General features: G+C 45.0%; 2 protein-coding genes and 1 non-coding gene across 9 annotated transcripts in view; 2 read left to right on the forward strand and 1 right to left on the reverse strand.

The window, feature by feature from the left end:
* Positions 1–15,875, forward strand: part of LOC121531323 (UDP-N-acetylglucosamine--peptide N-acetylglucosaminyltransferase 110 kDa subunit) — a 26,736-nt gene extending 10,861 nt beyond the window's left edge. For 3 of the 7 annotated variants that reach the window (XM_041836557.2, XM_041836587.2, XM_041836601.2), the window contains 16 exons: positions 568–778; positions 1,118–1,258; positions 2,844–2,944; positions 3,104–3,257; positions 3,488–3,589; positions 3,907–4,104; positions 4,719–4,877; positions 5,188–5,277; positions 5,394–5,519; positions 7,127–7,297; positions 11,143–11,259; positions 11,876–12,046; positions 12,719–12,871; positions 13,316–13,568; positions 13,919–14,042; positions 14,370–15,875. In XM_041836557.2, the coding sequence (XP_041692491.2) occupies positions 568–778; positions 1,118–1,258; positions 2,844–2,944; positions 3,104–3,257; positions 3,488–3,589; positions 3,907–4,104; positions 4,719–4,877; positions 5,188–5,277; positions 5,394–5,519; positions 7,127–7,297; positions 11,143–11,259; positions 11,876–12,046; positions 12,719–12,871; positions 13,316–13,568; positions 13,919–14,042; positions 14,370–14,550 (2,452 nt within the window). In that variant the 3' untranslated portion in view covers positions 14,551–15,875. The remainder of the gene's footprint in view (positions 1–567; positions 779–1,117; positions 1,259–2,843; positions 2,945–3,103; positions 3,258–3,487; positions 3,590–3,906; positions 4,105–4,718; positions 4,878–5,187; positions 5,278–5,393; positions 5,520–7,126; positions 7,298–11,142; positions 11,260–11,875; positions 12,047–12,718; positions 12,872–13,315; positions 13,569–13,918; positions 14,043–14,369) is intronic. The other 4 variants (XM_041836581.2, XM_041836593.2, XM_041836573.2 and 1 more) reach the window with 3 other exon arrangements.
* A 4,549-nt stretch (positions 15,876–20,424) lies between these two features.
* LOC121536456 (zinc finger protein 660-like) lies at positions 20,425–24,404 on the reverse strand. Its single transcript, XM_041843742.2, has 2 exons — positions 24,141–24,404; positions 20,425–23,294 (listed from the first exon to the last, which is right to left on the reverse strand). Exons 1-2 carry the CDS (start codon positions 24,355–24,357, stop codon positions 22,186–22,188), a joined length of 1,326 nt encoding a protein of 441 aa, XP_041699676.2. The 5' UTR covers positions 24,358–24,404; the 3' UTR covers positions 20,425–22,185.
* A 7,902-nt stretch (positions 24,405–32,306) lies between these two features.
* LOC121585847 lies at positions 32,307–57,203 on the forward strand. Its single transcript, XR_006658069.1, has 13 exons — positions 32,307–32,388; positions 42,053–42,159; positions 42,324–42,534; positions 42,871–42,937; positions 43,644–43,693; positions 48,478–48,541; positions 48,627–48,706; positions 49,101–49,545; positions 49,936–50,113; positions 52,572–52,719; positions 54,858–54,993; positions 55,256–55,460; positions 55,991–57,203. It is a non-coding gene; the product is annotated as an uncharacterized LOC121585847 (transcript).
* Positions 57,204–72,089: the final 14,886 nt, after the last annotated feature.

Genomic DNA, 72,089 nt, shown 5'->3' on the forward strand with positions numbered 1-72,089 from the left:
AGTAAACAAAAAAGTGTTAAACAAATCAAAATATGTTATATTTGAGATTCTTCAAATAGCCACCCTTTGCCTTGACAGCTTTGCACACTCTTGGCATTCTCTCAACCAGTTTCAGAAATACTATCAGATCCCCAAATGGGCAAATTTAATGGCAGAGTGTGCGAAGGCCAGGAGGAGGAGGGTCGGGGGACAGGTTTTATTCTTCTGGTTAGGCTATCTTGATCTCTGGCTCCCTCTTGAGTCCCTTCACCTTAATCTCTCCAGGATCCCTAAACCCCTATTGCCTCTGTAACGTTGGCGTTTCCTCTTGGGTAGGCCGAAAAAATTTGTTCAAGTTGTCAGTTGTAAGAAAATGATAGCGGATACATTTTGAGAAAATAAAAAGTAAAAATAAACGACAAAATAATAGTACCGCCCTTTACTCTCCTCTGCAGATCACTAGTACCGCTCCATGTATCTCCATGCAGAGCAGTGGTGGGCTACCTCAGAGTCCTCAGCCTTTAGTAGTTAGTAGTATTTTACTTATTGCTAGTAGTTTAACCACCCTTCTCTCTTCCAACCATTCAGAGCGGTGGCTGGCTACCTGCGCGCCCTCAGCCTGAGCCCCAACCACGCCGTCGTCCACGGCAACCTGGCGTGCGTCTACTACGAGCAGGGTCTTATCGACCTGGCCATCGACACGTACCGCCGCGCCATCGAGCTACAGCCCCACTTCCCCGACGCCTACTGTAACCTGGCCAACGCACTCAAGGAGAAGGGCAATGTAAGGAAGAACACGGTGTGTGTGTGTGTGTGTCCCAGCAGTGAGAGAATACTATGTTATTCTGCATCCCTACTGCCAGTGTGAAAGGCATGGCGGTCCCAGCAGGCCGCAGCAGTTGTCTCTGTGCCCTGTGCATGCCATTCCTTCCTTGACCCAATTTAGGAGATGATGATGGGGGGGGGGGTGTCTCTGTGTAGCTGTTGTCTCTGTTGGGGTCTCCCTTTCTCTTGGCCCTCTCTGGGGCTTGGTGTCTGTCTGTACAAAACATTTGAGTGTTTCTGTCTGTGTGGGGTGTCTGTATCTGTCCTTGTGTCTCTGGTTTAAACCTGTGTGGTTTAACCCCGTCTCTCCCAGGTATCCGAGGCTGAGGAGTGTTACAACACGGCCCTGCGTCTGTGTCCCACCCACGCTGACTCTCTCAACAACCTGGCCAACATCAAGAGGGAACAGGGCAACATCGAGGACGCCGTCCAGCTCTACAGGAAAGCCCTGGAGGTGAGATGGAGAACCACACCAAGGACAACTATATGGCAGTGTCCTGTTGTAATATGTATTCTAACCTGTAGGGTGTCCACTCACTCTGCCCAGAGTAGGTGAAAACGTGCTTTGGTGATGAAATTTCACCTCCTTATGTTATAAAATACATTTTACCAAGACAAATATGATTATTCATGTTCTGAATCGTTCAGTGTTAATAATATAATAATAATAATATGCCATTTAGCAGACGCTTTTCTCCAAAGCGACTTACAGTCATGCGTGCATACATTTTTGTGTATGGGTGGTCCCGGGGATCGAACCCACTACCTTGGCGTTACAAGCGCCGTGCTCTACCAGCTGAGCTACAGAGGACCACTACCACTTAACATATCATTTTCATACATTGTAGAATAATAGTGAAGACATCAAAACTAAGAAATAACACATGGAATCATGTAGTAACCAAAAAAGTGTTAAACAAATCAAAATATATTTTATTTTAGATTCTTGAAAGTAGTCACCCTTTGCCTTGATGACAGTTTTGCACACTTTTGGCATTCTCTCAACCAGCTTCACCTGGAATGTTTTTCCAAGTCTTGAAAGAGTTCCCACATATATATTATGATTTGTTTAACACTTTTTTTTTGGTTACTACATGATTCCATATGTGTTATTTCATAGTTTTGATGTCTTCACTATTATTCTACAATGTAGAAAATAGTAAAAATTAAGAAAAACCCTTGAATGAGTAGGTGTCCAAAAAGTTGTATTTCTTAACGTAATACCTCCGATAATATGCACCGAGCTCTGACCGAGTGGTGCCGATTTTACATTTTGTGGTCGTCGTCTTCGAAGTTGTTTCCGCTGGTTTTTTTTTTGTCATTTAGCAGACGCTCTTATCCAGAGCGACTTACATTTAGCATGACACGAGCTGAATTAAATGTAAAAGGCTTTGAAAATAAAAAGATTGGAATATGCTCAGTGCTCCGTTGACATTTCACATCATACGCTTGTTTTTGTGAGAAATCTTAGAAAAAGAACAAGAATTTAGCATTTAATATGAAACACATATACTAAAATATGAAAATACTACGTCTCAAAATCGATATCACCTCTATTGATTTTATGTCCTGTGGATTGGAGAAGATGCCGAGTTCAACGGTGAGCCATCAGGTAGCCTTAATTCTACACATAATCCAGCCTAACTGACGCCATGCAATTTTCCAGATTTTTATTTTATGACCACCTTTTCTCTGGTCTCCATTGATTTAGTCGTCCTGATTCTGGCCATCCTACAAGGGTGAACACTGATTCTGGCCATCCTACAAGGGTGAACACTGATTCTGGCCATCCTACAAGGGTGAACGCTGATTCTGGCCATCCTACAAGGGTGAAAACTCCAATAACTTTTGAACTGAGTTTTCATAGAGGATTATCTACACAATTAACATCCTATTTTACCCAGTGGTCAGATTATACGTTTTTGATTGGACACCCTATAACCTGTGTGTGTGGTTGGTGTTTGCAGCGGCCCACTCTAACCTGGCCAGTGTTCTGTTGTAATATGTATTCTAACCTGTGGTTGTGTTGTCGTCTTCAGGTGTTTCCAGAGTTTGCAGCAGCCCACTCTAACCTGGCCAGTGTTCTGCAGCAGCAGGGGAAACTCCAGGAGGCCCTCATGCACTACAAGGAGGCCATCAGGTTCGCAGACAGACACCTCTCAGTCTCGCCCTCTCTTTCATCTCTCAATCAGTGGTGGTTTGACAATCCACAGAGACACACCTTTAGGGATGGTGTTTCAAGGTACTACATCTAGTTGATAGATTTGCATCCTACTGAATTGTTTGTGTGTGTCTGTAGAATCAGCCCTACGTTTGCTGATGCCTACTCGAACATGGGCAACACTCTGAAGGAGATGCAGGATGTCCAGGGAGCGTTACAGTGTTACACCAGAGCCATCCAGATCAACCCTGCCTTTGCTGATGCTCACTCTAACCTGGCCTCCATACACAAGGTGACTTTCATCTGCCACGTCTGTCATAACCCCCGAATCCTATCAGACATGCAGTGAAGCCGATTTGGGATTGGCATTACTCCTCCTTTGTCACTGATATTCCGCAGGGCCAAATTTACCTATGGTCTGCAATTTTGTTTTGTAATTCATGGAAATATTAAAATGCATGTATTTATAAAGGAAGTTGTTTTATGATTCCATTATTGTAATGATATGTCCCCTCCCCTCAGGACTCTGGTAACATCCCAGAAGCCATTGCTTCTTACCGTACAGCCCTGAAACTGAAGCCTGACTTCCCTGATGCCTACTGCAACCTGGCACACTGCCTGCAGGTACACACACTCTCACACACACTGCTGAACACACACACACTGCTGAAAACAGGAAGAAAAACACACTAGTCTCCCGTGTCAAGTTACTGCAGATACACTTAAAGGCCAAATCCTGATTTGAGACTCAGCTGTAACTTGAGTATAAATCATGTATTGATGTGAGACATTGCGAAAGAGAGAACACAAGTAAGGCTCAAGAGTTACTGCTCTTGGATTACATGTCTCTGGTTTTACACTTCAGACTGCCTCACAAACTTCTGTCACACAAACACACACTCTCTCCTCACCACTTACACAGCGGTCTCTCCTCTCCCCAGATTGTGTGTGACTGGACGGACTATGATGAGCGTATGAAGAAGCTGGTGAGCATCGTGGCTGACCAGTTGGATAAGAACCGTCTGCCCTCGGTGCACCCCCACCACAGCATGTTATACCCCCTCTCTCACGGCTTCCGCAAGGCCATCGCTGAGAGGCACGGCAACCTCTGTCTGGACAAGGTACAGGCCCTCATCGAAGCAAGTACAGTATTGACCTTTTATTCAGGTGAAGGCTGGGCTGGGATGCTTGTATGGTGAAGGGTGAAGGGTGAACGGTAAGGTGGGATGGCTTGGAAGTTACCCTTCTGGCTCATTTTAAGGAAACTTATTAGGCCTGTAGTCGTTTTTCTAGTTAAAAATAAACAGTAAACACCAGCCTTAGATGGCAGAAGGTGGTTGGGGTGCTTGCTGGGTAAAGAGGGTCTCCTAGATGGGTTAAGATGGGTTAGGTTTGGGCGGTTAGTTGGATGTTAGTTAGGTCAGGTTCAGGATAGTTGTAACTACGTTATGGACGAGGGATCTGGTTTTAATCTGCCTTGTCTAGTTGGACCACCTGAAAGGAGCTAGGTTTATGGTCATTATCTGACAGGCTATGATGTTCCAATGTCCATACTAGAAATCATTCTAAGTAGGATGCTAGTGTACATTTTGGAAGAGAGCCTTGGGCTGTGTCTCAGATGGCATCCTTTTCATTACATAGAGCACTACTTTTGGGTAAAAGTAGTGCACTTTATAGGGAATAGGGTGACATTTGGGACGCAGCCTAGTTTACCAGCTGTGACATAGTCTAACGCCCCCCCATCCCACCACAGATCAATGCGCTCCACAAGCCGGCCTTTGAGTACCCCAAGGACCTGAAGGCCAGCGCGGGTCGTCTGAGGGTGGGATATGTCAGCTCTGACTTCGGGAACCACCCCACCTCCCACCTCATGCAGTCCATCCCCGGCATGCACAACTCTGAGCAGTTTGAGGTGAGGGTTTCCTACTGTTCTGAATCATTACCACTAGAGATGCTATCAGGAGGACTGGCAACAACCAATGATTTAGAATGAACTGATGTGTTTGCATACCTGGATTTGATTTTCATTTAAACAAATGTTTTATTCTCAATGCGACGTAACTGAATAAATAATGGATAAATATAAGTGAGGTGTTATAGTGACCTAACAGTACTTGAATTTTGTTTTTAAAATTTGGATATAAAAGCCATACTGGCCGTGCAGCTGTTCTAACGGTTGGTGGTAACATGGTTGTAACATGTCTGGTGGTTCCTCTCCCCAGGTGTTCTGCTATGCCCTGAGCCCAGATGACAACACCAACTTCAGGGTTAAGGTGGTGGCCGAGGCCCATCACTTCACTGACCTGTCACAGGTGAGTTAACGCAGATAGACAACTGAATCAAAGTACTTTTCTTTGTCCTTTCCTCTGTACTGTAGAACATAGAGCCACTCTCCCTTCCTCCTCCTCCCGTCTCTCTCCTCTGTCAGCTCCCGTGTAACGGTAAGGCAGCAGACAGGATCCATCAGGATGGACTCCACATCCTGGTCAATATGAACGGCTACACCAAAGGAGCCCGCAACGAGCTGTTTGCCCTGCGCCCCGCTCCCATCCAGGTGAGATAATTAGGCTTTATTTGGCCATGTAAGCTATATGGAATTGTTTTAAGTTCATACCAAGGATCATTTTGCTATTTGATTTTGAATTTTAAGACCCCTTGAAGTATGTATATATATTTTTGATTTGGCCTTACTGCTATTCGCCCATACAAATGCATTGAATAACAGATTCAGTACATGCAACTACAGTCCCCCAAAAAAATTAAAAAGGAAGATTGGTCTGAAGGGTCTGTCCTATAACTGAGAGATATAAGAAGGATCAGGATGTTTTTTTTTTTTTACATGTATTTAACCCCTTATTTTTTGGCATAAACAATCTCTATATATATATATATATATATACACACTACATGACCAAAAGTATGTGGACGCCTGCTCGTCAAACATCTCATTCCAAAATCATGGGCATTAATATGGAGTTGGTCCCCCCTTTGCTGCTATAACAGCCTCCTCTCTTCTGGGAAGGCTTTCCACTAGATGTTGAAACATTGCTTTGGGGACTTGCTACCATTCAGCCACAAGCATTAGTGAGGTCGGGCACTAATGTTGGGCGATTACGCCTGGCTCGCAGTCGGCGTTCCAATTCATCCCAAAGGTGTTAGACGGGGTTGAGGTCAGGGCTCTGTGCAGGCCAGTCAAGTTCGTCCACACCAATTTCGACAAACCATTTCTGTATGGACCTCGCTTTGTGCATGGGGGATTTGTCATGCTGAAACAGGAAAGGGCCTTCCCCAAACTGTTGCCACAAAGTTATTGTATTAGGCCAATGTTTCACACAGTTGTCAAGTTGGCTGGATGTCCTTTGGGTGTTTGACCATTCTTGATGCACACGGGAAACTGTTGAGTGTGAAAAACCCAGCAGCGTTGCTGTTCTTGACACACTCAAACCGGTGCGCCTGGCACCTACTACCATACCCCGTTCAAAGGCACTTCAATCTTTTGTCTTGCCCATTCACCCTGTTAATGGCACACATACACAATCCATGTCTCAAGGATTTAAAATCCTTCTTTAACCCGTCTCCTCCCCTTCATCTACACTGATTTTGAAGTGGATTTAACCAGTGACATCAATAAGGGATCATAGGCTTCACCTGGTCAGTCTGTCATCGAAAGAGCAGGTGTTTCTAATGATTTGTACTCGGTGTATGCTTTGATTGAAACAAAATAGTCCTACAAAAAAGGCTAATAGTTTTAACACCATCTGTTTTTTTATTTGCTCATGAAACAGTAATTCAAGAAGCTCTAACTGATTGAGATCAAATGATTGGCAGGCATGCAGTTTGGACATTTCACCATTTAAAACGTAAATAATTATAATTCACGATAGACAGTGATGGCCTATTTGGAAATGAGGTATGCTTAACTTGGTGTTTTGAGGGTATAAAAAATATAACATTTTCTTGAGACAATATATTTGGGCATAGGCCTACTCTACAATGATATTCAGCAGGCTACATCTGTTGATTGAGAATTTTTCATTTATTTTTCTCCGCGTGCGCTCCCTCACCTAAAAAACAAACAAAAAAACAATGGCACTACACAACTGCCGGGGTATAATGTCCAAATAAAGTTCACTCTGCCAACTGTTCTCTCCTTCTTCTCAGTGTATGTGGTTGGGCTACCCGGGGACCAGCGGAGCTCCCTTCATGGACTACATCGTGTCAGACAAGGAGACGTCCCCCATCGAGGTGGCGGAGCAGTACTCTGAGAAACTAGCTTACATGCCACACACCTTCTTCATTGGAGACCACGCGAACATGTTCCCCCACCTCAAGGTGAGATTCCTGTTTATCCAGTAAACAAAAGTTTGTTGTAGTGTGGCTTGATTGAACCTTATACGGCTAATGTGCAGTGATTGGTTGAAATTGCGAGCCCTCTTGTTCTGCGGTGACAGGTCAGTTTTTTTTTATGCGATAATATTACGATGATTTGACTTGTGCGGAAGTAGTGCAGTGATTGGTCAAATTTGCAAGCCCTCACATAATATGCAGGGAATAGTTGATTTAGCAAAAATATTTGTAATCCGGGGGAATCCTGGAGGGACTGTTTATTCTCTTGTCATGTTTCACTGTTGAGTCAAAGGTAAAGATTCAGCATCAAGGATATCACTGACTGCAGTGAATTACATATAAAGGTGTAGTAATTGGTGTAGTGAAAGTATATCTGCCGATGAGGTCAGTTGAATTTTCTTAACATAACCAAAGGAGTGCCACAAGACTCAATACTAGGCCCTTCACGATTTACATTAATAATGTTGGTTTGTCACTTAATAATAATTGGGACGTACATCTCTATGCGGATGACAGTTATTTATTCCCGTTCCCCTTCAGTGCAGCAGGCCATTAAAACCTCTTAGATGTAAAGTCCCCTGTTTTGGGGACCTGCGTGCTTCTGGTGTTGGTTCCGACTGACAATTTTGCTTATAAATCGATCTGTGGACTCGGTAGATCGAAATGGCTTGCATTGAGCAATAGCCCTGGTTCCCACTGACAGTTTTTTTCTGAGCCTGTGATGTAGGATGTGAAATCTGAAACCACTTGAAGCTGGGATGTCCCTCCTACCATTTAATTTGCTCTTCCGTCTGTCCGTTAACTCCTGGCTGAACCCTACATCGCAGCCACAGACAAAGCACATGCCTGCAGTCGTTACATCGTAGCGCATTCATGTAAAATAATTCATTGTTTTTTTGTCATAGACGGACAAGATTAATATGAGATGAACGGCGAGTTCAGGAAGCCAAGTTAGAGCTCTGAGACGTTCACAGCGATGGGGCCAGACGTTTTGATCGAGACCTTTAGAAAATATGCACATTTTCTTTTAACACTAAACAAACAAATATGTACTTCAGTTATAAGGAAGGCAAAATCTTAGTTAGTCATTTTATAATTTGATTATGCTTTATTTAGAAAGCATATACAGTGAGGGGAAAAAAGTATTTGATCCCCTGCTGATTTTGTACGTTTGCCCACTGACAAAAACATGATCAGTCTCTAATTTTAATGGTAGGTTTATTTGAACAGTGAGAGACAGAATAACAACAAAAAAATCCAGAAAAACGCATGTCAAAAATGTTATAAATTTATTTGCATTTTAATGAGGGAAATAAGTATTTGACCCCTCTGCAAAACATGACTTAGTACTTGGTGGCAAAACCCTTGTTGGCAATCACAGAGGTCAGACATTTATTGTAGTTGGCCACCAGGTTTGCACACATCTCAGGAGGGATTTTGTCCCACTCGTCTTTGCAGATCTTCTCCAAGTCATTAAGTTTGAGGCTGACGTTTGGCAACTCGAACCTTCAGCTCCCTCCACAGATTTTCTATGGGATTAAGGTCTGGAGACTGGCTAGGCCACTCCAGGACGTTAATGTGCTTCTTGTTGAGCCACTCCTTTGTTGCCTTGGCCGTGTGTTTTGGGTCATTGCCATGCTGGAATACCCATCCACGACCCATTTTCAATGCCCTGGCCGAGGGAAGGAGGTTCTCACCCAAGATTTGACGGTACATGGCCCCGTCCATCGTCCCTTTGATGCGGTGAAGTTGTCCTGTCCCCTTAGCAGAAAAACACCCCCAAAGCATAATGTTTCCACCTCCATGTTTGACGGTGGGGATGGTGTTCTTGGGGTCATAGGCAGCATTCCTCCTCCTCCAAACACGGCGAGTTGAGTTGATGCCAAAGAGCTCGATTTTGGTCTCATCTGACCACAACACTTTCACCCAGTTCTCCTCTGAATCATTCAGATGTTCATTGCAAACTTCAGACGGGCCTGTATATGTGATTTCTTGAGCAGGGGGACCTTGCGGGTGCTGCAGGATTTCAGTCCTTCACGGCGTAGTGTGTTACCAATTGTTTTCTTGGTGACTATGGTCCCAGCTGCCTTGAGATCATTGACAAGATCATCCCGTGTTGTTCTGGGCTGATTCCTCACCATTCTCATGATCATTGCAAATCCACGAGGTGAGATATTGCATGGAGCCCTAGGCCGAGGGAGATTGACAGGTCTTTTGTGTTTCTTCCATTTGCGAATAATCGCACCAACTGTTGTCACCTTCTCACCAAGCTGCTTGGCGATGGTCTTGTAGCCCATTCCAGCCTTGTGTAGGTCTACAATCTTGTCCCTGACATCCTTGGAGAGCTCTTTGGTCTTGGCCACGGTGGAGAGTTTGGAATCTGATTGATTGATTGCTTCTGTGGACAGGTGTCTTTTATACAGGTAACAAACTGAGATTAGGAGCACTCCCTTTAAGAGTGTGCTCCTAATCTCAGCTCCTTACCTGTATAAAAGACACCTGGGAGCCAGAAATCTTTCTGATTTGAGAGGGGGTCAAATACTTATTTCCCTCATTAAAATGCAAATCAATTTATAACATTTTTGACATGCGTTTTTCTGGATTTTTGTTGTTGTTATTCTGTCTCTCACTGTTCAAATAAACCTACCATTAAAATTATAGACTGATCATTTCTTTGTCAGTGGGCAAACGTACAAAATCAGCAGGGGATCAAATACTTTTTTCCCTCACTGTAAATCATTTCAAGCCTTATTCATACAGTATTGTTGAGTAGGAAATGCATCATATAAAATATTTCATTTTTATATTTGTACTTGCGCTTGTGTCCTCAAAAGTGACTACACCTCAGCAACTTATAATAATTTTTTATCAGAAACGATCTTATAATGTCTTTCAGCCAGAGGTCTAGTGAGTTTTGGATGAGTTGTCTGTACAGCTGCCTTTTTTCCCCTGTGCTTCCTATTAGTGTTTTCCTCTCTCTCCTCTGGTCTGTGTACACATGCTGCTCTTCCTTCAGAAAAGCATGCATCACAACTTTGTTCATTTTGCACAATTTCTCTTGTTCACTTTCGCTAGTAAATGTTCACACTCACTGAAAATGACATACGGTAGATACTCGCTATGCTTGTATAACTTTGAGCTGGATTTGCCTGCCTTTGCAATAAGTTTATGTTCGTTTTCGCGCGTTAGCATTTAGGTAACAGCTATGTGATTTCGCTATTAGTTTGTGCTAATTCTGTTAGCATTCCGGTAATAGAGGCACAATGGGCTTTTATTATATATTTTTGGCCCCCTTGTGTGCCGTGCCGGTAATACCGTAAATCCCGAGATGAGAGAAGATCGGTATGACGATATGAAAATACCGCCCAAGCCTAGCGGCTATTTGTATATAAAGCATTTCTCGAGAAACTCCCATACTACCTCCCTTCTTAATTGGATATCCAGCCACCATCAGACTCGCTCTCAAGACTGGCTGGTTCTAGAGTTTTCTCGGGTCTCCACAGAGTCTGGGAAGATTGCCTTTTAGTTATTGTGACCCTAGCGCATGGAATGACCTGCAGGCCACTTTGTGGCTTGACTCTGGTCTCGAAGGGTCAGTTCGGGACTATGAGGAATGTGGTGAAGGAGAAATGCACTTGTTTTGATTGTGGGTTTCCCCTGGTTACATAAAGCTTAAATAAAAATACTAAACTGACATTCATCTGAAAGAAAAAGGCATTCTTTGATGAATGAAAATAATGCTTTTAAGATCTACAACCCTGACGTGGTTTCTTGGAACGACACTTGACATGCAGTTCACCTCAGTGATCTTGTTTTATTTTCTTCAACAGAAAAAGGCGGTGATTGACTTCAAGTCTAACGGCCACATCTTTGACAACCGCATCGTTCTGAATGGCATTGACCTCAAGGCCTTCCTGGACAGCCTGCCTGACGTAAAGGTGGTCAAGGTGAGACAGTGACATGGGGAATAGCTCTAACCCTTCCTGGACAGCCTGCCTGACGTCAAGGTGAGACAGTGACATGGTGAATAGCCCTAACCCTTCCTGGACAGCCTGCCTGACGTCAAGGTGAGACAGTGACATGGGGAATAGCTCTAACCCTTCCTGGACAGCCTGCCTGACGTCAAGGCGAGACAGTGACATGGTGAATAGCTCTAACCCTTCCTGGACAGCCTGCCTGACGTCAAGGTGAGACAGTGACATGGTGAATAGCCCTAACCCTTCCTGGACAGCCTGCCTGACGTCAAGGTGAGACAGTGACATGGTGAATAGCCCTAACCCTTCCTGGACAGCCTGCCTGACGTCAAGGTGAGACAGTGACATGGTGAATAGCCCTAACCCTTCCTGGACAGCCTGCCTGACATCAAGGTGAGACAGTGACATGGGGAATGTTCTGTGACCATATTTCCATTGGACTAGGACCATCAACTATTGGAAAGGTACCCCCATTGTCTGTTCCTTTTGTTTTCTTCAATTTGAACGGTGAAGACCCACCCTTATCCTCCTGAAAAATAAGATGCAAATGATTTGTAAATCACTGACCCCTTCCTTCCTTCCTGTCCAGATGAAGTGTGCCAGTGGGGACAGTGGAGCAGCAGAAACCAACGGGGCTCTGTCCATGCCTGTCATCCCCATGAACACAGCAGCTGAGGCCATCATCAACATGATCAACCAGGGACAGATTCAGGTCACCATCAACGGATTCACCGTCAGCAATGGACTGGCCACCACACAGGTACTGGAGGGGGACACACTGAGGAAATGGATAAGAATGAATACCAGGTTGTTATTTTGCTGGTTGAATGAAGCAGAGAGGAACCTGTATGGTTGACCTTTGATCCCAGCCATGTGACATGACTACAGCCTGTAGTGTTCCATCTCCATGTTTACTGTGTTTTCAGATACTTCCAGTGGAGGAGGTTGTAGCCCTCCAGCTATGGGGCACACAGACTGGCTAGTACTGGAGAAAGACATTGGGTCACTTGCACGTCTACTTTTGAGATTTGACACCTAGGAAAATGGTTCCAGTACTGTAGTGAACAGGGGTCAGAACAGGGATGTATGGGAAACACTGTCATGTGTCACTATGCACTGGCCTCTCCTCTGCCCCCTAGATCTCTTCTTTTTCTTTTTTCTTTTTTTTGGTCATTTAGCAGACGCTCTTATCCAGAGCGACTTACAGGAGCAATTAGGGTTAAGTGCCTTGCTCAAGGGCACATCGACAGATTTTTCACCTAGTTGGCTCAGGGATTAGAACCAGCGACCTTTCAGTTACTGGCACAACGCTCTTAACCACTAAGCTACCTGGCGTCCCTATCTCTCTCTCTCCTTGCTCTCCTTCCTTCCTCTCCCTCTCTGCTCAGAATACATTTCTCCATCATAACCACCACCTTGTCCTCCATCTCAGATCAACAACAAGGCGGCTACAGGAGAGGAGGTTCCTCGTACCATCGTCGTGACAACCCGCTCCCAGTACGGCCTGCCTGAAGACTCCATCGTCTACTGCAACTTCAACCAGCTCTACAAGATCGACCCCCCCACCCTGCAGATGTGGGCCAATGTAAGCCTCAAGCTAGAAAACACTTTCTCAATGCTCCATGATCCTGTTGTCTTAGATTGTCATGTTTCTTCAGGTATTCCTCAGTTTCCCTGACTCTCAGGGTGAAATGGCACCCTAATCTCTGTGATAGTGCACTAGCTTTGACCAGGCCCTATGCTCTGGTCAAAAGTAGTGCACTATATAGGGAATATGGGCCTTGGTCAACAGTAGTGCCATTTCAGACACACAACACCTCTTACTGATCACCTCTCCTGTCTCACCTCTCCTCTCCCGTCTCTCCTCTCCTCTCCCGTCTCTCCTCTCCTCTCCCGTCTCTCCTCTCCTCTCCCGTCTCTCCTCTCCCGTCTCTCCTCTCCTCTCCCCTCTCCTCTCCCGTCTCTCCTCTCCTCTCCCGTCTCTCCTCTCCTCTCCCGTCTCACCTCTCCCGTCTCTCCTCTCCTGTAGATCCTGAAGCGTGTTCCCAACAGTGTCCTGTGGTTGCTGCGTTTCCCTGCGGTGGGCGAGCCCAACATCCAGCAGTACGCCCAGAACTTCGGCCTGCCCGCCTCCCGCATCATCTTCTCTCCGGTGGCGCCCAAGGAGGAGCACGTGAGACGGGGCCAGCTGGCCGACGTGTGTCTGGACACGCCACTCTGTAACGGACACACCACCGGCATGGACGTCCTCTGGGCCGGGACACCCATGGTTACCATGCCAGGTGAGACGGTGTATGATCGTAGGACAGAGACGTTTCCTTCTGAAGTGTGCACTTGTTCACTACTCTCCACAAATTAGAATGCGTTGGATTGGTATTGGCATGGGCTAGAAGGAGTTTCTATATCTCAGTCGTTTCCTTTCTAATCCATGAAGGGAAGGGAACAAATGCACAGTACGGAGATAATTGGGTTGCACTCTGTGGGTGGTGTAGTAACGGTGGTGTGGGTGGGTGGTGTAGTAATGGTGGTGTGGGTGGGTGGTGTAGTAACGGTGGTGTGGGTGGGTGCTGTAGTAACGGTGGTGTGGGTGAAGAACAGGTCGGTCTTTTAAATGTCACGTGTGCCTGTACAGGTGAGACCCTGGCGTCACGTGTGGCAGCCTCTCAGCTGCAGTGTCTGGGCTGTCCAGAGCTCATCGCCCACACCAGACAGGAGTATGAGGACGTGGCCGTCAAACTGGGCTCTGACATGGAATAGTAAGATCCTCTGAGTAACACACACTCCAGCTCTCTCTCTCTCTCTCTCTCTCTCTCTCTCTCTCTCTCTCTCTCTCTCTCTCTCTCTCTCTCTCTCTCTCTCTCTCTCTCTCTCTCTCTCTCTCTCTCTCTCTCTCTCTCTCTCTCTCTCTCTCTCTCTCTCTCTCTCTCTCTCTCTCTCTCTCTCTCTCTCTCTCTCTCTCTCTCTCTCTCTCTCTCTCTCTCTCTCTCTCTCTCGTCGTCTTTTCTTACACTCAATCTCTTCTATGGTTGAGAATCTCATCCTCTTCTCACCATTGCTGTAACTGACCCCCTCTCCTCCCCCAGTCTGAAGATGATCCGGTCCCGTGTGTGGAAGCAGCGTATCTGCAGCCCTCTGTTCAACACCAAGCAGTACACTATGGATCTGGAGAAGCTCTACCTGCAGATGTGGGAGCGCCACGCCAGCGGAGGCAAGCCAGACCACCTGGTCAAACTGCAGCCCATCGAGAGCAGCGAGAGCGCCTGAAGACCCAGAGTGCGTCCCAAATGGCACCCTATTCAGTACACTGCTTATGACCAGGGCCTAAAGAGAGTGTGGACAAAAGTAATGCACTACAAAAAGGAATAGGGTGCTATATGAGACGCAGCCCCCGACCAGACGTCCCACCCTGACCTCTAACCTCACCCCTGTCCAACTCCAGCCCCTCCAGAGCAGTAGAAGCACCTGGACTTGAACTCTGACCCCCACTCGCCCTTAACCCACCACTCTGCCCCTCCTGCCCAAAGCCTAGCACCTATCTGCTCCTCTTCAACCCTGCTTCCCTCTTCCCTCCCCTGTGACTTGGACTCTTGTCTGTTGTAGAGCCTGCAGGTGTGTCTTCATCCCCCCCCTCCCTCCTTCACTCCTAGTCATCATATCCCATCTTACCTGTTTCCCTGAGCCAGACTGAGCCAGAACCACTCAGCTCTTCACCTGAGACTCTTCCCCCAAACCACAGCATCCACACAGGGTAGGAGAGGAGGAGGAACAACCCCCCATCCTTCCCTCCATCCAGCGCCTGGAAGAGACTCCCCGTGGCTTTTTCTCTTCTCTCTCTGTGTGTGTGTGTATATGGGACTCTTTACACAAGCCTGCATCAATGTCCCAAGCCTGCATCAATGTCCCAAGCCTGCCTCAATGTCCCAAGCCTGCCTCAATGTTTTTCGATCTCCATGTAATAATTGAATCTGGAATAAGAGGTTGATGTAATAAGAGTATATGAAGGGACTGTGTTGCAGTCTGAACATCTAGTAACTCTTGTCTTGAACTAAAAAACGTTGAATCAGCTTAATCATGTTAAAACATTGTCTTTTGGTTTTTCTCATCTTATGCTATTGGTAACTGCCAGGATAAGAGTAGATAGATGCATATGATTAATATCAGATTTCAGAGAGAAAGATCAGAACTACCTCCCTCCCTCCCCACCACCACCACCACCAAATGCCAACTTTTAAGGATTTTGTGTCAATGTAAGAAAACTAAAAAACTCTCAATGGCTTTGTCCTGTTGTTCGATATCACGCAGTATGCTTGTTAAGACCAAACCCTATGGATAAATTGGACAGACAGGAGTTTCTTGTTAGTACTACCCATTGGAAAGGCCCTGTATTTCTGTCACCCTTAGTTATGCCCTCTCCCCACGTAATGATTGATTATCACTCAAACCAGGAATGGCCTAGGTAAGTATTTTGTAAGCAAGTTTTTGTTTTGTACTCTTGTCTTTCTGTGAACTGTTTTATTTATGCTCTGTCTGGTATGCTGCAAGGCTCTGACTCAATTTCTGTTGAAATAAAGACAAATATGGCAAACCTCTTGGAATGCGTTGATCATTTCGCTGATTTAATCAGGGTAGTGTTAGAGCACGTTCCCCCAATATTGCTTCCACCTTACAGATCTGTTCGTTTTTCTCAATTTGGTATAAGCGTTTATTATTTTTACAATGTAGATTTTCAAAACGGTGTACACAACACACGGAACTGTGGCGGTAAATAGATTTTCTAAATGTAATAGCCTGTAGTAGTTTTGTAATAATGACAAAACAAAATACAATCAAAGGAACAAACTGCAAAATGAAAAAAACTATATATAAATATCCCTTGGAACAAGCTAACAAAAATGTGCTTTGTCTTTTAAAACATTCCGTCATAGATTTGATGTGCAGTAACTTGTATCATGATGAACAAAATAGATCCAACTGTCAAAAGGTCCAAACGGGCAATTACTCTACCTCCAGAGCAGCAGAAGCGCCTGGGCTTGAATCCTGATCACTGGCCCCTATGTCTCTTCTATAAGGAGCGGACCTGAAAGAGACCTGTCTCCTCAGTCCTGCATTCCTCTCTCCTAGCTCAAGTCCTCCCCTCAGCCACGCTGAGTACAGACTGAGCCAAAGAGTTAGAAGACATATCTAAGAGATAGAAACTGATAAAAGGAGACGGTGACGACCACGACGCTGCTGCACAAATATCCTCTACCCCAGTTATTCTGAAAAGGGCAGTAGAAGCCGCTACTCCACGAGTGGAGTGGTTTCTTACACAATGAGGCAATGGTCGCCCCGCTGCCTCATACGCCGTCTCAATGCCTTCACAAAGCCAATGAGACAGACGCTGTTTAGAAAGTGGTCTACCTAGTGCAGCCGCACCTTGACACACAAACAGCTGAGGCGATGACCTAATCGCCGCCGTGTGTTCCACGTAACACGCTAAAGGCACGCACTGGGCACAGGCGATGGAGCCTCTCCTCTCCATGAGGAGAGGGATAAAAGGACCACAGCTCTACAATCTGTATGAGCTCTTAATAACCGTAGGCATAAAAGCCGGGTTAGGACGCAACACCGCTCTGCTCAGATCGCCATTAATGGCGAGGCAGTCGGGTCTCGTCGACAGAGCGCACAAATCACTGACACGCTTAGCAGTGGTCAAAGCGAGCAACAGTGCCGTCTTCAAAGACCTAAGCCGCCGCGTTCCTAATAGGAAACGTTTCACTAGAGGGTGGCTGAAGATAGTGTCCCTGCCAAACCCCTCACGACAAGCTGAAATCGCCGCTGCAAACACCTTAATGGTGGCGGGCGATCGCTGCTTATCAAATAAAAACTGTAGGAACGAGAGTACACTCTCAACCCGACAGCACATGGGGTCCACATTCTCTGTCACACACCACTGTGAAAACACGTTCCATTTACTGGCATAAACCCTGGAAGTGGAACCGGCACGTGAACCCTGTATGGTTCTGATTACTGAATCAGATAACCCACGGCGCTGTAGCCTGTCCCTCTCAGGAGCCAAACCATCAGTGGTTGGCCGATTATGGGCAACTGCCCCTATCGCGCCTGAGACAGCGCTTCCTGTTGATGTGGAATTGGCCAAGGTGGCGCAATCAACATCTGAATCATCTCCGCGAACCATGGAGCCCCTGGGCGATCGGGAGCCACCAATATGATTTATTTGGAAATGTGGAGAACAACCCCCTTGAGACATGAGGTCTGCCCCTATGTTCACGTAGCCTGGAATGTGTGCTGCTCTCAATGAGCGAAGATGCACGTGAGCCCACAGCCACAATTCCTCCGCCAACTGGTGGAGTGCAGGAGACCTGACTCCTCCCTGGCGATTGATGTAGGCTACTGTGCTTCGGTCGTCTGACCAGACCAGCACATCGCGACCCCGAAGGGTAGACGCGAAGTGGGTCAGAACCAGTAGAACCGTTTACAACTCCAATAGGTTGATGTGACGACTCGAGAGAGGCCACACACCTCCTATCGCTTGGGTCTGACATGTCCCTCCCCATCCAGTCAGAGAGGCATCTGTAAAACTGGAATGTAGGAGGACACTGCCTATCCGGACACCGTGCGTGAGAACGCGCGGATCTCTCCAATAGTTCAGATCTGCTCTGAGCGAGAAAAAAAAGGAGGGAGGGCGCAGCTGGCACATAGTGGGGGTCCATGAAACACACTAAACATAAGTCGTGGGAGTCGACAGCCGCCATACTGAAAATAGCTTTTGGGGGTGAAAAATCTCCTGGTGTGCTCATTCTCGGACGACGTCGATGACCTGGAAAATCGACTACGTTTTCTTTGTCCTGAGTCTTGTCTTCTATCGGCTTCCTCAGTCCAATCCAGTCGCTGAAGATAACGGGAGGCTGATTGAGGGGAAGCGTCCCCTCTTATAGGGACACCTGTACTCCTATTGGCTGCAGGTGTGTGCATAATTTTATCTCAGGCTGTTCGCTGCCTAGGCAACGGAGTAAACCAATAGGCGCAGAGCTCCGGAGCTACTCCTCAGTTTCATCAGCTGTCCGGGAGGCTGGTCTCAGAAAATCCAGCAGGTGAAGAAGCCAGATGTGGAGGTCCTGGGCTGGCGTAGTTACACGTGGTCTGCAGTTGTGAGGCCGGCTGGACATACTGCCAAATTCTCTAAAACAATGTTGAACATTCAATTCTCAGGCAACTTCTCTGGTGGACATTCCTGCAGTCAGCATGCCAATTGTACGCTCCCTCTAAACTTGAGACATCTGTGTCATTGTGTTGTGACAAAACTGTACATTTTAGAATGGCCTTCTATTGTCCCCAGTGTAACCGGTGTGAAATGGCTAGCTAGTTAGCGGTGCGCGCTAGTAGCATTTCAATCGGTGACGTCACTCACTCTGAGACCTTGAAGTAGTTGTTTCCCTTGCTCTGCAAGGGCTGCGGCTTTTGTGGAGCGACGGGTAACGGTGCTTCGAGGGTGACTATTGTCGATGTGTGCAGAGGGTCCCTGGTTCAAGCCCAGGTAGGGGTGAGGAGAGGGACGGAAGCAACACTGTTACACCATTACAAGGTGCACCTGTGTAATGATCATGCTGTTTAATCAGCAGTGGTGGAAAAGGTACCCAATTGTCATACTTGAGTAAAAGTATGGATACCTTAATAGAAAGTTACTCATGAAACATGGGACCAGCACTTTACACTTTGCGTTTATATTTTTGTTCAGTGTAGAAGCCGGCGACGGTATGTCAAAGCTGGGACCTAGAGACTGAAAAACAGCTTCTATCTCCAGGCCATCAGACTGTTAAATAGTCACCACTTGCCGGTCTCCGCTCAGTACCCTTCCCCTTAGAGACTGCTGCCCTATGTACATAGTCATTGAACACGGGTCACTTTAATATTTACATACTGTTTTACTCACTTCATATGTATATACTGTATTCTAGTCAAGGCTCATCCTATATAACTACTGCTGTACACACCTTCTCTATTCATATACCGTCCATACATGGCATCATATACATATATATTTATATGATTTGATCAACTTTTGTGAAACAGTAACAGCTGGGAATAATGTGCCAAACCAGCATCATTATAGCAAGTCGAAACTCAAAGGAAGAATCTCAATTGCGTTTCCTTGACTCCTTGCGTCCTCTCTTCTTGCCTCCTTCTCAAAACCTATTGGAGGAGAAGGTAAGAGGGAAGGGACCTCTGACTTTCTCATCCAATGGGTTTTTGAGAAGGAGGCGAGGAAATAGGACACGAGGAGTCAAGGAAACGCAATTGAGATTCTCACATTGATATGCTTCTTTCTAATACTATACCTTGTGTCCAACCTCTAGAACACCAAATATTTAAACACATGGTGATGAATAATCAGGTAGAAACGCTCATGTGAAACAGCCAAAATCATAAAGAACAAATAAAACATCCATTTAGATCTTAAAGGGCAACTCCACCACTTTTCAACCTCATACTCATTATCTCCAGCACAATAACAGTGTCTACATATGTGAAAACAGAGCATTTCTACGTTTTGTAGAAAAAAAGAGGTAAGCAGCAATGCAGAATAACCAACATATTCCCAAGATGAAACAAGTGGAAGCAGAAAGAACTTGGTTGAGAGACTTGACTGGCTGATTGACACAAAGGACATTTCAGCAACAACTCTGGTTGCTTTTTTTCATTCAACCTTTATTTATACAGGTTATTCTCACTGAGATAAAACTCTCTATTTAGCAAGAAAAGAAACAGAACATGTAATCCTAAACAGAAATGCACTCGCATATCCAGAGTAGGGTTGTAGAAGATGTGATGAAAATATGTGACCACAGGTAAACTGTAGAAAAGTCCCACATGCTGTGCTCGTAAAGAAGAAATGTATTGTATAGAAAATACATGTTTATCTGTCATGTTACATGTAGGTGGAGTTCCTGCCCAACTACGTTGCAGAAGCCAGATATTACAACGCATGGATAGTAATTGAACATATCAGCTAACCACCACAGGAGGCTGGTGGCACTTTAATTGGGGAGGACGGGCTCGTGGTAATGACTGGAGTGGAATCAGTGGAATGGTATCAAATACATCAAACACATGGTTTCCAGGTGTTTGAAGCCATTCCATTTGCTCCGTTCCAGACATTATTATGAGCTGTTCTCCCCTCAGGAACCTCCTGTTCTAACCACATCATATGAAATAGCAATCTGATACCCGGCTGCACAGTCCATGGCATGGCATGCAACCATTGGTTGATGCAATGCAACGTCTGCACATCTAGTAGGGCAGGACCTCAACCATAGACTAGAGCAAAGGATCATGTCAGCGCTAAACATTATTGACCAATTGCAACCAACGGGCAGATGAGCATTAGCTCTGGATTTCTTAAAACGCTACTAACGGGAGATTACCTGCACCTGCGAGTTAGTACAAACTTGCAACCAAAAACCAGAGAGAATTAACCAGCAGATCAGTTGATCTCCCGTTGTTACTGTGTCAAACGAGTTGGATACCAAGGGTGCGTTCAGTTCGATTGAACAATTGCTACGTTGCGGAACGGTTTGTACTGAACGACACGTTTTCCCAAAACGTTCGTGTACATTCTTGAACAGACTTTGAGGTATGTTTGCGCCGTTTGGTAAGTGTGGCTTGAAGCAATGAGTGACGTATTAATGCTGCGTTCACAACCAAGTGGGAAGGTGGTAATTACCAGTTGTGTAGTCGTAAATACGAGTTGGGTGGTGCTTTCACGTTTTGAACTGGGAAATACATGGAGGTCATTAGAAGGTGATTGTTTTACAAAGTTCATCCAGTGCTGCTTTCTAAATGAAAAGGAAGATGAACAGAATCCATTTTGGATCAACAATTTGTATTGTGTTCTTACCATAAACAACTGCTGAAGATGCCACCATGCTTGCTGTATTTTTTGTCAGAGGTGCAAGTGGGAAACTCAGAGCACGGGATGATAGACGAGTTTCCCACTAGTAATTACCAATTGGAGGGCCGTTCAACTGACATTTTCCCAGTCGTATGTGGTAAATACCACCTTCCCACTTGGTTATGAACACAGCATTAAAGGGCAGTGGTGCATTTTGAACACACAACCCATCACCTCCCTGTTTTTCAACTGGTCGTTCAGCACCGTTTCCGTTTAATTGAACATTCCACTATGTTTTTTTTGGTACTGAACACAGCCTGGACAGCAGCGTCTAGGTTCTCTACTCCCGCCCCCAATGAAATATCGACCTATCAGAAACATTGAAAATTGCAAGGCTGGTAATTAATCTAAAATACTTATTGTAAGAATATGGGATTATATTTCCTACAAACATTTAACCTTAAATGTCACCATAATAAGAATATAATGTGTCATTTTAAATAACTTGAGACTACAATTTAATTAAAACATGAACTCAATCACAATTAACTTGATTTAGTTACACATTTTAGATGTAGAAAGCTCAGATATTTTCATTGCCCCCTTGATAAGATATGACCATATTGTGTTAATGGATTACATAAATTAGAAATGAAACAGTGGTACATCAACATACATTTTCCATTCATAAAATATGTAGGGTAGATTTCCACAGTAGATTTGTAAATGAGGAAATACTTGATTTCAGCTCTACGGAATGATTGTTAAATAGTTACATGTTTTTTTTTTTGTTAAAATTTTGGGAGAAAGCATGACTAAAAGTTAACAGCGACATCAGCTTTAGGGAGCGGTAATACGGTAAACAATAACGGTTGTATCTGAGATTTGCAGTTCGGGTGATTTTTAGCACGTATAGATGTAGGGCAAGAGATAATCTGCCGATAATACAGTGGCCATCGATGGTTGCAATAGGCCCTGTATTTCTATCTGCAGGGTAAAGGCCATTGTCATGCGTTCTCACTCTTGTGAACAGTCCTTATGTGTCTTTGACAATTTCCATGATCATTGAAACATCTGCCACAATAGATGCAACAATGGGGTTTCTCCCCTCTGTGAATCTTCATATGCCTGCTCAAGGTCCCACTCAGAGTGAAGCATTTTCCACATTCTTTGCACCAATATGGTTTCTCCCCTGTGTGAACTCTCATATGCCTGCTTAAGGCTACACTTTCAGTAAAGCATTTTCCACATTCTTTACACTGATATGGTTTTACCCCTCTGTGGACCATCATATGATTGGACAGGGTTTTACTACGGCTGAAGCACTTCCCACATTCTTGACACCGATATGGTTTCTCTCCTGTATGAATTCTCATATGATATGTAAGATTTACTTTCTTTGTGAAGCATTTCCTACATTCTTTGCACCCGTATGATTTCTCTCCTGTGTGACTCATCATATGTCTTTTGAGAACACCACTCTTAGAGAAACATTTGCTACAAACATGACAATAATGTTTTTCTTCAGTGTGAGTTTGCAGGTGATCTATCATTTTGTCTGTGTCCGTCCTGCCTCCAGCACTGGTATGAGGGCTTTCTCCTTTCTTTGTCTGTTTTCTCTTTGATTTGAGTGTCTTAGACCCTGACAGTAGTCCTCCACTCTTTACCTCATCACTTTCCCTGTTTTCACTCTGAGCTGCAGAACAGTCTGGATTTACTGCAGAGGGGGGCTGAGATTCAACGGTTGATTCTGGTACTCTGTAGTCCTCTCCATCAGGTTCTGTTTTAATCTCTTCAGTTGTGTTGGTGGGTAGAGAGTCCCTCTCTCTGTCCTCCACAGTTTGGGTTTGGTGAAGATGTGAGGCCTGGGATGGGTCCTCCTGATCACAATCATTTTTCACACAGGCAGGAGGAAATATGAACTCTATGATATCAGCCTCCCCCAGTCCTTGAAGCTGCTCTTCCTCCTGACTGGTCCTGAGGTCCTCCTGTTCCTCTTTAATCTGTGTGGGCTCTGGGTCCTCCTGCCTCAGACTGGGGCTCCACTCCTGCTCACAGTGCTGCTGCTCAGGGGGAACATCCTCTTCAGATATGGGGAGAGTGAGCTGCTGGGGATCTGATAAAGGAAAAATAGATAGTATAAATAATTGGTAACTTTCCAATCTAAAACTGATTACAAAGTTATCTTCACTGGGCCCTAAACCATAGAGATATGAAACGTTAAAGCTAGCTAGCGGTCATTTCCATTTTATTGATTAGAATAGCTACTGCTATAGTTGCCCTTGTCATTACTAGAACTCGATTCCATTACTTTGAGTCATTCCATGGTCTACAGTTGCGGCCAACTATATTGGCACCCTTGCACAAATAATTTCCGATTTCTTCTCAAATAAATTGAAATTGGAAATAACTTTTGGTCACCACACCTTGTTATTGGATTTAAAACATTGCAGAACCTATTTCTATTTTGTAAACCTTAGTTTACAATTTTAATTAAAAAATTAAAGACATGGACAAAATTATTGGTACCCCGGAGCGAGTACATGGTTGCACAGCCGCAAACTGTTCTCATTCTTTAACCGCTAGTCACTAACGCTCTAACGTTACATAACATGAAAACAGCCTAACCAACTCTGCTAGGGCGAGTAAAATTGTCAGAGTGAGGTGTTCTCTCATTTGCGTCTGGAAGTGGCTAGCAAGCTAGCCAACTTTAGCCAGTTAGCTTAGGCGATTGACTGCCGGTGTGAGGTAAATGTGCGCTCTGAAAGCTCCGAATTTAAAAACAATCTGATAACGTTCTGAATTTACGAACGACCCAGAGCGCACTGACACACTGGAGGTAACTTACGAACGCACCCAATATTACAATTGCAGCTCTGTAATTGTATATTTACCTACATTTACTTGCTATCAGTTTTGATCTATGTAAGTTTAGCTAATACAGTAGCTAGTCAATACAAACCTGCTCTGTGCAACTTTATCTCTGGGGTGAAAACCAAATCCAACAGTCTTCGTAGACGAATATTCTCCTCCTTAGAACCGGAGATTTCTTCATGCAACTCTGCTACTGCTCTCTCTATGGCTTCTGATATCTCTGCAGCAGCCGCCGTTAGTCTTTCAGTAACATACACGTTCAGAAACTGTAGTGGAGACATTTTGAGAAGAAAGAAAGTCGACATTTATTATTCTACTCAGCCTGTAACCTCACATTTCATCAGCAACACTACAAAAGTACTTCCGGGTCACGGAATTTCGAAAACGTTCTAAATAAAATAGTAGAAAAGTGTCAATAACTAGTATTTATTCATGATATATGAAATATTGTCTAAACATTAACATTGATTCATATCTGTTCATATTTAAGTGACATATGCATTACATTTGGGTTTTAAAACATGTTCCAAGGTAAAATAAATGCCCCCAATGCAAATCACTGTATATGTCAACTTCACAGAGAAGAAAGACCCTCAGACTGCCAAATTAATATGCAAATTATATACACTTTTGAGGATAACGAACCTGCTTCTGATTTTCATCCTGATGTAGCAAATAGATTATGGCTTCAGAAAGTATTCACATCTTTACTTTTTCCACATTTTGTTGTTTTATAGCCTGAATTCAAAATTGATCAAATGTATCTTTTTTCTCACCCATTTACACTCAATACCCCATAATGACAAAACGATAACATGTTTTTAGAAATGTTTTCACATTTATTGAAAATGAAATACATAAATAAACATTTACATAAGTATTCACACCCAAAAGTCAATATATGTTAGAATCACCTTTGGCAGCAATTACAGCTGTCTTTCTGGGTCAGTCTCTTGAAAACCTGACAATAGATGCTGCCCTTTTCCCCCCCCATTTATTATTTTTTATTAATTTGCAAACACTTCTAAAAACCTGTTTTTGCTTTGTCATTATGGGGTATTGTGTGTAGATTGATGAGGAAAATAATTATTTAATCCATTTTAGAATAAGGCTGTAACGTAATAAAATGTGGAAAAAGTCAAGGGGTCTGAATACTTTCCGAATGCACTGTATCGGTACTGACTATATGCCACTCACGGGTCTCTACCGACACACGCACACAAGCCTACACTGACACACACACACACACACCATTATTATTATTATGATGGATCCTGCTACCATTCACTGTCTCCTTACCCCCTGCCTATCTACCTTAACCACTCCAGTATCCCTGCACATTGTACATTTGGTCCTGGCACGGACCCTGTATATAGCTTCATTTCTTATGTTTTTCATATTTCTTATTTCTCAGGTTTAAAAAAAACGACTTTATACTATTTGATATTGAATACTGCATTGTTGGGAAAGAGCTAGCAAGTAAGCATTTCACTTTACTTGTGCATGTGACAAAAATAAACTAATTTCAAACTTCTGTGTAACTGTTGATGATCAATTTGATTAATTTACTTCGTTGTGATATTTGTTATGAATAAAGTATGCTTTTTGGACCAAATTTACTTGCATCTCTCTTGACTTTTTGAATAAACATATTGTATGTGTTGTATTTTTTCCAAAGTGTCCACCAAAAGGAAGATTGTAAGATACACTATATCTACAAAAGTATGTGGACACCCCTTCAAATTAGTGGATTCGGCTATTTCAGCCACACCTGTTGCGGACAGGTGTATAAAAATTGAGCACACAGCCATGCAATCATGCCTTACTGAAGAGCTCAATGACTTTCAACGTGGCACCGTCATAGGATGCCACCTTTCCAACAGTGGAAACGTCTAGGAGCAACAACGGCTCAGCCGCGAAGTGGCTCACAGAACGGGATCGCCGAGTGCTGACGCGTGTAGCACGTAAAAATCATCTGTCCTCGGTTGCAACACTCACTACTGAGTTTCAAACTGCCACTGCAACGTCAGCACAATAACTGTTCGTCAGGCCTAAGATCACCATGCGCAATGCCAAGCGTCGACTGGAGTGGTGTAAAGCTCGCTGCCATTGGACTCTGGAGCAGTGGAAACACGTTCTCTGGAGTGATGAATCATGCTTCACCATCTGGCAGTCCGACGGATGAATCTGGGTTCGGCGGATGCCATGAGAACACTACCTGCCCCAATGCATAGTGCCAACTGTAAAGTTTGGTGGAGGAGGAATAATGGTCCGGGCTGTTTTTCATGGTTCGGGCTAAGCAAAGGAAAATCTTAACGCTACAGCATACAATGACATTCAAGACGATTCTGTGCCTCCAACTTTGTGGCAACAGTTTGGGGAAGGCCCTTTCCTGTTTCAGCATGACAATGGCCCCGTGCACAAAGCGAGGTTCATACAGAAATGGTTTGTCGAGATCGGTGTGGAAGAACTTGACTGGCCTGCACTGAGCCCTGACCTCAACCCCATCAAACACCTTTGAGAAGAATTGGAATGCCAACTGCGAGCCAGGCCTAATTGCCCAACATCAGCGCCCAACCTCACTAATGCTCTTGTGACTGAATGGAAGCAAGTCCCCGCAGCAATGTTTCAACATCTAGTGGAAAGCCTTCCCAGAAGAGTGGAGGCTGTTATAGCAGCAAAGGGGGGACCAACTCCATATTAATGCCCATGATTTTGGAATTAGATGTTCGACGAGCAGGTGTCCACAATATTTTTGGTCAGCGTATTTGTCTTCTACATTATAAGGTATTTTGGAAAGGAAATATATGCGTCCGATGACACAGTGCTATATTTGAACCATCCAACTTCCTATGACTTAGCTTTCGGTTCAAAACTCACCATACAGAGTCTTTTCCATCCCAATTTAGCTGAGACAGGTAGTAGACAGTCCAATACAGTGTATTGCATTGGGTGCTATGGAGGGGGCGGAGTAAAAAGCCAGCAACAGTCTGTAGACACAGTCCCCTACGGAGTCTTTTCCACCTAACTTTAGCTCAGACAGGTAGTAAACTTTTTACTCTACAGTCCAGTATATAATAATAATAATAATATAATATGCCATTTAGCAGACGCTTTTATCCAAAGCGACTTACAGTCATGCGTATGTATTCCATATACAGGGAACTGCATTGTTCTGTTGCATGGGTAAATAGTCACAAACTCTGAATAACCAAATAATTAGTATTTATTAAAAGATAGTAAGACACACCACACTGGCATCCTTTATGCTCTGTGTGTGTTTTTCACACATGATAAATAAAAACTATGTTTGACATAAAAGTCTTCCTACCCACCTTGCAACAATAAAGGAGCAGCATACGTTTGACTAGATGATGTCAAACAAGGCAACATTTTGTCCGTCCTGCTTCCAGCACTGGTATGAGAGCTTTCTCCTTTCTTTGTCCGTTGAGTGCATTGACATGTTTTCTCTGAACCGGCATGGTTTCTCTGTACTGACATGTTTTCTCTGAACCGGCATGGTTTCTCTGAACCGGCATGGTTTCTCTGTACTGACATGGTTTCTCTGTACTGACATGGTTTCTCTGAACTGGCATGGTTTCTCTCCTGTGTGACTCATAGTATGTGTTTTGAGATCACCATTTTTAGAGAAACATTTGCCACAAACATGACAAGAAATGTTTTCTTCAGTGTGAGTTTGTAGGTGATCTATCATACTTTGTGGAATTTAACTATTTTCCACACACACCACACTGGTAAGCTTTATGTGTGTGTTTTTCGCACATGATAAATAAATAAAAAAGGTTTGACACAAAAGTCTTCCTACACACATTGCAACAATAAGGAGAAGCATACGTTTGACTAGATGATGTCAAACAGGGCAACATTGTGTCCGTCCTGCCTCCAGCACTGGTATGAGAGCTTTCTCCTTTCTTTGTCTGTTTTCTCTTTGATTTGAGTGTCTTAGACCCTGGCAGTAGTCCTCCGCTCTTTACCTCATCACTTTCCCTGTTTTCCCTCTGAGCTGCAGAACAGTCTGGATTTACTGCAGAGGGGGGCTGAGAGTCACTGGTTGATTCTGATACTGTTTTAATCTCTTCAGTTGTGTTGGTGGGTAGAGAGTCCCTCTCTCTGTCCTCCACAGTTTGGGTTTGGTGAAGATGTGAGGGCTGGGATGGGTCCTCCTGATGAGTCATTTTCCACACAGGCAGGAGGAAATATGAACTTTATGATATCAGCCTCCCCCAGTCCTTGAAGCTGCTCTTCCTCCTGACTGGTCCTGAGGTCCTCCTGTTCCTCTTTAATCTGTGTGGGCTCTGGGTCCTCCTGCCTCAGACTGGGGCTCCACTCCTGCTCACAGTGCTGCTGCTCAGGGGGAACATCCTCTTCAGATATGGGGATAGTGAGCTGCTGGGGATCTGATAAAGGAAAAATAGGAAATATAAAGTTGCTGATAATTCAATAAATATTTGGTCAAAAACTAAATCCAAAGTGTTCTTCTCTAGGTCCTGTCTAAAACATGCAATTACAAAATTTGAAAAAGCTAGCTAACTAGTTTTTTTGTACACGGAGAATACTGCTATGGGATTCAACATTACAATTTCAGCGTTTATGGAACGCCGTTTGGGTCTTTGCGCTTGCACCTACAGCGCTGGTCATAAAAAAAGCTAGCTAGCTGATGGATGCAAACAATGTTCTTCCCCAAAAGTAAAACGACAATCTGTTTCAGTAGCTATAGTTAGCTAGCTAACTAACTATCTAGCTAGGTGTCATCATCTAAAATAACCCTAATTTATAAGACAGTTCTTATTTGATTAATGGTGGTCGGACCCATCTACACTGCTCAAAAAAATAAAGGGAACACTTAAACAACACAATGTAACTCCAAGTCAATCACACTTCTGTGAAATCAAACTGTCCACTTAGGAAGCAACACTGATTGACAATAAATTTCACATGCTGTTGTGCAAATGGAATAGACAACAGGTGGAAATTATAGGCAATTAGCAAGACACCCCAAATAAAGGAATGGTTCTGCAGGTGGTGACCACAGACCACTTCTCAGTTCCTATGCTTCCTGGCTGATGTTTTGGTCACTTTTGAATGCTGGCAGTGCTTTCACTCTAGTGGTAGCATGAGACGGAGTCTACAACCCACACAAGTGGCTCAGGTAGTGCAGCTCATCCAGGATGGCACATCAATGCGAGCTGTGACAAGAAGGTTTGCTGTGTCTGTCAGCGTAGTGTCCAGAGCATGGAGGCGCTACCAGGAGACAGGCCAGTACATCATGAGACGTGGAGGAGGCCGTAGGAGGGCAACAACCCAGCAGCAGGACCTCTACCTGCGCCTTTGTGCAAGGAGGAGCAGGAGGAGCACTGCCAGAGCCCTGCAAAATGACCTCCAGCAGGCCACAAATGTGCATGTGTCTGCTCAAACGGTCAGAAACAGACTCCATGAGGGTGGTATGAGGGCCCGACGTCCACAGGTAGGGGTTGTGCTTACAGCCCAACACCGTGCAGGACGTTTGGCATTTGCCAGAGAACACCAAGATTGGCAAATTCGCCACTGGCGCCCTGTGCTCTTCACAGATGAAAGCAGGTTCACACTGAGCACGTGACAGACGTGACAGAGTCTGGAGACGCCGTGGAGAATGTTCTGCTGCCTGCAACATCCTCCAGCATGACCGGTTTGACGGTGGGTCAGTCATGGTGTGGGGTGGCATTTCTTTGGGGGGCCGCACAGCCCTCAATGTGCTCGCCAGAGGTAGCCTGACTGCCATTAGGTACCGAGATGAGATCCTCAGACCCCTTGTGAGACCATATGCTGGTGCGGTTGGCCCTGGGTTCCTCCTAATGCAAGACAATGCTAGACCTCATGTAGCTGGAGGTGTCAGCAGTTCCTGCAAGAGGAAGGCATTGATGCTATGGACTGGCCCGCCTGTTCCCAGACCTGAATCCAATTGAGCACATCTGGGACATCATGTCTCGCTCCATCCACCAACGCCACGTTGCACCACAGACTGTCCAGGAGTTGGCGGATGCTTTAGTCCAGGTCTGGGAGGAGATCCCTCAGGAGACCATCCGCCACCTCATCAGGAGCATGCCCAGGCGTTGTAGGGAGGTCATACAGGCACGTGGAGGCCACACACACTACTGAGCCTCATTTTGACTTGTTTTAAGGACATTACATCAAAGTTGGATCAGCCTGTAGTGTGGTTTTCCACTTTAATTTTGAGGGTGACTCCAAATCCAGACCTCCATGGGTTGATACATTTGATTTCCATTGATAATTTTTGTGTAATTTTATTGTCAGCACATTCAACTATGTAAAGAAAAAAGTATTTAATAAGATTATTTCATTCATTCAGATCTAGGATGTGTTATTTTAGTGTTCCCTTAATTTTTTTGAGCAGTGTATGTGAAGCTAGCCACAATAAGGATTAGCCACAACAGTGGACTTCGCGGTTAGCCTTCAAAATAAAAGTATGCAAATGAAAACAAATAGTAGAATTATGCCATAATTGAATAGATCATGCTAAACGAGGTTGGAATGTTGTTATATAAAATCAACAAGAGACAATTTGTTAATTTGACAAAAATCTGTTGAAATCACACTGGATGTATTAGACTTTAGAATTGCATTGGGGGCATACTTATTTCACTGTACAGCCTTACCTATGGACTATTGATCAATGACATGGGTTAAGTCTACTCAGTGACACCCAGAGAACATTAGCGTCGTAGCTCTTATTGCGGGACTCTGAAACCACTGTGAATTGAGCCACATGTATTGTACCAGTCACCCTACTGTGTGTATTGAACACTATTCCAGAGGAAAAACAATACAACGTGGATGTTTTGGAGTCTGATAACTCTGAGGAGGACGTTGGGGAAAAAGCTCTTGGTACTGAGTAGACTAACACCCCACTTAATGAATCCCCAATCCTTAGGTAATGCTGTACAGTACAATATGAATGTCAATACACACAATAGGCTGACTGGGGAGGTGATTTCACACGTCACAGTTCCGCGATAGCAGCTACAACACTAATATTTGCGTAAACTCTTCACAGTTGTGTTCTGTGGGTGTCACCGAGTAGACTGATACCCAATTTCATTGCTCCACATTCCAACCTTGTTTAACATTATTTAGTCTAAATATGGCATGATTCCACCAATTGTAACCTAATGCATCACTTTCAAAGAGGTCCTTTTATTTTGAAGGCAAATCACAAATTCCACTTTTGTGCCTAATCCTTATTGTGGCTAGCTTCACACAACATAACCCGGTCCGGTCGAGCCTCACTAGCCAGATTAAGCTGGCTGTTTATAACGTTAGCTTTGGGCAAAAGGGTTAAGTAGCTGGCTAGCTAGTTTCATGACCTGAAGTTCAACTTCAATAGGCGAACAACAAGTGGGTACCTAGCTAATACTTACTCACAAGGATTCCTAAATCATTGCCAAGAATAATGAAAATGACTGCAGTTTCTACTAGTCATTGTTTTCAGGCTGGTTGTATAGGTGCTAGCTAGGTACCAAGCTAAAGCTAGCTAGCTACCCCCGAAGTTGCTGTCGAACAAATAATGTCTTATTACTAACGCGGTATTGTAAACACATCGTTGATGGCCGGTGTGTTCTTGTTTGCATACTTTTTTTTTGTACAGCTTTGACAGTGCTACTGATGGTAGTGGTGGCGCTTGGCTTGCACATGCAAATTCAGCACACACAACATTATATAATATAATTTTATTATTTGACTTGTCAAATTAAAAGCTTATTTTACGCTTCAAATAGTGTTATTTGACGTGTGTCTTTTTTGACACGCAAAGACCCAAACGGCGTTCCATAAATGGCATTCCATAAGCGTTGCCTTTGTACTTGTATATGTACAATTGTGTACCTTAAGCTTATATCTTGCCATATGAATGATGTATGTTAATAAAGTTACAAGTCGTCAATACAAATCTGCTCTGTGTAACTTTATCTGTGGGTTGAAAACCAAAAATCCAACCGTCTTCGTAGACGGTGATTCTCCTCTGTCGAAGGGGAGATTTCTTCATGCAACTCTACTACTGTTGTCTCTATGGCTACGGAGATCTCTGTAGCAGCCGCCGTTCAGCAACTGTAGTTTGGACATTTTGAGTTGAATGAAAGTCTACAATATTATTATTGTGAACAAAGCAATAATTTGTTTGACGTCGGCCTAGTCCCGCATCTATCTACGTCATTACTACTAGTTTCCGTTCTGCCTTTGACAACTTCCGGTGCACAGTTTTGAATCTTCGTTGGTCGCTATACGAGACGTGGACCCAAAGCAAAAGTACATCATCTTCAAAGGTAACGTTATGTCTCGATTCGCGAACATCAAATATTGAATCAACAAATATTAATGCATTGTGAGGTAAACTTGAGAAACTGTAACGTTTAGCCTTTATTTACAGTCGTGGTTAGCGGGTCTTTGCTAGCGTGCAATCTGGTATCCTTGGGACTTCCATAACCCCCATTGAAGTTGAAATTTAAAAATGGTTAGGTAAGAGTTAGTCTCGCGTTGCCATACCACCAAAATCACGTAGGTGGAAGCCTGGTTCCCGACGAGGCTAGGTAAGAGTTATGGTAGGGGTTAAGGTTAGTTAGGGTTTAGGTTAGGGACGTCCCAAGGATATAGGATAGAACAGACCATTAGCTAGCTAGGCTACTACTTACACCCCGTGGATAAACAATACCTAGTGTCAAAGTTGCGTCAATTCAAATCTGGCATTAGGAACAAAAGAGGTCAAGACGACTTCTAAGGTATACTAGTTATTTTAATTAATGCAAAAACCTTCAATGGTAAATATGATGTTTCGTATATACGGGCTCTCTGAGATGCCTCGCAGGACACCCCAGAGAACTAACACATTGTTTTCAGAAACAATACCCAAATACCCTGACAGAAAGTTTCCCACTTCTCTGCTGGCCAATTAGAGTAAAGACTTGAGCGTGGTTTAAAGTTTCTCAGCCAATCCTAGGTTCATGGGGTTGGTCTCATCTCCTCGGCGCCATTTGTTGCACACTACAGCCAGGCACAAGATTATCATAACATTCTATCATAGTGAGAAGAGCCAGCTCCCTTAGACATCATTCCTATGTCAAAGGAAGACTTACAGCTCATAAAGAACCATTATAGTCTAGCATTTGAAGACACAATCCTTATCTTATTTTACACACTAAAACAGACCTTCACATCAATCACAGCCTCCCCAGGTGTCACAACCTACATTAGCCCAGTCAAGAATGCACTCCTTCTAAGTTAGTCATCCCATCAATCTAAGAGAATAATAAATCCCTAATAGTCCCCCTTTTCACACCAAATAAGGTGTGATTCAAAAATAGGAAAACACAGATCGTCATTCATTATAATACAATACAAACAAAAAATCACACTTTTATTAATAGGCCATAATGTTACTAAAAATGCAAACCCTCAGTTCATCTACACCCCACTTGCAAATTGTTACCAGTCACCAAGGAACTTCAAACCATCACATAAGAAAAGACAAACATTCACATGGTTAACTTGATTAATAAAGCATAAAACACAGGATTAATAGAACACAAAACATAAGACTATTAAAACATAAAACACAAACAGAGAAGTATATTTTGGCCCCCTTTAGACACCCTCTAGTGTCACTCCACCAAGCCTGGTAGGTCATATCCTCAATTCCTTGGTTGGAGTCCAGGATTGGGCCTTATCTCACCATCTGTGGGAAATCACCTTCTCCATCTCCTTTCTCACCATACCTCAGACACAGGAAATAAGACAACATCCACAAAGAACAAGTATACCCATAGAAGCTATAACTTCACCCAGAATAGTTACAACAATAGTTTTCCATTTATCAAATATGTTATCAAACCAACCGTTTATGGAGCTATCAATACCAGAGTTCTCAGATAGTTTGTTTGTCAGCGTAGTTACTCCCATGAAGCTCTTGTCACTGACCCGTCCGGTGCTATATTGTTTGAGGATGAAAATACAGCACATAGATCCAAACAGAACACAAACTCCGCCCCTCTCAGCCAAAAGCATATCTAAAGCTATTATATTCTGCCTTGTCATTAAGATAGTTGCCACTGTTTGCTCATCTAATCCCTTTATTGCATCACAAGTGTGGTTTATAAATCTTTGCTGGTTATAGTAAATATAATTTATCCAATCTATGTTTTTATTAATTGTTGACCAACAAAAATACTTGATTCAAACTCAACTGCGGTCTGATTCCTAGCTTTGAATTGTTCTGGAACCTCTCGAGTTACTCCTATCCCATCAAAGGATCCTTTCATCAAAGGATCCCAGGAGGAGGTCCTACTTTCTATTTGACAACTCACCAGTCTCTGACACGTTTGTTTGTTTACATATGTAGTTGAGTTCACAATCAGTTATCACCACACAACCATCAGATGTCAGCACGGGCCTGGTTTTAGTTCCTACAATCCTCTGTCTGCAACAAAGAGGAGATTAGTCATGTTCTCTTTCAGTTGTGATATTCTCTGTGTAGGAGCAGAGCTAAGATGCCCTACTCTGTATCCTATCTTACTAGTCCTAGAAAAACGATTAGAATCCCCTGAGACTTCAAACGTAGGCAACCTAGGTCGGAATGAGTTTATCGGGGGATACAGATAGTTCAAGTTACTACAAGACTCTTTCACCACATTCCCAGGTGGTTTGCATGAACCTGACAGAGAGTCAAAGCCTGTCAAGGGGAACGGAGTAGTTGTTAACCTTGGTTTGGCTGTCCCACAGGCATAACAGTCCTCTTTAGACATAGTTCTTGCCGTATACTAAATCCATTCCAACCACCGGTCAAGATTCCTACACCCCGTCTCCACCTGTCCTACTTTCTTCAGGTCTATAGGTTGCACTGTCTCACTACCTCCCTCAGAGAGGTTTACTCTATAGGGTGCCCCAGTTGAAGAGGATATCTTACTTGTCAGGTCTGTAACCTGTTTTTGCGTACTTCAGACTTTCAGACAGTACCTACCCTTCTATGGGTTGCACTGCCATTTCTGGTAATTCCCTATTTTCACAATACTTCACCTATCCCTACGTCTAGCTGTCTCCTATGCCTTCATAGACTATGCTCAGGTATCATTTTATCAACTTGTTTTAGGTTAACTACTACTTTCGGCTGATCAGAAGGGTTTGAGTGTGTTAGGAATATGGCCCCCACAATCAGACAGCTACCTACCGTCAGGAAACCTGTGAATCCCCACCCTCGCCCTGAGAACATGTCAGATGCCAGAGGCCAACCCATTGCTTCACCTTCTATCGAACTCACACAGGGATGATCAGACAGGGTAAGGGAATCTTCGTTAAGGAGCCAACCCCCGGACCCTTGTGGCGATCGGATCTTTCTCCTAACTCTGTGTTTGTTCGTCAGGTGTAACTGGGTTTACCTTTTTGCAGTGTGTGACATGCACCCAGATTGATCTAATAGGACTTGATAGGGCCCTTCCCAACAGGCCTGCTTCCAGTTTTTCTTCTTTTTAGGGACTGGATCCACACCCAGTCTCCTGGTGTGATAGAGTGGGTCACCTTCTCCTTTAGTTCACCTGTGGGTCACAAAACCTCTGACATACGGGTGTGGTTAATAAACTATCTTCACACATACATGCTCAGCTCTCTATTTCTATTGTTGTTTTTTCTTTTTAAGTATTTTTATTTAATTCTATCAATATTATTTAATCCTATCACTCCCCCTTTTTGACACATGATTTGCCCATGTGTCAATATTACCACCTTTCTAAACCATTTCTTATGTAATTTATCATCCTATTGCCATGCCTTTCATTTTTTAGATTATCTTTTGCTCCTTTATTGCTCCTCCCACTTCCTTTGTCTTTTATGGCATCTAAATTCAACTTTCATCCAGTTCAGAATCAATTAGTAATCCAATCATTCAATCTCTTATCTTGTAAAAACACTCATGTTTAGTTCAAACTCTGTTCTACCCAGGCTCTCCCGGGCTTGACCTGAAGACTAATTGTTGGACATGACAAGTCTATTTTTTAAGTCACCTAAGTCTTCTGTCTAGCAACAAAGAATAAAAATCTTTATGTTTATGATTAACCCAGTTATATCTAATAGCCCACCAAAAAACTTCATCTTTAAATCACTACCAATGTCATATCCCTCGTTACTCTCTACCATTTGGATAACATCACTGATGTATGTATGCCTCCTTAGAGTTCCAAATTACTTTACCATGGGCTACCATTGCCTTCCCATAGATAAGATCACTTAATTTACCTGTATGCAGTACATAATGGAGTACGCAAACTTTACATCACTTTATCATTACCAATAAGCTCATCATTTGTTTTTTGCTTTAACGGTTTTGGCGTTTAAATATAGCAGTTTTTATGGATGAGTTTAACATTCTCCCCTCCTGTGTTATAGTGTGTCCTAGGTAAATGACCTCGATCTACCAAAGTTTAAGTTTCTTTCTGCTCACTTTGTGTCCCTGTTCTTCCAGGAAGGTTAACAATTGGATTGTATCCCTCTTACATCCCTCCTGAGTGGGATTAGCCAATAGAATATCATCTATATAAACTAACATTTTCATCCTTCCCTATGTTCAAACTTTCCCAAATTATTAGTTATAGCCTGGTCTAAGATTGTAAGACTTTCTGAGTAGCCTTGAGGTATCCTAGCCTAAGTCCATTTCCTTCCCTGAAAAGTAAAGCCAAACCACCCCTGACTATCCGGATGAACTTGGATGCTAAAGAAAGCATTAGCTAAATCTATCACTGTAAAATAGGAGTTCTCTGGTTTCAATTGGTTCAGCATTGTATGTGGATCTGTACACATTGAACTCTGGGAATGATATTTCCATTAAACTAACTGTAAGTCCATGACCATCCTCCAGTCGGCGCTAGGTGCCTCCTTTCTAACAGGAAATATTGGAGAGTTTCATTGTTCTTCATCTCCAGGAATTATCACCCCTCCCTTAAGTAAATGCTCAAATGTAGGTGTTATCCCCTTTATTGCTTCTGGTTTCATAGTATATTGCTTTTGGTATGGTCTATTATCGAATCGAGGAATCACTTGTACTGGAGCTACCCCCTTTATTAGTCCTACATTTGTTGTCCTTGTGACCATAATTTGAACAGAATTGCTGCTAACTCACCCTCCTGTACCTGAGTTAAGAAAATCTCTTCCTGTCATCCGTTAAAACTTATCTCCAGATGGACACTGGGCTGGGTTTTTGCTCTCCCATTTAACTTTATTCTATATCTCCCAGTGGAGTGGCCATACTGATCCCCATTTGGTGTATTCTGCCAATCAGTAATGTTTTTCCCTTGTTTTATATATTTACCTAGTGATAAACATTCCTCTGAATGTTCTTTCACTAGGGCACCATGGGGGGCTCCACCTTTCTCTGTACAGCCTCTGGCTCTGTGAACACATTTTAACCCAATTTGAAAAAACAACAATCACAAATAGCCAGGCCTCACTCAATTTAATAGCTCACTTTTATAACCTAAATTCTGCCTAACTGAGATGAGCTAATCTCTTTCTCCTAGTTATATTCTAAAGATGGTAGTACACACAAAACATGATAGATATTCCCAGTCTTAAGCCATCAATAATTGTTTGTATCATTCTAATTCCTCCTAACTAATCCATTAAACCACTCAAAATTCCTCGAGTATACAATGATTATTTAATTGATTACCCTAACTCTGCTACATGTGATCTCATCTCAAATGATCCATTTATCAATTATTTATTCAACCCCCTAGGAAAACCTGTCTTCCCTTCTATTGTTCCTATCCTCCCTATAAATGTCATATTTGAGTTTTTAGCCAATACAATCACAGTTACATCAAATGTTCCCTCATTTAATGGTATTTTCTTTCTAATATAACTTCCCTAAATGAGATTAAATCCCCTGTCTTCCTATACTATCCTTATATCATTACTGGATCAATGATAATAACTGTAATAACTATCAATAATACTTGTAATATCTAATTCACATTAAATTGTGTCTTTTTTCTGATTATGCTACAATTGTAGCCTATTTTATCACCCCAGTCCAAAATATAAGTTTATGTAACAAATCCATAACCCACTACAGGCTGCCGCTATTTCCCCAGCACAACAGCCAATGCATACTTGCATCCTAACCTAAATAAATTATCGTTCCAAAATGGTCCATCTATCTTGTATTTCCCCGCTAACCCATTTCAGTTCGCTATTCAATGTATTTAACTGTTCTCTTTAGATTATGCCCTAATTAATAAAACAAATACGTGTTATCATTTATCAGCATACGCTTAATGACATTCCTACCATCTGAACTCTCTCTCACCCCTCCCCTTGCTCCTTCCTACACAACGGGGAAGGCGCAAGGGGACCTTGTAACACATCCTCAGACCCTTCTAGAACACTTCCACTCAAGCCATCTAATTCAACCTTCCACATCTCTCAATCCACGTAGTAATCTAGGTCTATTGCCCCAATGCGAAAGCTTTGTCTACTGTCCCTACCTGTGTTCGAACCAGGGACAACGCCAGTCACTTCACACCATCTGCGATGCTCTCAAAGTAACTACTTCCAGTTCATAGAGCAAGTGACGTCACCAAATGAAAATCGCAGTAGCTTTCACCTCAGCAAAAAACTATCTCTCTCTTTGATTCCCTATTGTATAATTTAGTTTTTCTATTTACCCCCTAAACACGCTCGCTACAAATACTCCATTCAACATTACCAAACCAAATACTCCATCGTACCCATTCAATCAACACATCAGCCGTGGAATTCACACTCATAAATGCAGATTATTACTCCATGCCTTGAAATGATAAATAGATTTCCACTAATAGTATATTACAATGATTTCTCATTTTACCCTCTGACACAAAATGAAGTTCCCTCACTGTACTACGTTAGCTCTACCATGATAATTAGTTCAATTTAACCCTCTATTTGTTTTGTACTATATTATACATTACGTCTAAAACAACATTACTTATGGTCAGTTTATTCCGCCATCATATTATCCAACAACGCCACAATCTTAAACTCATATGGGGCGGCTGGCAGTTTAGTGACCAATAGCGCCGCACCAACAACCGAGAGGTCACCGGTTACAATCCCCGAGCCGACCAGGCGAAAAATCTGCCGATGTGCCCTCGAGCAAGGCACTCAACCCCAATTGTTCCCATAAATCGCTCTAGACAAGAGCGTCTGCCAAATAACCAAAAACGCACATGTAAATATTCTCTACTCTCTCACCCAACGCACGTCTGCGTTCGGTGAGCAAGTTTAGAACACTCTCTCGTCAGATACCCACATGCGTTCCCAGCCAACTCCCAGTCTTTTCATGGCTCCAAAAGCCACACTTTCGCTCTCTCCAGCCCCTCCCCTCGCAACTCTACCTTTTTGAGGAGCTGTGAGGAGCTGCTTCTCGTCCCAGCGCGCCTCCAATATTCCGCCGTTACTCAAAGTACTCCAGTCTATTTATTTAAATCAAATAATTCCCACCTAATTAGTTAAAGTTGGTGCACGTTTATAACCCGAATTATTTCGCTCTAATTGTTTAACCAGTATTTTGCACGGTCAAACATCAAACGTTAAATCAAATAATAAACCAAATAGCCCAAACCAAGCACATAAACCAGTATTATTCTACGTCAAACATCAAACCTTAAATCAAATACTAAACCGAATTGTTTCGACACAACTATTCAAAAGCAGTATTATGCTATTTCAAACACCAAACGTTATATTTCAATATATCAATTCAACCGTTTTAGTTCAGTCACACTCATTCTTAACTTTTCATTTCATGTTTTCGATTGTTACTGACGGGTTATATGGTTTGAGTAACCACAAATCCAACATTTATTCCCCAAATTATACCGTTTGGTCAGCCACAAACGTCTTTTGATTCCCAATTTGTTTTCTATCAAGGTATACAGGTTTATCATTCACACTTTCATGCATCCGACAACACTCGCACTGTCTAACTTTTATAGTACCTCCTATGGGTGTTTTTTGTTAACGCACACTTTAAACTTTAGTTCCTAATTGCATTTCTCATTATTTACTGTTTTAAAATATTCTTTGTATTCACAGTCAAAAATGGTACACAGTTAAACGTAGTATACAGTTATCACACAGCAAAAATAGTACACAATTATCGCACTCACTCACAATACACAGTCATAATCCTATCACACAGTCAAATATGTCACACAGTCATAAATGACACACTTATATCCCACACACAATCAAATGTGGGCACACAGGCGCGCCTATTTTATTCAAAACACTGTGCTGAACCTAGCCGCAACCCTTAGTTACGGACCTTGCCAGTCACCAGTATTATCTAAAATTTCCCGAACCTAGCCGTATCTCAGTTACGGACCTTGCCGGTGTAATTCTTCGAACCTAGCCGTACTGTAGTTACTGAACCTTGTCGATAGTAATTACTTAAACCAATTATTCCCTATATCTAAAATTTCCCGAACCTAGCCGTATCTCAGTTACGGACCTTGCCGGTGTAATTCTCCGAACCTAGCCGTACTGTAGTTACGGACCTTGCCGATAGCAATTACTAAATCAATTATTCCCTGTATCTTCGAACCTAGCCGTACCCTCTCACAGTTACGGACCTTGCCGATAGCAATTACTAAATCAATTATTCCCTGTATCTTCGAACCTAGCCGTACCCTCGCAGTTACGGACCTTGCCGATAGCAATTACTAAATCAATTATTCCCTGTATCTTCGAACCTAGCCGTACCCTCGCAGTTACGGACCTTGCCGATAGATGTCAGTATTTTCTCCGAACCTAGCCGTACCCTCGTGAGTTACGGACCTTGCCGATAGAACAAATACTCTCTGGTACCATGGGTTAAACATCACATTTACCAAAGGTTCTGCATGTCACAATATTGTGCTTATCTACTCATAATAGTTTCATAATTTAGTTCACTTACATCAGACAGTTGTTTCACAAAATTAATTTGGATAAAGCCAATGTGCAGATCTTTGGTTATTTAACAACAGGTATCTGCTTACCTTTTTAGAAGCCCGGGCAGTTTGTGAAACATACGGTTCGATGAAAGAGTTGACCAAATGTGCCGGACATTACCAGCAAAGTCCCTTCTACCAGATCACGTCGGGGTCACCAATTGTCAAAGTTGCGTCAATTCAAATCTGGCATTAGGAACAAAAGAGGTCAAGACGACTTCTAAGGTATACTAGTTATTTTAATTAATGCAAAAACCTTCAATGGTAAATATGATGTTTCAGTATATACGGGCTCTCTGAGATGCCTCGCAGGACACCCCAGAGAACTAACACATTGTTTTCAGAAACAATACCCAAATACCCTGACAGAAAGTTTCCCACTTCTCTGCTGGCCAATTAGAGTAAAGACTTGAGCGTGGTTTAAAGTTTCTCAGCCAATCCTAGGTTCATGGGGTTGGTCTCATCTCCCTCGGCGCCATTTGTTGCACACTACAGCCAGGCACAAGATTATCATAACATTCTATCATAGTGAGAAGAGCCAGCTCCCTTAGACATCATTCCTATGTCAAAGGAAGACTTACAGCTCATAAAGAACCATTATAGACTAGCATTTGAAGACACAATCCTTATCTTATTTTACACACTAAAACAGACCTTCACATCAATCACAGCCTCCCCAGGTGTCACAACCTACATTAGCCCAGTCAAGAATGCACTCCTTCTAAGTTAGTCATCCCATCAATCTAAGAGAATAATAAATCCCTAATACTAGCTAAAATACATTTGCTTGCTACGAGAATAAGGTGTCTTGCTACTAGCTATTGTTAGCTAATCAAGATGCTGCTTTATTAATGTGTCTTGTTTGTTTACATTGCCCGAAGAGGGCTGGCCAGTGGCATTGCTAGCTATCAGTGGTGGGTACGCTGCCCGGGCATGTTGTTTCCAGATAATAGTCATATTGTCCCCCTTACAGAGACAGAGAAAGGGACCATGGATGACGACAATCACAGATTATTTCAAAGAGTTGCAGAGAAACTTGGCTGGTCAGAGAAGGGAGGGTTGGAAACAGTAGAACAACAGGTATGTTGAAATTACTAGGTCACATTAATTAGAACCACCAGTGATTATCTTAATCAATTGCACACTATTCCCTATGTAGGGCACTACATTTGACCTGGTCAAAAGTAGTGCACTATATAGGGAATAGGGTGCCATTTCAAACACATCCTGTGTCATCTTTGCAGCTGATTAAGAGCATCAGTAAGACTCGGCGTCCGGCCATAGGCGGTCATGGCTCCAGGGGTGCTCAAGACCTTCCTCCCCCAGTCCGGCTACTTCTGCCAGACAGTGAGGAAGAGGATGACGGAGGCTCAGGGAAAGAGAACCAGGTCTCAAAGGGCAACAGTTACAGGACCAAGGTGTTCATGGAGTCCAGTGACGATGATTTCGACCAGTGTAAGTGAGAGTCAGTGGGTTGGGTTGCAAGTCTATTAGGATGTAAAAGGGCCTGTCTCCAAGAGGCCTGTTAGACATGTTCTCTGCTTCTGTGGTGAAGGGTGTCTCCTTGTTGCAATTTATATTAAACCTAGATTGATTTTTGATTGACTTTACCTACGACTGCTCTCTTTTTGTTAACCTGAAAGATTATTTTACACCTGGTCCAGAGCTGTATGAGCATTGGCCAACTCCTCTGATTATGGTTGTCATGGTGCCAAACATGTATGCCTATGACATGATAGCTATGCATTGAAATAGTGTAGTTGAATGATTTAATGTTCTTCTTGTCTGTAGTTCTTGTGGAGCAGGCGACACCCAAAGCTGCTTCTCGGAAACATTGCACTGCTGCTAAGAAAGTCAGGTAAAGTAGTGATTCGTCCAGCTAGGGCTGGACGAAGACCGTCATGAAAATAAAATAACCGTCATAACCGTAAAAAAAAAAAGATGGGACAGCATTCGTGCTGTTGAGTCCGTTTAAAAGATGGTGGATAAATTAAGATAGTTCTCTCAGGCCATTTACCATTAAAAAAAAGAGTGGTCTGTTCCGGTCTGCTTAACGGAGTGGTTCTCCCATAGACACCAATGCAATAGTAGCTGGGTCTGGTCTGCTTAGTTCATTGACTGTAATGTAACCTGAAAAAATGAGGGAGTGGGGTGTCTTGCTTCCGTTTCTGTCCGTTTCTGCCTACATCGCGTTGAAACTTTGTTGCTCCTTGCTGAAACAAGCTGGCCAATTACCGCCGTCCAAAATTCAATGACCGTCACAGCCCTACTTCCAGCCTACATAGCCTTGTAGTCTTAAGACTCTATTCAATCTGTATCGCTGAAGCGTTACAGATTGCGGGATAGAAATATAAAGGTAATGTCCGATTGCGCTGACAAATGCAGCGTTTACCGTGAATGCCATCTCCGCTAACCTGGGAACATTGCCTTTAAATTTCAATCACGCTGTAATGCTGAACTTCCACGATACTGATTGAATAGTGCCCTTAATCCCATTTCCTCTATCTAGTCATTCAATTGGACAAAATGTGATGTTGTTTATTCTCTGATTCTCTCCCCTGTAGTGAACCAGTCCTTGTATTAAGCTCAGAAAGTGACGACAGCTTTGAAAACTGTAAGTATCATACTGGTGCCTTGACATCTGCATTGGGGAAGTCATGTTTTGATCATATTCTGAAATTCTTTATTGAAACAATGTATGTCATTTCTGAATGGGTGTTTGTCATGTCTAGTTTGGTGTATGTCATTTCTAAGTCAAAGAACAATTGTTTCTGACTGTCCAGGGCCCGGTTTCCTAAAAGCATCTTAAGGCTAAGTTCATTGTTAGAAACTTGGTAGGAGCATTGTTAAATCTCAGAGCTGTTTCCCAAAACAATCGTTACCAAAGTTGTACTTGAAAACGTTATTTACCGACAGCCTCAAACCTCTAGTAGAACAGCGAAGTGCGTCGTTAGATTCTTTTTTTTTTTTTTTACCTGCTGCGTCACTTTACACACAGAAGATCGCCGTTAAACATAGAATCAAAGATGTGTATCAGTCTCTCTGTGACTGCCAATAACTTCACAACGAATTTGAATACAAATACAAAGTTGCCAATGTCATTGCAATTGTTACAAACAAGCAAAGGATACAAATATTTGAAAACAAAGCTTCAAACCACTAGTGGCCCTGTGTAGATCAGCTGGTAGAGCATGGCGCTTGCAGCGCCAGGGTTGTGGGTTCGTTTCCCACGGGGGGCCAGTATAAAAATGTATGCACTCACTAACTGTAAGTCTCTCTGGATAAGAGCGTCTGCTAAATGACTAAAATGTAAATGAAAACCGAGATGACTGCATTAAAAGACAAATAGCCTACCTACAGTATAGACTATAGGCCTATATATTATAAATAGCCTACCTACAGTATAGACTATAGGCCTATATACACTGCTCAAAAAAATAAAGGGAACACTTAAACAACACAATGTAACTCCAAGTCAATCACACTTCTGTGAAATCAAACTGTCCACTTAGGAAGCAACACTGATTGACAATACATTTCACATGCTGTTGTGCAAATAAAATAGACAACAGGTGGAAATTATAGGCAATTAGCAAGACACCCCCAATAAAGCACTGGTTTTGCAGGTGGTGACCACAGACCACTTCTCAGTTCCTATGCTTCCTGGCTGATGTTTTGGTCACTTTTGAAGGCTGGCAGTGCTTTCACTCTAGTGGTAGCATGAGACGGAGTCTACAACCCACACAAGTGGCTCAGGTAGTGCAGCTCATCCAGGATGGCACATCAATGCGAGCTGTGACAAGAAGGTTTGCTGTGTCTGTCAGCGTAGTGTCCAGAGCATGGAGGCGCTACAAGGAGACAGGCCAGTACATCAGGAGACGTGGAGGAGGCCGTAGGAGGGCAACAACCCAGCAGCAGGACTGCTATCTCCGCCTTTGTGCTAGGAGGAGCAGGAAGAGCACTGCCAGAGCCCTGCAAAATGACCTCCAACAGGCCACAAATGTGCCTGCTCAAACGGTCAGAAACAGACTCCATGAGGGTGGTATGAGGGCCCGACGTCCACAGGTGGGGGTTGTGCTTACAGCCCAACACCATGCAGGACGTTTGGCATTTGCCAGAGAACACCAAGATTGGCAAATTTGCCACTGGCGCCCTGTGCTCTTCACAGATGAAAGCAGGTTCACACTGAGCACATGTGACAGACGTGACAGAGTCTGGAGACGCCGTGGAGAACGTTCTGCTGCCTGCAACATCCTCCAGCATGACCGGTTTGGCGGTGGGTCAGTCATGGTGTGGGGTGGCATTTCTTTGGGGGGCTGCACAGCCCTCCATGTGCTCGCCAGAGGTAGCCTGACTGCCATTAGGTACCGAGATTAGATCCTCAGACCCCTTGTGAGACCATATGCTGGTGCGGTTGCTAATGCAAGACAATGCTAGACCTCATGTGGCTGGAGTGTGTCAGCAGTTCCTGCAAGAGGAAGGCATTGATGCAATGGACTGGCCCGCCCGTTCCCCAGACCTGAGTCCAATTGAGCACATCTGGGACATCATGTCTCGCTCCATCCACCAACGCCACGTTGCACCACAGACTGTCCAGGAGTTGGCAGATGCTTTAGTCCAGGTCTGGGAGGAGATCCCTCAGGAGACCATCCGCCACCTCATCAGGAGCATGCCCAGGCGTTGTAGGGAGGTCATACAGGCACGTGGAGGCCACACACACTACTGAGCCTCATTTTGACTTGTTTTAAGGACATTACATCAAAGTTGGATCAGCCTGTAGTGTGGTTTTCCACTTTAATTTTGAGGGTGACTCCAAATCCAGACCTCCATGGGTTGATAAATTTGATTTCCATTGATAATTTTTGTGTGATTTTGTTGTCAGCACATTCAACTATGTAAAGAAAAAAGTATTTAATAAGATTATTTCATTCATTCAGATCTAGGATGTGTTATTTTAGTGTTCCCTTAATTTTTTTGAGCAGTGTATTATACAGTGGGGGAAAAAAGTATTTAGTCAGCCACCAATTGTGCAAGTTCTCCCACTTAAAAAGATGAGAGAGGCCTGTAATTTTCATCATAGGTACACGTCAACTATGACAGACAAAATGAGAAAAATAAATCCAGAAAATCACATTGTAGGATTTTTAATGAATTTATTTGCAAATTATGGTGGAAAATAAGTATTTGGTCAATAACAAAAGTTTCTCAATACTTTGTTATATACCCTTTGTTGGCAATGACACAGGTCAAACATTTTCTGTAAGTCTTCACAAGGTTTTCACACACTGTTGCTGGTATTTTGGCCCATTCCTCCATGCAGATCTCCTCTAGAGCAGTGATGTTTTGGGGCTGTCGCTGGGCAACACGGACTTTCAACTCCCTCCAAAGATTTTCTATGGGGTTGAGATCTGGAGACTGGCTAGGCCACTCCAGGACCTTGAAATGCTTCTTACGAAGCCACTCCTTCGTTGCCCGGGCGGTGTGTTTGGGATCATTGTCATGCTGAAAGACCCAGCCACGTTTTTCACTCAAAATCTTACAATACATGGCCCCATTCATTCTTTCCTTTACACGGATCAGTCGTCCTGGTCCCTTTGCAGAAAAACAGCCCCAAAGCATGATGTTTCCACCCCCATGCTTCACAGTAGGTATGGTGTTCTTTGGATGCAACTCAGCATTCTTTGTCCTCCAAACACGACGAGTTGAGTTTTTACCAAAAAGTTCTATTTTGGTTTCATCTGACCATATGACATTCTCCCAATCCTCTTCTGGATCATCCAAATGCACTCTAGCAAACTTCAGACGGGCCTGGACATGTACTGGCTTAAGCAGGGGGACACGTCTTGCACTGCAGGATTTGAGTCCCTGGCGGTGTAGTGTGTTACTGATGGTAGGCTTTGTTACTTTGGTCCCAGCTCTCTGCAGGTCATTCACTAGGTCCCCCCGTGTGGTTCTGGGATTTTTGCTCACCGTTCTTGTGATCATTTTGACCCCACGGGGTGAGATCTGCGTGGAGCCCCAGATCGAGGGAGATTATCAGTGGTCTTGTATGTCTTCCATTTCCTAATCATTGCTCCCACAGTTGATTTCTTCAAACCAAGCTGCTTACCTATTGCAGATTCAGTCTTCCCAGCCTGGTGCAGGTCTACAATTTTGTTTCTGGTGTCCTTTGACAGCTCTTTGGTCTTGGCAATAGTGGAGTTTGGAGTGTGACTGTTTGAGGTTGTGGACAGGTGTCTTTTATACTGATAACAAGTTCAAACAGGTGCCATTAATACAGGTAACGAGTGGAGGACAGAGGAGCCTCTTAAAGAAGAAGTTACAGGTCTGTGAGAGCCAGAAATCTTGCTTGTTTGTAGTTGACCAAATACTTATTTTCCACCATAATTTGCAAATAAATTCATTAAAAATCCTACAATGTGATTTTCTGGAGAAAAAAATTCTCAATTTGTCTGTCATAGTTGACGTGTACCTATGATGAAAATTACAGGCCTCTCTCATCTTTTTAAGTGGGAGAACTTGCACAATTGGTGGCTGACTAAATACTTTTTTCCCCCACTGTAAATAGCCTACCTACAGTATAGACTATAGGCCTATATATTAATATATATTTCAATGATTCAATCAATTTCATGTTCATCAAATTGAGTTTTATTTGGCTACTGTCTATAATGTTTGCCTCAATATATTTCATAATGTGTAGCCTAACGTGCCCAATCTTGGTTTAGTTCATTTTATAGGGTAAGCATTAGAATAAGCCACCTCAATATCTGCAGCCATAGGTGATAATCTCTTTAGGAGCTGATCCTTGGTCAGTATTGTGAAATAATTATAATGTTAAGGTAAGATCTGAATGGAGAAAGCTGATCTGAGAGCAGCGCTTCCTTCCTTTCCATCCTATCAGTATTGACACTTGCCTCAACAACCAACTTGTGAACGTTCTCTCTGCGCGGTGTTTTGGGAAACGCATGTTACGTCTTCGGCCGTTGTAGGAAAGATGCACCCTTAAAACACTCGTAAGCCTAGGTTCCATCGCTACCGGGAAACCGGGCCCAGGTCCCTTCGATGTCTCCTTATTCATGTCATTGTCCCCCACTATGAAATCGGGGAGGGAACTGTGGATCGGTCTCCGTCCGTTCGTGCGTTAGTCACACACGATATCTGACAACGCTGGCCCGATTTTGACTAAACTCTGGTGAATGATGCGTCTTGCCATAGAGATCCGGCATTTACAAAACTACACTGATTTGGCCCAAGGCGGGAGCTTTAGTAATTAACGGGAATTTGTGAGTCACACCAGAGATGAAAAGGCAAAGCGGGAGGTATAACTGCCGCTGCATCGTTCGTGGGGGATGACATGTTTACTGTTCCCTTGTCTCTCCTCTGGTGCCCCTGAAGTCCTGAGCCGTGTGAAAACTCCCAAGCCTAAGCCCAAGGAAGCAGAGCGTGGCAGGGAAGACTGGTACAGTGGTTCCAACCTCTCTTACCTTGACTATGGTCCCTATCGCGTGTTAAATACTCAGGTTTATCTCCTGTTTTGTCCTCAGCCTCAGAAACTTCATTGTCGACAGCTTTTCCTCCGATGATGACTTTGTCGTCGAGAAGAAAAAACCATCTACCTCCAAAGGTAACATTGACTGCTTCCCTAATGGCAACCTATTCCCTATGTAGTGCACTACTTTTGACCAGGGAGCATAGGGCTCTTTTCAAAAATAGTGGACTATATAGGGGATAGGGTGCCATTTGATACGCCATTGACTGTCCTCATACATACTTGTAATAAACTGAAATCTGTTTCTAAGAAGTTCTTTCTGCTCGATTTCAGTTCAGCACTGTGATGACTTTTCTTTGCATAGCTAGTATTGAAGTAATACCCAGGAAGCCTTGGTTAATATGATATATTATCACGGCTAGGGGGAGTTGTTAGGCCAAAAGCATTACCTACTCAACAGTCACTGTCTGTTTTGTTTAACTCATGGAGACTCATCAATGAAAAGACACTGTGTGTCTGTCTTCTACAGGTGCCTTTAACACCCCCAAGCTGTCCTCCTCCCAGCTCCCAGTCAGAAGACCCCTGTCCCAGTGTGACTCCCCAGTTTTCCTCAGTGACAGTGAAGAAGAAGATGGTATCGTGATGAAGAGCACATGGAGGACGCGCCAACCTGTGCACCAGCCGCCGCCGTCACAGAAGCTCAAAGTCCTGCAAAGTAACCAGAAGTCCTGCAAAGTAACCAACGTCTTCTTTCCCTCTCCCGCCCCTCCTCCTCTGCCCTCCCCTCTCCCAGCTCTCCTCCTCCCCCCTCTCCTCCTTCACCCCCTCCCCGGCATCCGTTCCACAGCGGACCCACTCAGCCCCGTCGAAGCTGGAGGACTCAGCCAGCTCAGAGGAAGAGTTCCTCAGCTTACTGGACAGAATTAAGAAGAACCACAAGACCGGCAACACCCCAACACCTAAACGTAACACAGGTAACACCTAAACATAACACAGGTAACACCCCAACACCTAAACATAACACAGGTAACACCCCAACACCTAAACGTAACACAGGTAACACCCCAACACCTAAACACAAAACAGGTCACAGTAATACACAGGGATCTTTTTGTAAAGTGGGGTGGCACATTTCTAAAAGACTTGTCCCGGGTGTTGGATGTGAGAGGGTAACGTAACAAAGTAAATCTGCACGCTGGTATACTTACTGCTCCCAAAGTCTTTAAATATAACTAATACATTTCTGTTCTGACAGTGTCCACCCACAAGGCTTCTGCCAGCTGTGGTCTGTAATTGGTACATTTCCTTTTTTGTTTCTATATCATGTAATCTCATTGGCTGCTTCCTGATGTGTGTGAATCCAGTGCCCAATCAGAAGCCCCCCCTGTCAGCTCCACGGCCCAAAGCCTCGAAAGAGGCGGGCCCTCGGCCGGTAGGGAGAACACCATTGGCTCTGAAGACCCCGGTGCGGCCGCTCGTCACTAAACCCACAGTGTCCCAGACGGAAACCAGACTCCAGACCAGCAGCCTTTCCTCCTCCAGGTAATATTGAACAGGGCCTAGGGCAGGGTGTAGATCAATACTGTCTCCTCTCCTTCATCTATTCTACACTGATCTAAATACATAGGTTCAGTGAAGTGTGTGTGTCAGTCTGTCTGTATCTGTCTGTGTTTCTCTCCTCAGAGTGTCAGCAGTGTGTTAGACTCCAGGCTGTGTTTCTCTCCTCGGTGTGTCAGCAGTGTGTTAGACTCCAGGCTGTGTTTCTCTCCTCAGAGTGTCAGCAGCAGTGTGTTAGACTCCAGGCTGTGTTTCTCTCCTCAGTGTGTCAGCAGTGTGTTAGACTCCAGGCTGTGTTTCTCTCCTCAGTGTGTCAGCAGTGTGTTAGACTCCAGGCTGTGTTTCTCTCCTCAGTGTGTCAGCAGTGTGTTAGACTCCAGGCTGTGTTTCTCTCCTCAGAGTGTCAGCAGCAGTGTGTTAGACTCCAGGCTGTGTTTCTCTCCTCGGTGTGTCAGCAGTGTGTTAGACTCCAGGCTGTGTTTCTCTCCTCGGTGTGTCAGCAGTGTGTTAGACTCCAGGCTGTGTTTCTCTCCTCAGTGTGTCAGCAGTGTGTTAGACTCCAGGCTGTGTTTCTCTCCTCAGAGTGTCAGCAGCAGTGTGTTAGACTCCAGGCTGTGTTTCTCTCCTCAGAGTGTCAGTAGCAGTGTGTTAGACTCCAGGCTGTGTTTCTCTCCTCAGAGTGTCGCAGCAGTGTGTTAGACTCCAGGCTGTGTTTCTCTCCTCAGAGTGTCAGCACAGTGTGTTAGACTCAGGCTGTGTTTCTCTCCTCAGAGTGTCAGCAGCAGTGTGTTAGACTCCAGGCTGTGTTTCTCTCCTCAGAGTGTCAGAGCAGTGTGTTAGACTCCAGGCTGTGTTTCTCTCCTCAGAGTGTCAGCAGCAGTGTGTTAGACTCCAGGCTGTGTTTCTCTCCTCAGAGTGTCAGCAGCAGTGTGTTAGACTCCAGGCTGTGTTTCTCTCCTCAGAGTGTCAGCAGCAGTGTGTTAGACTCCAGGCTGTGTTTCTCTCCTCAGAGTGTCAGCAGCAGTGTGTTAGACTCCAGGCTGTGTTTCTCTCCTCGGAGTGTCAGCAGCAGTGTGTTAGACTCCAGGCTGTGTTTCTCTCCTCAGAGTGTCAGCAGTGTGTTAGACTCCAGGCTGTGTTTCTCTCCTCAGTGTGTGCAGCAGTGTGTTAGACTCCAGGCTGTGTTTCTCTCCTCAGTGTGTCAGCAGCAGTGTGTTAGACTCCAGGCTGTGTTTCTCTCCTCAGAGTGTCAGCAGCAGTGTGTTAGACTCCAGGCTGTGTTTCTCCCTCAGAGTGTCAGCAGCAGTGTGTTAGACTCCAGGCTGTGTTTCTCTCCTCAGAGTGTCAGCAGTGTGTTAGACTCCAGGCTGTGTTTCTCTCCTCAGTGTGTCAGCAGCAGTGTCTTAGACTCCAGGCTGTGTTTCTCTCCTCAGAGTGTCAGCAGCAGTGTGTTAGACTCAGGCTGTGTTTCTCTCCTCAGAGTGTCAGCAGCAGTGTGTTAGACTCCAGGCTGTGTTTCTCTCCTCAGAGTGTCAGCAGTGTGTTAGACTCCAGGCTGTGTTTCTCTCCTCAGAGTGTCAGCAGTGTGTTAGACTCCAGGCTGTGTTTCTCTCCTCAGAGTGTCAGCAGTGTGTTAGACTCCAGGCTGTGTTTCTCTCCTCAGAGTGTCAGCAGCAGTGTGTTAGACTCCAGGCTGTGTTTCTCTCCTCAGAGTGTCAGCAGTGTGTTAGACTCCAGGCTGTGTTTCTCTCCTCAGAGTGTCAGCAGCAGTGTGTTAGACTCCAGGCTGTGTTTCTCTCCTCAGAGTGTCAGCAGTGTGTTAGACTCCAGGCTGTGTTTCTCTCCTCGGTGTGTCAGCAGTGTGTTAGACTCCAGGCTGTGTTTCTCTCCTCAGAGTGTCAGCAGTGTGTATGACTCCAGGCTGTGTTTCTCTCCTCAGAGTGTCAGCAGCAGTGTGTTAGACTCCAGGCTGTGTTTCTCTCCTCGGAGTGTCAGCAGTGTGTTAGACTCCAGGCTGTGTTTCTCTCCTCGGTGTGTCAGCAGTGTGTTAGACTCCAGGCTGTGTTTCTCTCCTCAGAGTGTCAGCAGCAGTGTGTATGACTCCAGGCTGTGTTTCTCTCCTCAGAGTGTCAGCAGTGTGTTAGACTCCAGGCTGTGTTTCTCTCCTCAGAGTGTCAGCAGCAGTGTGTTAGACTCCAGGCTGTGTTTCTCTCCTCAGAGTGTCAGCAGTGTGTATGACTCCAGGCTGTGTTTCTCTCCTCAGAGTGTCAGCAGTGTGTTAGACTCCAGGCTGTGTTTCTCTCCTCAGTGTGTCAGCAGTGTGTTAGACTCCAGGCTGTGTTTCTCTCCTCAGAGTGTCAGCAGTGTGTTAGACTCCAGGCTGTGTTTCTCTCCTCAGAGTGTCAGCAGTGTGTTAGACTCCAGGCTGTGTTTCTCTCCTCAGAGTGTCAGCAGTGTGTATGACTCCAGGATGTTTCCTCCAGTCTCTGTCTGGACCAGGCTCCAGCTACAGCCGCAACTTCAAACAGACCAAGGAGGAGCTCACCAGCAAACTGTACTGCCTGTACAACACCAGCGTGTTCGACAGCAAGGTACACGCACACTTTAAGCATACATAGGCTATACAGTGTTAAACACACAGGTTATAAGCATACATGCAGTACCAGTCAAAAGTTTTAGAACACCTACTCATTCAAGGGTTTTTCTTTATTTTTTACTATTTTCTACATTGTAGAATAATAGTGAAGACATCAAAACTATTAAACAACACATATGGAATCATGTAGTAACCAAAAAAGTGTTAAACAAATGAAAATATATTTTACATTTGAGATTCTTCAAAGTAGCCACCCTTTGCCTTGATGACAGCTTTGCACACTCTTGGCATTCTCTCAACCAGCTTCACCTGGAATGCTTTTCCAACAGTCTTGAAGGAGTTCCCACATATGCTGAGCACTTGTTGGCTGCTTTTCTTTCACTCTGCCGTCCGACTCATCCCAAACCATCTCAATTGGGTTGAGGTCGTGGGATTGTGGAGGCCAGGTCATCTGATGCAGCACTCCATCACTCTCATTCTTGGTAAAATAGCCCTTACACAGCCTGGAGATGTGTTGGGTCATTGTCCTGTTGAAAAACAAATTATAGTCCCACTAAGCCCAAACCAGATGGGATGGCGTGTCGCTGCAGAATGCTGTGGTAGCCATGCTGGTTAAATGAATTCTAAATAAATCACAGACAGTGTCACCAGCAAAGCAGCCCCACACCATAACACCTCCTCCTCCATGCTTTACGGTGGGAACTACACATGCGGAGATCATCCGTTCACCCACACCGCATCTCACAAAGACACAGCGGTTTGAACCAAAAGTCTCCAATTTGGACTCCAGACCAAAGAACAAATTTGACAAACCAGACCAAAAATCTCACATTTGGACAGATTTCCACCAGTCTAATGTACATTTCTCATGTTTCTTGGCCCAAGCAAGTCTCTTCTTCTCATTGGTGTCCTTTAGTAGTGGTTTCTTTGCAGCAATTCGACCATGAAGGCCTGATTCACACAGTCCCCTCTGAACAGTTGATGTTGAGATGTGTCTGTTACTTGAATTCTGTGAAGCATTTATTTGGGCTGCAGTTTCTGAGGCTGGTAACTCTAATGAACTTATCCTCTGCAGCAGAGGTAACTCTGGGTCTTCCATTCCTGTGGCGGTCCTCATGAGAGCCAGTTTCATCATAGCGCTTGATGGTTTTTGCGACTGCACTTGCAGAAACTTTCAAAGTTCTTGAAATGTTCCGTATTGACTGACCTTCATGTCTTAAAGTAATGATGGACTGTCGATTCTCTTTGCTTATTTGAGCTGTTCTTGCCATAATATGGACTTGGTCTTTTACCAAATAGGGCTTTCTTCTGTATACCCCACTACCTTGTCACAACACAACTGATTGGCTCAAACGCATTAAGAAGGAAAGAAATTCCACAAATGAACTTTTAAGAAGGCACACCTATTAATTGAAATGCATTCCAGGTGACTACCTCATGAAGCTGGTTGAGAGAATGCCAAGAGTGTGCAAAGCTGTCATCAAGGCAAAGGGTGGCTACTTGAAGGATCTCTGTGTTTAACCCTTTTTTGGCTACTACATAATTCCATATGTGTTATTTCATAGTTTTGATGTCTTCACTATTATTCTACAATGTAAGAAATTGTAAAAAAATAAAGAAAAACCCTTGAATGAGTAGGTGTGTCCAAACCTTTGACTGGTAGTGTATACTGCCATATTACTTAGAGTGATAAAGATGCCATCTTATACAGTGTTTTGTGTTGACCTGCACCTTAACATCATGTGACCTGGGCTTGTCTTGCATGTTTTACCTCGTTACCTTTCTAACCTCTTTGTGCCCCAGCTGCCCAGTAACATGTCAGTGAGCTGTTTTACCTCTTGTTACCTTTCTAACGTCTTTGTGCCCCAGCTGCCCAGTAACATGTCAGTGAGCTGTTTTACCTCTTGTTACCTTTCTAACGTCTTTGTGCCCCAGCTGCCCAGTAACATGTCAGTGAGCTGTTTTACCTCTTGTTACCTTTCTAACGTCTTTGTGCCCCAGCTGCCCAGTAACATGTCAGTGAGCTGTTTTACCTCTTGTTACCTTTCTAACGTCTTTGTGCCCCAGCTGCCCAGTAACATGTCAGTGAGCTGTTTTACCTCTTGTTACCTTTCTAACGTCTTTGTGCCCCAGCTGCCCAGTAACATGTCAGTGAGCTGGAATAAGAAGATGAGGAAGACTGCTGGCTACTGCATCACAGGGCAGGAGAGAGGAGGAGGGAACCGATACGCCCGCATCCAACTCTCTGAGAAGGTCTGTGACTCTGCAGGTAAGGCTTGGCTGGTTGAAGAACTAATGACATGAGATTAAATGTATGTTGTTACAACGTTGGAGTTAGGTTCTGGTGTAAGTCATTTAAAGTCAAACTTGAATGTGAATAGCCCGTGTATGTATGATTTTAAACTTGTGTAAAATATCTCATTATTTCTCTCCCATCATCCCTCATTCTCACCCATCCTCTCTCCCTCCCTCTCTCCCTCCCATCCTACTTCTCCGTCCTGCCCCGTCTCCGTCCTGCCCCGTCCTCCCAGACCGTCTGCGTGACACGTTGGTCCATGAGATGTGCCACGCTGCCACCTGGTTGATCAACAGTGTGAGGGATGGGCACGGCCCCTTCTGGAAGCTGTACGCCCGCAAGGCCACGCTGGCACACCCCGAGCTGCCCACGGTCACCCGCTGCCACAGCTACGACATTAACTACAAGTACCAGTACCAGTGCAGCCGCTGCAAAAACACGTACGTCAACACCAGCTTCCTGTCTGTCCCTGGCAGCTTCCTGTCTGTCCCTGGCAGCTTCCTGTCTGTCCCTGGCAGCTTCCTGTCTGTCCCTGGCTTACGCTTAGATGAATACTGTTTTAGTGCTGCAAATGAAATGGTGATTGGGGATATTTAAAGATGGATTTATTTAATCCTAGGAAACTGAGTTATTCCGTCAATTGAAGTATTTGCCCTGTGTGGCTCAGCAGGAGACACATACATCAACAATATATACTCACTGTAGTGTTAATCACTTGGGATAAAAGTGTCTGCTAAATGGCATTATATTATTGATGTATCAGTTGCCTGAGACTAAACTTGTATACTCTCTTTCTCCCCCTACAGTATGTATTGTCATAGCTTATAGTTATAGTATCAAAATAGGTAGTTCAAGCCCTCAATCTAGCATGTATTCCCATGAATTGATGGCTAAACTCGAAAAATTATTGATGGCTAAACTAGAAAACCAATTGATGGCTAAACTGTTCTCATCTTCCTCCCCTCTGTAGGCTCGGTCGCCACTCTAAGTCTCTGGATACCCAGAGGTTTGTGTGTGCCCTCTGTACGGGTCAGCTGGTCCTGCTCACCCCCGCCAAGCCCCGGGCGCCCACGCCCTTCGCCAACTTCGTCAAGGAGAACTATGGGAGCGTTCGCCAGGACCTGGTGGGTCAGAGCCACGGTGACGTGATGAGGAAACTCAGTGTTGACTTCGCCACCAAGACCAAACTCAGCCAGAGCTGAGAGGGAGAAAGAGCGGGATCAGCTCTCCCTGTATTTCAAAAACTGTATCCTTGGCTTGAAGATTTCCACTGCTCTGATTTTGAAGCAATGGTGGGATCCTTTTCTTTTAACCATCCTAATGTGTTAGATTAGTGGGATCCTTCTCTTTCAACCATCCTAATGTGTTAGATTAGTGGGATCCTTCTCTTTCAACCATCCTAATGTGTTAGATTAGTGGGGGGATCCTTCTCTTTTAACCATCCTAATGTGTTAGATTAGTGGGATCCTTCTCTTTCAACCATCCTAATGTGTTAGATTAGTGGGATCCTTCTCTTTCAACCATCCTAATGTGTTAGATTAGTGGGATCCTTCTCTTTTAACCATCCTAATGTGTTAGATTAGTGGGATCCTTCTCTTTCAACCATCCTAATGTGTTAGATTAGTGGGATCCTTCTCTTTCAACCATCCTAATGTGTTAGATTAGTGGGATTCTTCTCTTTCAACCATCCTAATGTGTTAGATTAGTGGGATTCTTCTCTTTTAACCATCCTAATGTGTAGTGGGATCTTCAAGTTGATATGTCTGTCTTAAATAGCTCTGTGTATGTATCAGGTTTTCAGAGGCAGCTATAGTGAGTCTGTTGTCATTCCTTACGTCTCTAACTGGAGTCTCACCATTACAGTGAAATGAGCCAAGAGACACACTGAACAGTGACTAAAGGCAACGTGAATCAGTCATATATTGTTGTCAAGCCTGCCTGTGACATGGATTCATACCTTTCAAATATCATTTTGTGACCAACTGTTTTGAATTACTTGAAATATTAATTGGTGAAAATTGTTCTATGAAATTTCATATGGTTCATAACAGGCAGATGTGGCAGCTTCGCATACAATTTTAGGTTACATTTTCAACGTTTGTCTTAATAATATATATTTGTTGTTGTTGATGTTTTGTTGATGAAAACGTTATTATTTTTCAATAAAGATTTGATGTTTTACACGTCAGTGTCAACTCCACAGTATAAACATATCTGATGAGTCCGTGGTAGGCTAACATCAGTAAAGGTGAGGAATGTTATCCCATTGCTGTTCATTAGAGCCATTCTGTGTGCTTTGGGACATGTACCCTTCATTCAGAGGGCGAATGGGCAAGGCACAAAATGGAAGTGCCTTTTGAATGGGGTATGGTAGTAGGTAACCAGGCGCAAAGGTTTGTGTCAAGAACTGCAACGCTGCTGGGTTTTTCACGCTCAACAGTTTCCAGTGTGTATCAAGAATGGTCCACCACCGAAAACGACATCCAGCCGACTTGACACAACTGTGGGAAGCATTGGAGTCACCTTGTAGAGTCCATGCCCTGATGAATTGAGGCTGTTCTGAGGGTGGGGGTGCATTATGGGTAAAATTGTGACTGACTGACTGATCTACAAATAATATTGAGTACTTATTTTTTAAGCAAAGTGATTTGTAGTTCTGTCAGCTGGCAATGTCAAACAAGACAGTTGTATTGTTAAGAGAAAGATGGACAGGTGGACGTCCTGTAGCTCCCTTCCTTCTGGCCCATTAGCCATTTCCCCTTGGTTGAGGGTTTAGGATTGGTCTGTGACTGCAAACCCCAATGTTCACAATGTCCACACTGGCTGCTGCGCCCCTAATCTAATATCCCCCAGTCATTGGCTGGAACTGATCATACGCTCTGCTGTCATTGGCTGGAGCTGATCATACGCTCTCCTGTCATTGGCAAATGCTCTCCTGTCATTGGCTGATGGAGCTGACCATAACGTGGTTGATGGTTTTGTCAGTAGCAGCCTCTGTAGCTCCCTGGACTGGTGTCGTAGTAAATATATAATGTTATAGCTTGGTCTGACTAAAATCTTGTGCATGACCCATCTTGTGTTGGGCCTTTGTATTTAATACAATGCACAAGGACTTCTATCTTGTCGGCCTTATCAGCAGGTGGCTATGGACAACACCCACGCCATAGGTCTCTCAGTTCTCCCAACTCACGAGTTCTTGCGCTGAGGACACACACCCCCACACACACACACACACACACATATACACACACACATACACACACACACACACATCATCATTGTTAAACATACACACACATACACACACACACACACACACACATACACACACGCACACACACACACACACACATCATCATTGTTAAGCACACACACACACAAAAAACCCCTTCTCTTAGGCTGAACATCTGAAGACAGAGAACCCGACTCAGAGCCAATGCAATGGAGGTGACCTCGACCAACTCATCAGGACCAATCAGAAGATCAGAACTACTAGAATCAACCTACTTTATTTTATTGTATAAAATGTCAGCACACAATGTTTAGGGGCTCGCTCTCAGATATCTCCCTACGAGGTTGACGAACGGGTCCGTGCACGCGATTTACAGATATCTTTACCTCTGAATAAACTGCCTTATATTATACAATTATCCACCTTGTCCGAAAGTCTCTACTTGGTCTCCGTTCTCCAGTAAACTTGTGATCATCAACACTGGTAACCAACCATACACCAGTAGGAGCAGCGATATCCCCAGGTTAGGTGGTGGCTATATCCAGCCTGTCACAGTGGACCCAAGAGGGGAGTAGAACAGTGTCTGGCGGGCCAGGGTAACTGTTGTCCGCCTGGAGCAGAGGAGCCCACCTCCACTCCTGGTGTCCCAGCACAGCAGCAGAAAACAGGCCAGCGTAGTGAGGTAGCAGGCGGGGGAAACCACGCCACTCACCACCGTGAAGAAGAGGCTCAGGGCTGAGGCCCCAGACAGAGACGCGGAGCCAGGATGAGAACTCTGCAGCGGGGGGAGAGAGGCGTTAACCTCCATGCTACTCAGAGCCAACAGCACTGACCAGGATTGACAGGGACCAGGTCGCTGCAATGGAGGCCCGTTGGTGGCGGGGGTAGACTTTAGAGGCAACTTGACGGCCACGCAGCGGTCCAGGGCCTTTGGGCTGAATATAATATTTATAATTCCCCGGCTGCGTGCTCCGAAGCACCTCTCACTCACATGGCTCTCCGTCACGTGATCGGGTCTTTCTCTCAGGCTACAAGCGAAAACAGACACATCCGGGGACGCAACTGCGTGCGTCCTTATCCAATTCCGAGGCGCATATTGAAGATATTGGAAGAACTGTCCACATGTACTTTTCGTCAGCCAACATAATGAGTAGGCCTAACGAACAGCAAAAGCACTAGCCTATGTCAATCTACTATCCCCCATAGTACAAAAGTTGACCTATTCTGCGCGATAAATAAATATGCTAACGTAGTCTGGGACAGTTGTGGGATGCGATAGATCCCACATTAATACTGTCGTAGTAAATATATTATGTTATAGCTTGGTCTGACTAAAATCATGTGCATGACCCATCTTGTGTTGGGGCTTCGTATTTAATACAATGCACAAAGACTTCTATCTTGTCGGCCTTATCAGCAGGTGGCTATGGACAACACCCACGCCATAGGTCTCTCAGTTCACCCAAACTCACGAGTTATTGCTCTGAGGACATACACACACACACCCCCCACACACACACACATACACACACACACACACATCATCATTGTTAAACATACACACATACACACACACACATACACACATACACACACACACATACACACACATACACACACACACACATACACACACACATACACACACACACACATACACACACATACACACACATATCATTGTTAAGCACACACACACAAAAACCCCCTTCTTTTAGGCTGAACATCTGAAGACAGACAACCCGACTCAGAGCCAATGCAATGGAAGTGACCTCGACCAACTCATCAGGACCAATCAGAAGATCAGAACTACTAGAATCAACCTACTTTATTTTATTGTATAAAATGTCAGCACACAATGTTTAGAGGCGCGCTCTCAGATATCTCCCTACGAGGTTGACGAACGGGTCCGTGCACGCTATTTACAGATATCTTTACCTTCCAAATTAAACTGCCTCATATTATACAATTATCCACCGTGTCTGAAAGTCTCTACTTGGTCTCCGTTCTCCAGTAAACTTGTGATCATCAACAAACTTGGTAGCAGAGGATGGTTTTCTAACTCTGAATTCGGTCCATAAAAGTTGATAGAGACAGGAGACAAGTAAGAGACGGATCTGAAAGGACGGGTGACCTGTCCGCAGGAGCAGCCGGGAATCCAGCTCGCCTCAGGAAACTGATCTAGACGGCCGTCAATACAAAGGTAAGCAGAACCTGTTAAAACAAAATCTGCATATTGTATTGTAGGATAAACCCAAATTATGATCAGTAGTACTGGGCGTGAGTATGGATTACTGATAAATTTATAACATATCTATTATGACTCAAAAGGCACATATGTAAAGATATCTGAATTCTTTAGGTTCTTACTGTTGAAATGTGACTCTCTAGGGAGGAGTCTAGTTACAGGTTGTGGTTCACGAGAGACGGACCCTTTTATTTTTTGCTGTTGATATCTGAAATCTTAGGTTTTTACTGTTGAAATGTGACTCTAAGAGAAGAAGTCTAGTTACAGTGGTTTTTTTCCTGTTGAAATGCGGCTTTCTAGTGAGGAGCCTATTACAGAGGTTTTGGTCCACAAGCGATGGACTCTTTTATTTGATCCACAAGAGAAGGATCTGGTGACTTGATAAAAAGATTCAGATAGTCGGGTTGAGTTAATTCCGTGAGAATCCAAGTCCAGAAAAGGTTCTCCCGACTAGACGCCAGTTGAATGGTTTAAACGACTGGGAGTCTCCTTGAGGAGAATCAAAAAAAATAATAAAAAAATACAAGTTCAGATAGTCGGGCAATTTGGTTGACGTGGCACTCAACTATATGTACTGTGAGGAACTTAAACTGAATTCGTGTGTTGATGCTGATATGTAATGAAAATGTAATTGTTGAAATGATAACCTGAATGTTGTGTAAGATTGGCCGTTTCATGAGACTAACTAGTGGATAACTTTTAAGAGGACCACTGAGTCCTATTTTGCCTGTTATGTAGCCGCTGCGCTAAAAGCTGACTTGAACTTTTTCCCTCTTGGGGTGTTGGTATTTAAATAATTCCCAAAATTAAATTGATAATTATTTTGGGAGCGCTCGAGTTTGCTAATATATTGTTCCAAAAGGGCGATTCTGATACCTTTTGGGAAAATATATAATAACTCGAATACCTGAAAAACAATAATAACTTTTGCTAAATAAACTCCCAGAATTAGATTGATAATTATTTTAGGAGCGCTTGGGTTTGTTAATGTATTCTTCCAAAAGGGCGATTCTGATACCTTTTGGGAAAGTATATAATAGCTCGAGTACCTGAAAGACAATAATAACTTTTGCAAAATAATTCCTGGGATTAAATTGATGATTGTTTTGGGAGCGCTCGGGTTTGTTAATATATTGTTCCAAAAGGGCGGTTCTGATACCTTTTGGGAAAATATATAATAATTCGAATAATTGAAAAACAATAATACCTTTTGCAAAATAATTCCTAATAATAAAGCATTGAACATTTTTTGTGTACGAGGGTGGGACATCAGAGATAAATCTCAGTCAGCGCCAAGAATACATTGCTGGATTCGGCCAGTGACGGGCTAAGAGCACCAAGATAGTCTAATAAACTGTATAACCATGGCAACCACTACCGTCCCAAAACTCAAATTTAATGAATATCTAGATCAAAGAATACAGGATAGAGCGGGAGGGAAAGAACAGTATAAGACAGTAAAGAAAGTGTGGGAGGGAGTGAAACTCAAATGGACACAGGCAGGTTACTTTAGCGGGGGTGCCCCGTCTAAAGGGGCAACTCACCTCTATGGAGATAGAGCTAGGGGAGGCAGTGAGGGAAGGAACAGAAAGTGAAGTGAAAAGGAATAAGTCTCACTTATTCAAGAAGGAAGGGACTAAACACAGAGAGAGAGCAGAGGCTGAGCTAAGGATAGGTACGTGGGCAATTGAGGAAACACGACGAGCACACCCATACAAGAAACCAGACATGATGGGTGTGGTGATTGAACCCACAACTGAGACAACACCAATAGTGGGGACACAGTCCATGAGTGACATACCAGCGCCCTCAGCACCACTGTATCCGACCCTGCCACAGGAAGCGAAGAGCACACCACCCGCATACACACCCACTCCTCCAACTAACCCTTATAACCTATTCCTAAGTCCTGCAGTGGTACAAGCGCCTGTGTTCGTGGTGCAAGGAGGACACCTAGTGGGGAACATGGCACTAAGACCATACCATTGCTCTTCCAATGGGGCCCTTCCAATTTGAAGCATCAATTCCTATATTGTCCCAACTGTCCAATCAACCTATTAGGAAGGGACCTATTGTGCAAACTGAAATGTTCAATCTACCTTACCGAAAAGGGTGTGGAGGTTTCCATTGATCCCATTACCTCCACACCAGTTCATCCAGTTAGGGTGCTGATGCTACCCATCATCCCAACCCCAGTGCTCTCCCTGACCCAAGAAATATACTGGTTGAAGTGCATCGAATCCGGCCAAGGAACCCCTGAGGTTCAATTCAAGTTCAACCAGCTGAGACAACTCATTTACACATTTCACCCATACAAGACTCCTCAAGCTGAAATCCACTGTACACTTAATGTGACTGATAATGATGTCAACCCATATACCGATGACTGGGATGAAAACATGATGCACCTGACACCAACAATCAGATGTTGTACCATAGTGTGTGGACAGGAAGGAGTGGCTGCTCCGGTTATCCTACCTTCCCATTTGAAATCCTGGTACCTACTGGGCGAAGAATCTGCTCCCCATGTTACACTGGCAGTTGGAAACGGTTTTGAAGCAAGGAGCCTTGGGCCTATGATCAGAAGAGCATCCAAACTCCAGTGGGAAACCACCCAAACTCCAGGAATAACCAAAGCCACCACTGAGAACATGTGGAGGTTTATGACAGTTGACACAGAGGAACATTGCCTTCCTGAACGTTTGACTCTCCCAAGACACCATGGTAAACCTTACACAGACCACCCCTCATCACAAGCACTGCTTTCCACCATTGATGAAGGCATATGGACACACACCCCATTTGATGTTGGACAACTACAGGTGGCACCAGTCACCATCACCTTACTCAACCCTGATCAAATTCCTATCTACCGAACACAGTACCGTCTGAAACCTGAACAGACCAGGGGGATCAAACCAACCATAGATGGGTTGTTGGGAGCTCGTGTCATATATCGCACTGTGTCTCCATGGAACACACCAATCTTACCAGTCTTGAAAGCAGGAGGCGAAACATACCGGATGGTACAAGACTTCCGAGCAGTGAACGACGTCACTGCACCCATTGACCTACCTGTCCCTGACCCTCACATTACACTGAGTAATCTCTCACCAAAACACCAATACTTCACCGTTGTGGATCTGGCTAATGCCTTCTTCAGCATTCCACTGGATGAGGCTTCACAGCCTCTCTTTGCCTTCACATATGAACATCAACAGTATACGTATTCGGTTCTTCCACAGGGTTACAGGTGTTCTCCCGGAATCTTCAATCATATCCTAAAGACACACCTGGCTGAATTGAAAATCCCCTGAAGGAGTGATACTCATCCAATATGTAGACGACCTTTGCTGGGGGCTCCCACATCTGATCTCTGTCTACAAATGACAAAAACCCTACTTGACTTCTTGGCTGTCAAAGGCTACAAGGTCAAAATGAGCAAAGTCCAGTCCTGTCGCAGAACTGTCCTTTTCCTTGGCAGAGAAATCTCAGGAGAAGGTGCTGGTCTCTCGAAATCCCACCGAGATTCCATACTCCATCATCCACGTCCCATCACAGTGTCAGGCATGTTGTCCTTCCTGGGGTTGACAGGGTACAGCCGTACCCACATCCCTGACTACACATCCAGGACTGAACCTCTGAGAGAAATAGTGAGAGAAGCAGGACCAAGAAACTTACACTCCTCACTTACCTGGACACCTGAAGCATCAACAGCGTTTGCTCTCCTAAAAACCGATCTCTCGGTGGCAGCAGCTCTGACAGCACCCGACTACAAAAACAAATTTCATCTTGATGTTTCTGAAAAGGAGGGGTTCACTTCTTCCATCCTTTTTCAGAAACAAGAGGGGGGAGAGAAGAGTACTGATGTATCATTCCTCTAAGTTGGACCATATTGAAGCAGGTCAGACAACATGTTCCAGGTACGTGGCTGCAGTGGCAAAAGCTATTGAAAAAACCGCCCACCTGGTAATGTGCCACAAATTGGAAATCCATACGCACCATGGGGTTGCAGCATATCTGATGAGCAAGGAATTCACGTTCAGCGCTGAAAGAAAGAACAAAATCCAGAATAAATGCACCCAATCACACATTACTTTTGTCAACACCGACAAAAACATGGCAGACGCACTCAATGGGTTGGCACACTCCTGCGAAGAGAGCGGCCAGGAACTGAAACTGCGACCAGATGTCACGAGTTGCTAAGCCAGAACCCAGAAGCAGACCAGGACAAGGTAAGTTGAAACGAAGGTGAGTGTTTATTTACAAGTTCAAGAGTGATGCTGAATAATCCAGAGGAACAGAGCGGGCGGCGTTGATTAGTTGTTGGGGGTGCAGTGGTTGATCCCATCCTGGTCGGCAGCCGCCGACCACCAGGCAGAGGTTGGATGAAGGTTCCGGACGGTGACTGCAGATGGAAAGGTAAGCAACAAACCAACAAGGTGCAAAAACAACAAAACTAACGCTAGGCTCTAAGACTGATACTCTGGTAAACCTACTGTTCATGGCTAACCGATCCGGCAGGGGAATGGATGTTAGGCCAGAGCCTAAGAAGGGTGATGATCAGGACCAGGTGTGCAGATTGCTGATGGGATGCAGGTGCGGAAATCAAGAGAGCTCCCCGGAGCGTTCCAGAACCCTCGGGAAACTGGAGATCACGAACATAACAACTAGTCCACAGACAGGACCCGACTCAGACTGCCGGGATCGTTACAGTACCCCCCCTCCGACGAACGCCACCGGGCGGACTCCCGGAGCGCCAGGATGGAGGCGGTAGAAGTCACTGATGAGGTCAGCATCTAGGACCTGTCGCCGCGGAATCCAACTCCTCTCTTCAGGACCATACCCCTCCCAGTCCACGAGATACTGGAAACCCCGGCCCCGCCGTCTGGAATCCATGATGCGACGCACCGTGTAGGCAGGACCACCTCCGATCATCCGAGGAGGAGGAGGAGGAGGCGGAGGAGGCAACAGAGGACTGAGGAAAACAGGCTTGAGGCAGGAGACATGAAAGGTGGGATGGACTCTGAGCGTCCTCGGGAGTTTGAGTCGAACTGCCACCGGATTGATCACCTTCTCCACCACAAACGGACCAATGAACTTCGGTAACAACTTCCTAGACTCAGTCCGTAAAGGAAGATCCCGTGTGGCCAACCAGACCCTATCTCCGATGGTGTAGGTGGGAGCGGGGATCCGGCGACGATTCGCCTGGAGCTGATACCGGTCCGAAACTCTAAGGAGTGCTTTTCTGGCCCGATGCCAGGTCCGGTGGCAACGACGAATATGGACCTGAACAGAAGGCACTGAGAGCTCCTTCTCCTGAGAAGGGAACAAGGGAGGTTGGTAGCCATACAGGCACTGGAAGGGGAGACATCCCAGTGGCAGATGTAGGGGAGAGTATTGTGGGCATACTCAACCCAAGGCAACTGAGAGACCCAGGAGGTGGGGTTGGAAGAGGCCAGACAGCGTAGCGTGGATTCCATCTTCTGGTTGGCTCTCTCCGCCTGACCATTAGATTGGGGGTGAAAACCAGATGTGAGACTGACTGTAGCTCCAATGGCCAAACAGAAGGACTTCCAGACAGCAAGAGGTAAACTGAGGGCCACGGTCGGAAACGATATCACTGGGCAACCCGTGGACCCTGAAAACCTCCCTAACCAGGATCTCGGACGTCTCCGAGGCAGAGGGAAGCTTGGCAATAGGCACAAAGTGGGCGAACTTGCTGAATCTGTCCACGATAGTCAGAACGACCGTGTTCCCCTCAGAAGCGGGCAACCCAGTGACAAAGTCCAGGGCCAGATGCGACCATGGTCGGCCGGGAATAGGAAGGGGGTGAAGTAGTCCAGAGCTGGGCCGATTGGTACTCTTATTCTGCGCACACACTGGACAGGCAGCAACATAACCCCGAGTATCCTCGGCCATGGCAGGCCACCAAAAACGTCTGCGAAGAAACGCCATTGTCCGAGCCACGCCAGGGTGACAAGCCATCTTGCTGGCGTGGGACCATTTGAGGACAGCAGGACGAACCGACTCAGGCACAAACAACCGACCGGGTGGACCGTTACGGGACCGGGCTGAGTCCGAAGGGCCGCCAGCACCTCCTCCTCAATCTTCCACATAACAGCTCCCACGACGCAGTTCCGGGGAGAATTGTCTCGGTCTTGGACCCACTCTCCTCCGTCTTGGAGAACATCCGGGACAAGGCGTCCGCCTTGCCGTTCTTAGATCCAGGTCGGAACGTCAGGGGAAAACTTGAATCGTCCGAAAAACAACGCCCACCTGGCCTGACGGGAGTTGAGACGTTTAGCCGATTGCACGTAAGCAAGATTCTTGTGGTCAGTCCAGACAATAAACGGTTGCTCCGCCCCCTCCAACCAGTGGCGCCACTCCTCCAAGGCAAGTTTCACCGCGAGAAGCTCCCGGTTACCCACATCGTAATTCCTCTCCGCAGGCGAAAGGCGACGAGAGTAGTAGGCGCAGGGATGGAGTTTACTGTCCGTGGAGCATCGCTGCGACAGGATGGCGCCAACTCCCACATCAGACGCGTCCACTTCAACGACGAACTGACGGGCCGTGTCCGGTTGAGAGAGAATCGGTGCGTTGGTGAATCGCCTCTTCAAATCCAGAAACGCTCGATCCGCCTCCGGATTCCACTTGAAGGTCCTGATACTGGAAGTCAAGGCAGTTAACGGAGCGGCCACACGGCTGTAATCCCGGATGAATCTGCGGTAGAAATTCGCAAACCCCAAAAATCTCTGGAGCTGCAATCTCGTACCGGGCTGGGCCCATTCCAGAACCGCTCTAACCTTCTCCTGGTCCATCCTAATCTCTCCCCTGGAGATGATGTACCCGAGAAAGGATGTCGTGTGGGCGTGGAACTCGCACTTCTCGGCCTTCACGAACAGGCGATTCTCCAACAATCGCTGCAGAACCTGCCGGACATGCTGGACGTGGTCGGAAGGTTCCTTCGAGAAGATCAGAATGTCATCCAGGTAAACAAACACAAAGAGACCGATCATATCTCTCAGGACGTTGTTCACCATACTCTGGAATACCGCTGGAGCATTGGTCAGTCCAAACGGCATCACCTGATACTCGAAGTGACCCATCGGTGTATTGAAACCCGTCAACCACTCGTCCCCCTCTCTGATCCGGACCATGTGATACGCATTGCGTAGGGTCTAGCTTGGTGAACACCGTAGCACCCTGTAAGGAGTCGAAGGCAGAACTCATCAAGGGCAGGGGATACTTGTTCTTGACCGTGATGTCATTCAACCCCCGATAATCAATACACGGTCGAAGAGAGCCATCCTTCTTACCCACAAAGAAGAATCCTGCCCCCAGGGGTGATGACGAGGGACGAACGAGACCAGCAGCTAGGGACTCCTTGATGTAGGTCTCCAAAGCCTCACGTTCAGGTCGGGAGATACTGTATAACCTTCCCTTGGGGTAGACAGCTCAGGGAACAGGTTGATGGCACAATCATATGGTCGGGTGGGGAGGGAGTGACAGAGCCTTCTGCTTACTGAAAACTTCCCCCAAATCGTGATATGTCTCGGGAACCAGGGACAAATCTGGGGGTTTAGCCTCAATCACCTGACTGGGAACCGAATGGGGGCAGGCAGTCTTGAGACAGTTAGCATGACAATCAAGGCTCCAACTCGTTACCTTGCCCGTCACCCAATCGAACGTGGGATTGTGTTCCTTCAGCCAGGGGTATCCAAGGACCAGAGGAACCTGGGAAGACGGCAGAATGAAGAATGAAATCATCTCAGAATGATTCCCCGACAACCGCATCTTAACCGGTTCAGTCCTCATCGTGATACGTGCCAGACTACTGCCGTCCAGAGTGGTAGCTTCAATGGCTTCCGGCAATTGCTCCTTGGAAAGCCCCAGCTGTTCCACCAACTCGGCATCTAGAAAGCTTCCATCGGCACCTGAATCGATAAAAGCGTTAATCGCTAAGCTCTGATTCCTGTTCATAAGGGTAGCCGGGAAACGGGGTCTGACAGAGGTATTGAGAGGTCGAAACTGGCTCGCTAAAAGTCCTCCCAACTTTAGCGAGCCGCGCAGTTTGACGACCCGACTGGAACCTGAGAAGCTGATCGGTTGGACGGAGCCCATTGCTTCTCCCTCCTTCGCTCTCGGACTCGATTATCCACCCGAATAGACAAGGCTACCAAGCTGTCCAGGTCACTAGACTCGGATAGGGAGATCAACTCATCCTTGAGCTGCTCCGACAGACCCTGGTAAAGGCCGCTTGCAGAGACTCCTCATTCCACCCACTCTCCACAGCCAACGTCTTGAACTCGATCACGAAGTCGGCCACGCTGCGAGTTCCTTGGCGAAGCGAAACAGGCGCCTAGCTGCGTCCCTCCCTCGGACGGAATGGTCGAAGAGCTTCCTCATCTCGGCCGTGAACCCCTGGTATGAAGCCATGCAGGGATCCTGTCGTTCCCAAACGGCTGAAGCCCACTCCAGCGCCGACCACGCAGCAACTCAATCACAAAGGCTATCCTAGCCTTGTCTGTGGCATAAGAGTAGGGCTGTAGATCGAACACTAATCCACACTGCATAAGGAAGGAACGGCATCTTCCCAGCTCCCCTCATATTTATCCGGTGTCGGAACCTTGGGCTCACGGAAGGACACAGCTTCAGAAGCGGCAGGCGAGATGGGTGAAACCGGTAGTGGATCTTCCACCGGACACTTGCGTTGGTTCTGGACCTCCGTCAGACCGGTAGAAAGGTTCCGAACTGACAACGCGATCTCCTGTAGTACCGTGCTATGATGGCCCAACATCTTCTCCTGATGGGTAATGGCATGGCGAACAGAGTCCAGGTCCGCTGGGTTCATTACTGGCCGGATCGTTCTGTCACGAGTTGCTAAGCCAGAACCCAGAAGCAGACCAGGACAAGGTGAGTTGAAACGAAGGTGAGTGTTTATTTACAAGTTCAAGAGTGATGCTGAATAGTCCAGGGAACAGAGCGGGCGGCGTTGATTAGTTGTTGGGGGGTGCAGTGGTTGATCCCATCCTGTCGGCAGCCGCGCCCCAGGCAGAGGTTGGATGAAGGTTCCGGACGGGGACTGGATGGAACAAAGCGGGGGTAAGTAAGCAACAAACCAACAAGGTGCAAAAAAAAAATAACGCTAGGCTCTAAGACTGATACTGGTAAACCTACTGTTCATGGCTAACGATCCGGCAGGGAATGGATGTTAGGCCAGAGCCTAAGAAGGGTGATGATCAGGACCAGGTGTGCAGATTGCTGATGGGATGCAGGTGCGGAAATCAAGAGAGCTCCCCGGAGCGTTCCAGAACCCTCGGGAAACTGGAGATCACGAACATAACAACTAGTCCACAGACAGGACCCGACTCAGACTGCCGGGATCGTTACACCAGACTTGGGAAACGAACCCCTTACCAATCCTGATCTATGGTTGTACACCGATGGATGCTGCTATAGAGGAGAAGAAGGGAACATAGCAGCATATGCAGTGGTACAGCAGCTTCCAGACGGGTCACACGTGACCCTGGAATCAGACATCATCCCACAACCTGCCTCAGCCCAACTAGCCGAGATCATTGGTTTGACTCAAGCCCTGGAAAAGGCTGAAGGAAAGACTGTGAACATCTACACTGACTCAGCATATGCTCATGGAGCAGTCCATACAGATGGACCACAATGGGTCAGACGTAACTTCACCACAACAGGAAACCTTCCGATCAAACACAAGGCACAAATGGAGAGACTGATAAAAGCAGTCTCACTACCTGAGCAGGTGGCCATCATGAAGTGCAAAGGACATCAGCAACTCAAGAACAAAGTCAGCGAGGGAAATGACGCAGCTGACAAAGCAGCCAAGAAAGCTGGGGGCTACACTCCAAGACAGATGGTGCTGCAGACTCAACCAGCTAGAACAGAACTCACAGACCAACACATAAAGGAACTACAATTCACAGCGGGCCCGTATGAGCACTCGGTATGGGGACAGATGGGAGCCACCAAAGGACCTGATGAACTTTGGAGATGCCATGACGGCAGGTTGGTGGCCCCCAGCTAATCTCTGTCCCGAGCTGATACGTGAGGCTCATGGGCCCACCCATGAAGGGAAACTCAAAACTTTACAGAAGGTTTCCCATATTTGGTGGCACCCACACATTAAGGACATGACAGACTTGTTTTGTGATGAGTGCAGCATTTGTGGCAGCCACAACCCAAAGAAACCTTTCCAAACACCCATGGGTTCATACCCAGTACCTAATGCATGTTTTCAGGACATTAGCATAGATTACACTGACATGGGGGCTGATAATGTAACTAATGGGAAAAGGTACTTATTGGTAATGGTAGATCGATTCTCCAAATGGGTTGAGGCAATACCAACAGCACGTGAGGATGCTAGGTCAGTTATTAAGTGGCTGCAGACTGAACTCATACCAAGGTATGGGGTTCCAAGACAAATTCGATCCGACAACGGGTCCCATTTCAGTAACCAACACCTGAGACAGGTGGAGGAGAGGTTCGGCATTGTGCACAAGTTTGGGTCTGTGTACCGGCCGCAATCTCAGGGCCTCGTGGAACGCGCCAATCAAACTTTGAAGGCTAAGATAGCCAAGGTATGTGCAGGTTCAAAGTTGACGTGGGTTGAAGCTCTGCCCCTGGCGTTGATGGCCATGAGAGCCTCTCCAGGAGCAGGCACCCATCTCTCTCCACATGAGATTATGACTGGTAGAGTCATGCCTGGTCCACCAAGGGAGGGAGGTCATATGCCCGCCCTTGATGTACAACAAATTGTAATGTCTGAATATGTGAGAAAACTAACGGAGCTCTCTGCAGCTCTCTCCAAACAGATTCACAAGGTCCAAGAGGGGGAGCTGACGGGAGATCCGGCGCTGCTGAAGGTAAAAGTTGGCGACTGGGTAAGGATCAAGGTTCACAAGAGAAAGTGGCAAGATCCCAGGTGGACTGGACCGTACGAAGTGAAGGAGGTTACTTCACACTCAGTCCAGGTCAAAGGTAAATCGGGCGCACCTTGGCACCACTTGACACATTGTACACCAGCACCAACTCCTTCCAGAACCCTGACTGAAGTCAGAAGTGATTTAATCACATTAAATTCGGATCAAATTCTTGACACCAACACTATCTGAATATGTGGAGGAGACTCCCATCTTCAGATACTGGAGGGGAAAAACAGAGGAGGGACAGACCACCATGGGAGAGACTGGGGTGCTCTGCTCCACTCCTTGTTTTGCTGATTGTAACTATTGGGGTTACTCTAGGAATCATACTCTGGTCAGTACAGCACATGACACAGACACCCATTACACCCACTAGTAAACCTAACGACACATTCAATGCCACAACCATACGTCCGACCAACCTGCACTCCGACACATTGAGCCCAGATCAGAATGTAAGCCACAGCCACCACGTAAATAAACGACAAGTTGTCTCTAACACCCCTTTCCTGTGGGCCCAGACAATTGTATAGAAGCACCACATTATGTATACCCTTTAATGTTACCACTACTGCGACAGTGCCGTGGGTAGACTTCAGAGAACTTACCTACTACCGTGACTGGGACT

The sequence above is a fragment of the Coregonus clupeaformis genome, unplaced genomic scaffold, assembly GCF_020615455.1.
Source record: "Coregonus clupeaformis isolate EN_2021a unplaced genomic scaffold, ASM2061545v1 scaf0024, whole genome shotgun sequence".
Classification (NCBI taxonomy): Eukaryota; Metazoa; Chordata; class Actinopteri; order Salmoniformes; family Salmonidae; genus Coregonus; species Coregonus clupeaformis.

What these genes read in the sequence shown, in the direction of transcription:
- LOC121536456 (XM_041843742.2), bottom strand. Translation starts at nt 24,357, where the DNA reads ATGTCGACTTTCTTTCTTCTCAAAATGTCTCCACTACAGTTTCTGAAC. An exon ending in GATAAAGTTGCACAGAGCAG is followed by an intron (nt 23,295 to 24,140) that starts GTTTGTATTGAC and finishes TTCCTTTATCAG; the next exon opens with ATCCCCAGCAGCTCACTCTC.